The 72089-nt window shown below is 33.3% G+C and overlaps 4 protein-coding genes and 2 long non-coding RNA genes across 8 annotated transcripts; 3 read left to right on the top strand and 3 right to left on the bottom strand.

The window, feature by feature from the left end:
- The first annotated feature begins 22112 nt into the window (after window positions 1-22112).
- LOC120083487 (NF-X1-type zinc finger protein NFXL1) lies at window positions 22113-27778 on the top strand. Of its 2 annotated transcripts, XR_005483435.1 has the most exons (3): window positions 22113-22355; window positions 23981-27472; window positions 27592-27778. XR_005483435.1 is itself a non-coding variant. In XM_039039259.1 (2 exons), exons 1-2 carry the CDS (start codon window positions 22113-22115, stop codon window positions 27302-27304), a joined length of 3567 nt encoding a protein of 1188 aa, XP_038895187.1. In that variant the 3' UTR covers window positions 27305-27773. The 2 variants fall into 2 exon arrangements, 1 of the variants encoding a protein (XP_038895187.1); XM_039039259.1 differs by having other exon boundaries at window positions 23981-27773.
- A 320-nt stretch (window positions 27779-28098) lies between these two features.
- LOC120083488 (dihydropyrimidine dehydrogenase (NADP(+)), chloroplastic) lies at window positions 28099-31338 on the bottom strand. Its single transcript, XM_039039260.1, has 7 exons — window positions 30865-31338; window positions 30122-30385; window positions 29866-30036; window positions 29219-29331; window positions 28931-29117; window positions 28580-28689; window positions 28099-28483 (listed from the first exon to the last, which is right to left on the bottom strand). The coding sequence occupies exons 1-7, from the start codon at window positions 31135-31137 to the stop codon at window positions 28327-28329; spliced, it is 1275 nt and encodes a 424-aa protein (XP_038895188.1). The 5' UTR covers window positions 31138-31338; the 3' UTR covers window positions 28099-28326.
- A 16720-nt stretch (window positions 31339-48058) lies between these two features.
- Window positions 48059-48445, top strand: LOC120082872. The gene is made up of 3 exons (XR_005483325.1): window positions 48059-48176; window positions 48277-48318; window positions 48414-48445. It is a non-coding gene; the product is annotated as an uncharacterized LOC120082872 (long non-coding RNA).
- A 769-nt stretch (window positions 48446-49214) lies between these two features.
- Window positions 49215-50441, bottom strand: LOC120084203 (mitogen-activated protein kinase kinase 9). The gene is given in 3 exon segments (XM_039040097.1): window positions 49215-50334; window positions 50336-50381; window positions 50384-50441. Coding segments are annotated over 3 exon segments (954 nt in total). The 5' UTR covers window positions 50427-50441; the 3' UTR covers window positions 49215-49469.
- Window positions 50442-61118: 10677 nt separating this feature from the next.
- LOC120082784 lies at window positions 61119-67422 on the bottom strand. 2 transcript variants are annotated; one of them, XR_005483282.1, is made up of 3 exons: window positions 67147-67422; window positions 61750-62035; window positions 61119-61644 (listed from the first exon to the last, which is right to left on the bottom strand). It is a non-coding gene; the product is annotated as an uncharacterized LOC120082784 (long non-coding RNA). The 2 variants fall into 2 exon arrangements; XR_005483281.1 differs by having other exon boundaries at window positions 61750-62010.
- LOC120082783 lies at window positions 65180-67148 on the top strand. Its single transcript, XM_039038087.1, has 2 exons — window positions 65180-65793; window positions 65936-67148. The coding sequence occupies exons 1-2, from the start codon at window positions 65400-65402 to the stop codon at window positions 65968-65970; spliced, it is 429 nt and encodes a 142-aa protein (XP_038894015.1). The 5' UTR covers window positions 65180-65399; the 3' UTR covers window positions 65971-67148.
- Window positions 67423-72089: the final 4667 nt, after the last annotated feature.

Below are 72089 nucleotides of genomic sequence, written 5' to 3'. Positions count from 1 at the left end.
CATTAGATGTATGCTAACATGATAAATGAATGATATGGCAGAATGACAGCATGATGGACTGATAGTATAGTATGACCAATGTATGTTCTAGTATGAGATCTAAAGATTTATTTGTGTACATAGACACTTGAATGCTAGCATGAGATGATATGTGATTCCATATGGTTGTATTTGATCTATTGATGTTGAGAATTGTAAGACTAGTTAGAAGGATAATTTTGACTGTTCTGAGATTAATAGACTGTTTAGAAAAGATAGATGAGCATGTGATAATATGACTGAAGCACGTTAATGTATGAGCATAATTTAGAATTTTAAGAAATATATTAAAAGGACGATTGGGCATAACCCTAAATTATGAGTTAAGCGACACCACTACGGAAATGTCTTAAAGTTAGGTGAAAGTTGGAGCATTTTGTTGATGTGCTTATTGATGTGATTTATTATGAAAGTGCGTAAGTTATATGATGTATTATGAAATTTCAAATGTTTGATTGTTACATGAGTTAGTGTGTCAAAGTGATGTACTAGAGTGGATCCATTAATACTAGATTAATTACGTATGTTGAGGCTAACTAGTCTGGCCTTGATCAGGAGATTTTAGAGGATTCATGATTAGGTGAATGTTATATGTAATATAAAGTTAGATGCAATCTCTTTTCCTTTCCAGACTATGTGACTGCATGAAAGTGATGCACGTCCAAAGGCGCTAGTACATGAAAGAGATGTACTAGGGTTGGTGTGTATGAAAGTGATACATACCTAGAGGGTACTAGGGTGTACAAAAGAGGTACATACTCAGTGGGTTATGTGTATACGAAAGAGGTGTATGTCTAACCATGTGCACGAAAGAGGTACGCATCCCTACATTTATAGAGAGTATCTGAGGTGTACGAAAGAGGTATATACTCAGTGGGTTATGTATATACGAAAGAGGTGTATACATAACTAGATGTACGAAAGAGGTACATACTCAGTAGGTTAGGTGTATACGAAAGAGGTGTATACTTAACCAGGTGTACGAAAGAGGTACACATTCAGTGTGTTATGTCTATACGAAAGAAGTGTATACTTAACCAGGTGTACGAAAGAGGTACACATTCAGTGGGTTATGTGTATATGAAAGAGGTGTATACATAACTAGATGTATGAAAGAGGTACATACTCAGTAGGTTAGGTGTATATGAAAGAGGTGTATACTTAACCAGGTGTACGAAAGAGGTACACATTCAGTGGGTTATGTGTATACAAAAGAGGTGTATACGTAACCATGTGTACAAAAGAGTTACACATTAAGTGGATTATGTGTATACGAAAGAGGTGTATACATAACCATTCATATGTAAGAGATTGTGTTTCCTTCGGGATTCATCAAAGGTTGTGGGTCCTACGGGACTTACTAAAGGTAGTGGACATACTTAACTACAGTAGGATAGAAATAAGTTTTTCATGCATGTATGAGTCCCATGAGGACTAGAGCAGTTTATATGTTCCACTAGAGGTAGGCATCTAGAGGACATAGATGTCTAGCCTGACCCCAGTAGTGGGGCTACTTACTGAGTATTTTTATACTCACCCTTTCTCATGTTTATGTTTCAGGTAAGAGTAGGGACGCACTGGCGAGTGACAAGCGGAATCCGTGATCGAGCCACTGGGGCCAATTTTATGCTTCCGCTCAGGATGTTTAGATTTCTTTAATGTTTTTCCACTTCCAGTCTTCATGTTTGAAACTTACTGATTAGTATTCGTTTTCAAACTTTTACAGTTTTCTAGACTCATTAAATTTCTAATTATGATTTATGGGTACCCTGTTATTTGACTTTTATTTAGTTTTAATGAAAATATTTTATTTGACTTTATTTATTTAGCATTTATTTCACGATGAAAGAGTATCGCCTTAAGTTTTATGCATGCATGTATTTTAGTAACGGCCTAACTTAAGTCCTAGGGGGTCGGGTCGTTACACATACGCCGGCTTAATCCCCAGGTACCAGGTGTTCCGTAAACTGTCAATTTAAATACCTCCAACCTTAGACAGGATCTCGTCGGGTGAGTTATTATTGTAACCACTAGTTTTTACAAGATATCAACCTATTTTAACTATTAAAATAGGATTGCTTTGATTTTGTTAACCCTAAGTGAGCATGCTTTTATCTTTGTTATAGATTTTAAAGTCTATCTCTTTTTATAACACTTATAAAATAGACAACAAACCTACAACATGCATTAAACAAGCTTTATATAACAATTATTAAACATTTATTCCATGTATTAATATAACAACTTATATAAAAAAATATGGAATCTTACACATGCATACTATATATTATAACACTTATAATATACTTGCAATGCACGCTACATGTTTATTCTATGGTGGGATTTTCAATCTACATGGCGTACAATATGCACACAATAGATAAATTATTTAATCCATACATTCACAATGCATAATTGAATAAACACACTAAAATGGACCGATTTTAGCATCCTAAGCTAGCAAATAGTTAAAAAAAAAAAAACAATAATAAACAACTAACAGACGAGAACCACCTTTGAACACTTCGAACCAGCTCGAATCGCTTGAAAAACACTTGAACCGACCTTCAAAACTGCAAAACCGTCCAAAATCAATCAAAACTGGTCAAACCAACCGAACTAGACCGATCCAAACAATATGGACAGGCTGAGCCACCAAATAGGGCGCACGAACAAATGAGTCAGACAAGTCGGGCGAGCACACGGGTCTGTTGGCACTCCAAAACGTGGATATGGGTCGGCTGCAGGACAACTTGGGTTGGCGTGAGCCGAAACAAACTAGGTTGGGTCGCATGGAGTTGACTCCATCACGAACCGGGTCATATGGGTCGCAAGTCGGGTCTAAAGCATCTATACATGTCAGGCGCACTTCACAAAGCTAAGTCAGGTCGTTGGGTGGTGAACTGGATCTAGAAGCTTTTCTTCACCAAATTTGAAGTTGTCCACTTTGATGGAACCAAGCAATTACAACCTTAGAGCAACTCTAATGACTCTTAGAAAATTACAGACCCTTCACGACACATTAAAGCCCATAAAACACTGGGCAATTACAATAATTATTACAATCCAAGAGAGAATTTAGATGCCATAACTGAAATTATCCACTTTAGCACACACACATTCATCATATGAATAAATACCGGCCATATGCAAAAATTAACCAAAATTGAGTACTTTAAGCATGCTCTGATATCAATTGATTGGACGAGCACATGTGCAACGGAAGAAATAACGGATCTAAGGTACTCTAATTAGGTTAATTTCAAAGAATAAGCATACAATTAAATTAAGAATAAATGGATAGAAGATATGCAACCTTTATAGTCTCAAATCTTCTCGAAATTAGCTTCAATCTCCCACGAACGGTTCGTAGACCACCACGAGAGTCTTTCCGACTATTCTCTGACCTTCGAATGGGATGATGGGATCCGGTGAGTGATTAATTTGGAGAGGAAAAGGTTAAGGATTTGTGAGAGAAAAATAGGTTAAAATTTTCAAAAAATCTCATAAAAGTCCACTTGGCCAAGAGAGCTAAAATTCATAAAACTCTTCTTTTCATAGGTCATATCATGCAAAACATGCAACTTTGAGTTTAATAAGAATTTGACACTAAAAAATCCACTAAATTCAAAGTGGGTGGGCAAGTGTCTTTAATTGAAAACAACACTTAGTAATGCAAATGTTGGAATTTCTCACTCAAAATTGTTGGATCTTTCCACTATCTTGGTCAAAGGTCAAAGCCTGACTCTCAAAGTCCAAAGTCAACAATTTTGACTTAAGTCAAAAGTCAATGTTTTGACTTTCATTGCATTTTTTACCTAGTCAACAATTTTGACTTTTGATGCAATTTTGACCTAGTCAACTATTTTCTTTTATTGCAATTTTGACCAATTTTATTTAATTTCAAGATTAATTCTAATAATTAATTTTAAAATTAAATTAATATTAAATAATTAATTAAACAATTTAATTAATTTGATTCAATATTAAATCCAGCACTAATCCCAATCAATATGAATCCCTATTCATAATCTTCATATTTAAATCTTATTAAATATATTCTATTTTCTCTTTCTTTATGTTAAATTCACAATTAAACATTAGGTTAAATATATCGTATATATTTAACGCTTTGTTCCGAAAATCAAATTCGAACACTTCAAATTCGTTTGTCACACTGTTCTAAGGTTTAGTTCGATATGAGCTAGTAGGGAGACCTCATGGACCTACAGATCATGGGCTCCAACGATCCGAGATTAACTGGCTAAACTCTTTAACCCAATTAACCAACATTCGTTAACTACTGGGTCACTCCACTAAAGCCCAGTAGTTGCACTCCTCTCACTGTAGATATATTTCTGTCCACTCAATATAACCATAATCAGTAAGTCAACCCTTCACAGGTTGTTCGTAATAATAGTTGGGTCAAAAGTTGTTTTACCCCGAGATTACATCTTGCTGCTTAAGTCCCACTGATCCTTTAATGAATAATTGGTTTGTGATCCAATCACTAAACCGAGTCCCCCATCGGCCTAATGAGAGGGTGGGGCCCCTTGTTCAAGACCAAAAGTCAGCACTTAAGGGAATAACCTCTCTATTATCCCTAAAAGTGGGTAGGAGGGAATTCTATCTTGCACCCTATGTCCTCAGCTATTTACTTGGTCTTACCCCTAAAATGGGAGGTTTATTGAGCCGGCGCTGTTGAGCCAACCCTCACCCATATAAATTTAAGGATAATCCTGAATAAACAAGAGTTCATAGTTAGTTTAGGATTAAGGTCAAGTTACCTAGGTCATCACTTTGAAATAGTCAATCTTAAACAGTAAACAACATTATAAAATAAAAGTGACTTATTTCTTGGTCTGGTCTTATACAAACTCTTTGCACAGGACGCCCCCACTCGCATGTCTCCACATGAACGATTCAGGTTCACATTGTTTGTACTAAATACAAAGTGGGTTTCATCCGATACCGTTTAGACTATTTACTCGAACTTGATCCACTTTTATGTCACTGCATAAAATCCAAGTATTCATGTAATAGCCATGGATCTTAGTTTATTGGATTTAGGTTCTTACTAAAACGAAATGAGCAATTCATACATTCAATAACAGCTTTATTGAATAAACCCTCAATAACATCTTTATTAATAACAGAATAAGTTTATTGTTTACAAACCACGAGTTTTAGGACATAAAACCCAACACCCACTACTTAAAGCACTTTCAACTCTTAAGAAGGATGTGGCTGACTAAAAGCACCTACTCCATCAACAACTCTTATTGAAGGACCCACTTGATCAACAACTCTTGTTGGCCTATTTGTAGATTCTTTAGAAATTTCATTTAATACTAACTTACTGCGACGTTGATTATCTCTCATGTGATATTCCTCTAAGAATGTAGTGTTTGTCGATACAAGCACTTTTTCGTCTTGAGGATCATAAAACAGACCACCTTTCGTTTCCTTTGGGTATCTTATGAATAGGCACAGTTTCGAACGACGTTCCAACTTCTTTGGGTTTTGCACCAACACATATGTCAGACATCTCCAAATTCTGAAGTGACGTGCCCTCTTCATAATTCATAAGGTGTTCAGAGACCCTTTTCGAAGGAACCATGTTCAAAATATATACCGCAGTCTATACTGCATATCCCCAAAATAAATTAGGCAATTGAGCATAGCTCATCATTGAACGAACCATGTCTAACAAGGTTCTATTTCTCCTCTCCGATGTACCATTCTGCTGAGGTGTATCGAGTGCTGTGAGCTGGGACTAGATTTCATGTTAGATCAAATAGTCTTTAAAATTAAAGTCCATATACTCACCACCTCGATCTGATCAAATTGTTTTAATTGTTTTACCTAACAGGCTCTCAACCTCAACCTTATACTCCTTGAACTTTTCAAGGATTTCGGACTTATGATGCATTAGGTAAACATAGTCACCTTGAATAATCATCAATAAAACTGATGAAATATACCTTGAATAATCATCAATAAAACTGATGAAATATCCATACCCTCCTCATGCTTTGACATTCATAGAACCATAGAGATTTGAATGCACGAGTTCTAAGGGTTCTTTGGCTCTAAAATCTTTTCCTGTAAAAGATCTTTTGGTCATCTTACTCTCAAAACAAGACTCACATGGCAGTAAATAGTTGTCTTCTAATTGATTTAGAAGTCCATTCTTGACCAACCTTTCAATCCTATTAAGATTTTTGTATCCAAGTCTCAAGTGCCAAAGATAGGCATTAGGAGAAACTTTTCACCTTTTATTTTGAGTTTTAGCTGTTTTAAACATATGAGTATTCAACATAGCTTTAGCCTCAGTTGGTTTTAACACATATAAGTTGTTTTCAAGTTTTGTAGAACATATTTGAACATCTCTTGAGCTAATAAACACTTCATTAATATCAAAAAACACTTTGTACAATTGTTCTAACAAGCAAGAGATAGATAATAAATTCATTCTCATATCATGAACATAAAATACATTTTCAAGTAAAATGAATCTATCTCCAAAAAATAACTTCAAGTCTCCCACTGCTTTAGCTTAGATGACTTTTCATGTTCCAACCTTAAAAGTCGTCTTGCCCTCTGCAAGTTGTCTCTAGGAACTAGTTTCCTGAATAAAAGTACAAATATGGCTAGCAACCCCTGAATCAAGTATCCAGGTAGAGTTATCATTTTCTGTTAAATATGTTTCAACAACGAGTAAATCATATTTACCTTGTTTTGTCTTCTCAACTTTCTTCTCAACAAGATATTTGGGGCAATTCCTTTTCCAATGTCCGTCTTTGTTACAATAGAAACATTTTCCTTTGTTTGCAACTTTCCCTTGCCTTTACGTTTTGCAGGAGCCTTTCTTTTCCCTTTACCCTTCTTCTTCATTGGAGTACTTTTATTTTGTGAAGTTGAAGGTCCAGACTCTGTTTTTGAGGACGATCCATTTTAGAACTTTTTAAAGGTAACAACATTTGCTTCCTCTTCTTGTTTCTTATTCTTCATAAGAGACTAGTAAGTTTGGAGCTTGTTTAAAAGAGTTGTCAGATTATATTCAATTTTATTCATCATTGCATTCATAAGAAATTGTAGGAAACTCTTCGGAAGAGATTCCATGATGAAACTGACTTGACTCTTTTCATCTATGACAGCGTCGTTTGCCTCTACCACAATGAAATGGACCAACATATCTCAAATGTGTTCTCTAACAGAGATTCTTTCTTTCATGCGGGAGTTATAAACATACTTAAGAGCATCATGTTGGGTTGTATGTCCTAAAACTTACCGTTTATAAAATTAAACATTTTCTATTATCAATAAAGATGTTATTTAACATTTCTTTAATAAAGTTGTTATTGAACCTTTAAATTACATTCATAAATTCTAAATCCAATAAACTAAGATCCATGGTTATTACATAAATACTTGAACTTTATGTCGAGACATAAAGATGGATCAAGTTCGAGTAAATAGCCAAAATGGTCTATAGTTTACGAATAAGGTTGGGTGCCTTGTTCTGGTAACACTGTTGGATGCGGCCTACTCTATAGCGGTTACAAGTTGTTGTAAAGGTGCTACAAACGAAGTGATCCTGATTCGTTCATGTATTGACATGAGGAGTGGGGGCGTCCTATGCAATGAGTTTGCATAAGATCGGACCAAGAAATAAGTCACTCTTACGTTATAATGTTGTCTACTGTTTAAGACTGACTATTTCGCTTAGATGACCTAGGTACCTCAATCTTAATACTAAGCTAACTATGAATTCCTATTTATTCGGGGTTATCCTTAGAATTGTATGGGTGAGGGTTGGTTCAACAGCGCCGGCTCAATAAGCCTCTCATTTCAGGAGTAAGACCGGGTAGATAGTTGGGGACATAGGGTGCAATATTGAGTTCACGCCTACCCGATTTAGGGATAGAAGAAAGGTTGTTCTCTTAAGTACTGAATCCAGGTCTTGAACAAGGAGCTCCACCCTCTCATTGGCCCGAGAGGGATCTGGTTTAGTGATTGGGTCACAAACCAACTGTTCATTAGAGGATCAGTGGAACTTAAGGAGCAAGATGTAATATCGGGGGTAAAACAACATATTGACCCAGCCGTTATTATGAACAACCTGTGAAGGGTCGACTTACTGGTTATGGTTAAATCATGTAGACACAAATATATCTACAGTGAGGAGAGTGCAACTATCGAGCTATAGTGGTGTGACTTGATAGTTAACGAATACTGATTAATTTGGTCTAAAGAGTGTTAGCCAATTAATCTTAAATCGTTGGAGCTCATGATCTGTAGGTCCATAAGGTTCCTCTACTAGCTCGTAAAATATGAACACCTTGAATTAATAAATTGAGTGAATTTGGAATGATATCAAATTGAATTGTTCAAATTAAATTTCAATTTTAAAATGTTCAAATTGGAATTAGGGTTTGAATTTGAATAAGTTCTAATTCAAATTAGGGTTTGTATAATTATATTCGATATAATTAAACGTTTAATTTGTTGAAATTAAACAAAATTGGAGAGTTTATAATATTTAAATATTGATGACATGAATGAGATTCATATTTAAAATTAAATGTGTGATTAATTTAATATTTGATATTAAATTATTTAATTAATTAATTATGTTTAATTAATTAAAAAACAAACTAATTTTCAATTTCAAATTCAATTTAAGAAATTGAATTTTGGTATTTTAGATTTTATTAATTATGAATTAATTAAATCATTTTTTAAGTTAATTTTAGAATTAATTGAATTTTGGAATTAAAAGAAATTGGAAATTGAAAAAAGGGATTTAGTGGGTTTTTCCCACAAAACACCAAGCATGAGGTGTTGGTCTTCCAATCATACACAAATCTCATTAAATCTTCAAGCAGCTACTTGCTATTAAGTTGAAGAGGAAATGCTTGCATGTATTCAATGATTAAAAGAAATGAATTTTGAAGAAGAATTGAGAGATTTTTCACCCAGAAAATCAGTTTTCAGTTAATTTTCTTCTTCCTCTCGAAACCTAGAGAATTCACTTCACAAATTCACTCAAATTCGAGTTCCAGCACTCAAATTCAAGACTGAGAATAGTAGAGAAGATCTCTTGGTGGTTCACTGTCAATTTGGAGCTGGAGGATATTCCTTCGTTAAAACAAACCTCAGATCATCGAGTACTAGTATTGTGTTTATATTTTATTTCCATATTGAGTAATTGTCACTGTTACACTTATCTGAAATAAGTAGTTGAATTATTGAGTTTAACATGCTGAAAAATATAAACAAATTCTATTAGTGAAATGCTATTAAATCCAATCAAGTTTTAGCAAAAGTAATAAGATACTCATATCTCATTCATTTGCCACGATACTTCAGTGAGTCAGAATATAACCACAACTAAGGGGCAGTCAATCACTGAATCACTGAATCAAGATATTCTTGACTAAATAGTAATATCATAATACACTACAACGAATATCAGATGCGATAACATTAAAAAAAAAAAAACACTATCGTAGATTTTCCATAGCGTTTTTGAAACATTGTCGTAGCTCATATTATTAAAAGTCTTTGACTTTCCATAGCATTTTTTCACCGCTATAAAAAGAGCTATGAAAATTTCATTTTTCGTAGCACAAATTTAATGCTATGAAAACTTTTCACAACGCGAAGAAAAAACGCTATAGAAAGTATTTTATAGCGTTTTTTATAACAACACCAAAACGCTATAAAAGACATTCAATAGCGTTTTTAATAGCGTTATAAAAACCCTATAAAAGTGTTTCCATAGCATTTTAAAGATGCTATCTTATCGATCTTATTGATATTCAATAACTTCAATTTAACGTCATGGAACCATTTCTTAGTGTTGGAAAAAATGTTAACGAAAGTGTCTATAGCAATAGAAAAATGCTATAAAAGACTTTCTATATCGTTTTTAGGTATGTTATTGAAAGCCCCTAACTTTTAATAGCATTTGTTTCACCGTAATAAAAAAGTTATAAGTAACCCATTTTCTATTGCATAATTTTAATGTTAGAAAACTTTCTATAGCATTTTTATAGTAATAAAAAATGCAATAATTGATCTTTAATAGCACTTTCTAATGACGTTATTTTTTTCCTTAGAATTTATTTCTATTGAAACATTTGTATCATTTACTTCAAATATTATGGTAAAACCATAATTATTTTTAGTCTACAAACCTCAAATGTACTTAAATACATTGACATAAAAGAATAAAAAGTTTAACATATATATATATATATATTGAAGTCTCTGGCTCATACTATGTATAGTCATAAAAAAATGTAATTCTCATATTACCTCATTCACAATCATTAATATAATGATCAATAATGTGTTCTAACATATGATGATTACAAATGAAGCCAGTTGCAAGACTCCAAACAAATTGAGTACATATATGATTCTGAAAAATTTGTTTAGATTTGTAAATAAAATATTATGTATCAAACTTTAATCGAAAGTCAAAACCCAACCTTCAATCGTAAATGCAAGACTTCATTGTTCTTTAATGATGTCAAGACAAATGCTTCCATTATTATCGATATTTGGGTGAAACAAACTAGTTCTAAAAACAACCTAAGCAACAAATAATACACAATCATTGAACTTTGCGATCCTATTTGTATGTAGCTAAAAAGAAAAAAAAAACATTAGCTCTCAAGTCTAGAAAATGGAAAAGGTCATAGATTGGAGTAATCTCTAACTCAAACGTTTAGTGTATATTGAAAACATTGAAAATATTTACTCACAGTTTATGAGAGAGAATGATTCGGGTTATAGATGGCTCCAACTTTCGCTTGTCTTGAAATTAATTTGACCAATCATATCAACACAAATTTTCTATTCCAATCAACTTAACTTCTCCTTAACCCATACTCTAAGAAAATTAAACCTAACTTGAGCAAGAAACTACACTAAGACATTAAGAAGAAAATTTGTGAAATTCAAGCTAAGAGCGGAGTTAACCAAGCGAAAAACCAAAAAAACAGCTACTAACTTAAAAACAACAGTAAAATGACAAGTTCATTGCTATGTTATTTTTCATGTTTTTGCTGCTATTTTTAGTTGTTTTCCAGCCTAAACTATGTTCATTTGTTCAATCAACATTTAATCTTTATGAAATTATTAATCTAAGCCCCACATAAGCTCGTAGCTATATGCCCCATTTTCAGCACAAAACGGGAGCTAAAATGAATGAGAAAGACTTGGAAAAATGGTTTCAATTAAACAAGTATAACCTTAAGGAATGGATCATTCATCAAATCACCTTAACTAGCATCACATTTAAAGACCAGACTAACCGAAGGATTATTCCAACAAAAACAGTAACCAAAAACTTGAAGGAAAATAAAAAAGACCCAAACTAGCCCACCAGTGAAACTTACCAAATTTTCAACAATATTTTTACAACAAGTTCTTATTTTTACACTGGTTTTCATGTTTTTTAGTTATTTCTTCCTACCTCCAACCCATTTCTTCAATTTAATGATGAAGATTAAATAGAACACTCACCAAAGAATGCAATAAAGAGAAAGTTATAACTCAAAAACTATACAAATGCTAAGAAGCTAACAAACTACACGTATTACTCAAACATTATACAAAAACCAAGCATCCAACAAAGTGGGGGTAACTCGATAACGATACAAAAACAAAAAAAAAAAGGCAATAAAGGGAGAGTTATAACTCAACAACTATGCAAATGCCAATGAGGTTTGCAAATAGCTCTTAGCTGTGTGAGCAGCTCCTTGACACTCATTAATGAAAAAAAAAAAAATCCTTTCATAGTTTAGTTTTACTTATACAACATGGAACAAAAACTACAGAAGAAAAAACAAAACAGAAAAAGAAATCAAGTGCTTCAATCAGGCAAAAACTCAAAGAGCGTTCCAAGCAAAATAATCATGGAAATCAAAATAAATGATGTAGAACTTGGAAAATTGAAGAGTGATGGACGCCAAGAAAGCAACCATTCTTGAAAGTAGGAGAGTAACCTAATAACAAGGTAACAATTATTCTCCACTCAAAAAAGCTAGTTTCTCATAATAGTTGGCAAAGAATTTGAATTTGATTAAGAATTACAAATTTAAGGAAAGAAAATAAGAAAGAAAGAAAGACAAAAAAAAAAAAAGTTCATTGGATTAGATGAACTTGAGAAAAATGCCATAAAATACAGTGAGAACAAGGTGGAGGCCAAACCATATACCAAACCACTTAGAAGCATTTTACATGAGAAAAATAAAATGTCATGACCACAATACATTATAGTAGAAGTTCATTTCATAAATTAGGTTTCAAATACTATCCCTGTACTAGATAATAATGCAACACGGAGATTAATTTAATTACCAACCTTTACTATGTCGTTTTATTTACCACAGTTTCATTGCAGTTCACACATGATTGCAATGAGTTAGACAGTTGAGGAAACCATGAACTTATTTCGAAATTAACCACCTGAATAGAAAAATTGATTCAAAGAGATGCACGAATTCAACAATAACAGACTTAGAGTCTAGTTCCTTTGATGGCCAAAATTGCCAGAATAGTTTATTATTTGAAATCAATCCCAGAGAATTCGATCGATCAACCCATTTTCACATGCTGCGGTATCAAAATTGAAACTAAGTCAAACGTTGGAATGCAATGTCGAGATAAAAGCCAAAAAATAGTCAAATATAAAGTCCTTGTTCCTGTGGACACTCGACAATTAGTCAAATGAAGAATCAAGAGTGGAGTGTATTTGAAAGCAAGATTATGAGGAAAAAAAGGAAAAGGAAAACACCAAAGAAGCCCAAGAAGATATCCTAACTTTGATAACAAGTGAAATCAACCTAAAAGTACCTCTGGTGTCATTTGCCTCTCTAAACAACCTAAAAAGTTCATAAATGTCACTTTGACTCTCAAAGCCAATTAAAAAGTTCTTGAAATGTGGCCTAGAAAAATGTATAAGTGACACTTGTGACTTTCAAGACCAACGAAAAAGTTTAAAAGTGTCTAAGTATTCGTTTGACTATCAGAACCACCTAAAAAGTTTCTAAAATGTGTCTAAATGACATTTTCACTTTTGAAACCACTTACTTCGACTCCATAAAATGTTTTACAAGTGCCTAAGTATTACTTTGACTCTCAAAGTCACCTAAAGAGTTCCAAAAAATTGTCTAAGTTTTCACTTTGACTCTCAAAACTACCTACAAATTTCCTACAGTTATCTAAGACATGTAATCCACTCCCTAAAACTACGAATATGTGTCGGGACTCCTTTCAAGACTAAAAGTAACTTGAAACAACCTAAAAATGGTTATCGTAACTGTAGGATAGCCATAAAACAATATGTATATATGAAGTGAGTGACATAATTGTAGGATAGTAATCAAACAACCCAATTACACTAACAAGAACAAACCCAACCGAATGAAAACAGTTGAGTAGTCTACAATTACCACCAACACTAAGATGGGCACCTCTACTTTAATAATGCGCTTCAGAAAGCCCATTTCTTTGCAACCTGACAACCCATCAAATTGAAAAAGATAAATTAAGAGCTCCATATCCTAAATAAAAGAATTCATAAGATTTAATGAATGAAAGATAAGTTTTCAATATTTTACTATAGTGAACTAAAGATTTAGGAAAATCAATTATCATGAGTTAGACAAAGAAAAGAATATATCAAATTTACAACTCCAAATAAAATCTATGTAGAAGGTAAGAATGATAAAGGAAAAACTGCAAAGACAGAACAATTAAAAACTGAAAAAAGTTTGAAGATAGAGAGTAGCAGAGAATATATTTTCTTGCACTTGGGGTTACTGGATATGGTCTTAGGCACTAATATCAAACCAAAACAAAACTTTTTTCCTAAATGATCTTCATGAAAATTTTCTTCCGAAAAGCTCATAAAGATTGAAAATAGTGGCTACATTGGCTAAGTTTTGATCCATTTATATAAAACCTCTACCAAAAAAACTCAAGGGCAAAGTTCAGAAATGTCGCATAACAGATACATAGTCATGATCATAGAAATAAATAAAGAAGACATAAAATTTTGGAAAGGCATAATCTCCTCTTTGCTTCTAGTAAAACAAATGTACTTTCCAGCTCTTCTCGAATAGCTACAACACGAACTCTCCTTGCAACAAATTACCAAAAAAAGTAGGCAAATGACATACCATACTCACCAAAATTCTAATGAATTCAAAATCTATAATGGTTAGAACTTAGTTCGAAAACCTTAATCGACACCAAGAGATTTTCAACCAGCTAACTCTGCATATTAGAAAATGAAAGAGATTGTTCCATCTTCAAAACTAAAAAAGTCAAAATTCTATGCTTAACCATCATGACAATCAAAGCAAAACCATCCCACCGTAGATTCCCAATCCCAAAGCATTTAAGAACAAGAAAATCCCCCACTTTACATTATTGCGCTATAGGCTAAACCCTAATGCTTGAAATTTATGCCCTATCAAAATATCAAGATATTGGAAAGAGGATCCACAAGAAAGAGAAAAACAGTTTTGTAAAACTGAGAAAAAATACTAGTTTCTAAATGACCTGTCAAAATATCAGATAGTTTCTCAATCTGTTCATTGAAGAATCAAGCTCAATCATCGACGAAACCTTGTCTAATAGTCTTTGTATAGCAATGTTCTCCATGACAAAGGTGAGCATCGCGGACAAGAAGAAAAAACCCAGATCGTGTACATTCAGATTTTAACTTTTAAATAGCCTGATTGTCCATGGAGTTTGGAAGCAATCATTGAGGAGAACCCAGATGCAAATGGATGATGACAGAGGTTTCAAAGGAGTCGATTGCAATCTTTAGAGCTGAAAGTTATGTTAATCCATAGATTTTGGAAAAGGTTTTGGTGGGTTGCTAAGAAGAAGATCGATAACACTTTTAAAATAAGAGATTTCAGTGGTTTCATTTGCTCCACTGAGCAAAAACTCTATGGTGGTTATATTGGGGATAATGTCCTAAACTCTCGTTGGGTTCCGTAGTTTGTAAACATTGTATTGAACAAACATTTGTGCTGTAATAACATATGATATTTTCTTTACTGTTGTCTATGAAACATATGATGTTTTATTTGCTTTACCATAAACTAATAAACTAAGATCCTTGGTTGTCGTTGTAACTTAAGCATGTACGTGGAGACATACAGGTGTAAGTGATAACCAAAATGATATGTAATATATGGATATCGGAAGAAAACTTTATCCTGGTGACACTACGGATGCGGCCCGCTTTGTAGAAGAGTTACAAGTGTTGTGACTTGCTACAGATGATCTGATCCTAATCATTCATCTGGAGACATGCGAGCAGGGCATCCTATACAAAGGAGTTTGTATAATACTGGACCACGAAATGTTATAGTCTCATTATATAACGTCATTCATGACAAAGACTTCACTTCACTAGGATGACTATAGGTAACAAGACCTCAATCTTGAGTGAGTTGGGAACTCCTGCCTTCGAGGGCGGTCCTTTGATTTGCATAGGTGTGAGTGGCCAGATTGTGGAATCAAACCTACCACTTGGGGGATTTGTTTGATTGGGGAACTGGAAACTCAGCTACACAAGATGGAATTCACTCCTTCTCCAAAGTAGGGGAAAGTAAATAGATTGCTCCTTTAAGGGTTAATTCTGGGGCTTGAACGATGTGGCTCCACACACCTTCTCATGGCCCGAGAGGTGTCCACACATAGTAGGACTATGTTGTATTGTTCATTAGAGAGATCAGTGGTACTTAAGGAGTTAGATGCTATAGGGGCAAAACGGTAAATTGACCCAGTTGTACTTACGAGCATTTATGAAGGGTTATCGTACTGTTGATTGGTTATATCCGATGGATACAAAAATATATCTGTGGTGAGAAGAGTGCAATTGTTGGTCTTTAGTGAAGTGTCTGGCAGTTAACGGATGGTGGATCTCGTGGCTAAAGAGTTTAGTCAGTTATTCACGTACCTTTAGAGCTTCAAGTCACAAGTCCATAAGGTCTCCTTGGTAGCTCAATAGATTCAAGTTGAAAATAAGTTTTTGGGTCAGTTTGAAGTGTTCAAATTGACAAGAGGGAGTTTGATTATATATGATATGATTAAACTGGTCGATTATATATGATATAGTTGACATGATGCATGAGATACATTAATTGGAAGAAAAGGATATAAATATGATTTATATCTAGTGGAGGAGGAAAAGACTATGGTTTATATGTTGCATATGATGTGATATTAAAACTATATGTTATAAATATAATATGATAAGTTAGTTATTAGATTTATTTAAACAATTATGAGATAATTGTTGGTGGTTTTTTCTCCATAATCGTGCGTGAAAGTGGGAGGTTGCATTCAGTTTTTCATAACTAAAGGAAAAAATGAAAATAGTTTTCATTTTGTAAAGAATCGAATTATTGCTTCACAAAAAATTGTACAGTGCCCATTGTATAGTTAACGAGAGCCTACACGATAGCTCAAGTTTTCCTAAACGATCGTGTACATGCACAGTCGACCTAACGATCGTATAGCTTTTACTAAGCGATTGCACGCGAGAGCAATATTACCTAAACAATTCTGCACCTTTCCTAAATAATCAAGCACCCGTTTATGCGATAGACACAAAATCTCTCCCACTTGCTTAGTCGTTGAATACGATCGTAGTTTCCTCCTCCCCTCTACCAAATCCAACAGAGCCCACATCTCCTGGATTCTCACTCTGAGAATACCAAGGTCACTAAGTGGTGGTGTCCTATTTGTTGCTTGTTCGTGTAGAAGACCGTTCGGTGGTGAGCGATAGTGAGATTTGGTAGATAATTGGATTGGCGATCACAACGACAGCGAGAGGTGCTATTCCTAGCGAGTCTAAGAGAAAGACAGAAGAAGTGTTTTTCAAAGGTGAGTCTTTTGGTTCTTTGTATGTAAGTTTTCAAAGCATGTCGTAATTTGTTCTGAAATTCATAACTTGTATGTATGTTTGTGAATGCTTGTATTTCTGTCACAATGAATCTGGAATGCTTCCTCTCATAGGTCCTCTTTGATAAGAGTTCCTACAGATTCTTCGATGGGAGAATTTGGCGAATAGACTAATCTTTCAATGGCTAAATCCATAAGATAGATGGAGGGCTTTGATGGGAGGGAGAGAAAGAGAGGGAGAAAGTTCAGTGGGTTGAAAAGGAAGAGATTGAGATCATTTCAAATGTTACCACAAATTGGATACGATAAGCAAAGGGTGAGAGACTAAGATTTTACTTTTGCCTTTTTTTCATTTTTTTTATAGCTCTTTATATATATATATAAAGATATTCTTTGATGATATAGAGAGTGGTATTTGTTGCAGTAATAACTTTTATTCCTATAGCATTTAGTCATTGCTCTTTAGTAAAAAAAACTTACTAATACTTAGTAATTCTTGTAAGTGTAACTCGCCATTTTCAGATCCCAGAGATCAGTATCAACAAGCTACTGAGGGGCAGACAATGCTGAAGATGGACCTAAGAGACCCTATCCATTTTTAGAATTTGCATTGTTCTGATCCCCAAATCACAACCATCTGAATGGGTGGTCGCCTAAAAACGACACGCAGGAAAAAATATGGGAATCTCACGATGCAACCTAATGGAGGAGACCATAGGATGTATTAACACACTTCCTTTTCCCACTTACTTTGAATAAATTCCCCGACTCACCTTGCTATTGACCCATGCAAACACTTTTCGAATGGAGTGGTCACCTAAAAATGACATGAAGCCGAGCATGAATCTCACGTTGTGAACTCTTAAGGACGTGAGAGCTAAAAATAATATATCATATATCATTAATCTCCCACTGAAGTGTTCTAGACGGTTTGGGTAAACTTTTACTTAGGTATATTCCAACTAATTAAAACAATCTAAGTCTAGATGTTTATTCGAGTATAACTTTTATATTGGATTTAACCTATGGTGTCTAAGTGATAAACCATTTATTATCTCACATCGCTCACACATGCTCATAAAACTAGGTTAACAAAACTCAAGAACCGGTTTGATCTCTAGGTAGCAAGTGTTCCGTAAACCGTCTCCAGCCTTAGACAGAATCTTGCCAGGTGAGTTTGTAATCGAAATTTTACAAGATAACGACCTATTTTAATTATTAAAATAATTTTTCATTTGCTAACCCTAGGTGAACATGCATTTATCTTTGTTATAGATTTTAAATGTCTAATTCATTTTATAACACTTATAACTTAGACATTCTCCATAACATACATCATACATTTCATAATTTAATATAACAACTTATATTTTAAAACTTATGAAAACCAACATGCATACTATATATTATAATACTTATAACATATTTTCAATGCATGAAATATGCTTTCTTATGGTAGGATTTTAAATCTGCATGACATACTTTATGCACAAACAAGATTTAATTTAATTAAAACATACATTCATAATGCATAATTAATTAAACAAACACAGAAGTGGACTGATTTTGGCATCCTAAAGAAGCAAGGAAAAAGCTAAATTATTACAATAATAACTCATAACTACTCCAAACTGCTCTCGAACACTTCGAATAAGCCCAAATCAGTTGAAAAACTCTTGAACTGAACCTCCAATGCACCAAACCAGGCTGAACCGGATCAGAATGGGATGAATCGAGCCATACTGGTCCAATTGGACTGTTGCTCCTCACGTACGCATTTCTGAAAAAGCTGAAAAATAACTCCATGACGTTGTTGAAGGAGTGCGCTGCGATTCTAGGCTTGCTGAAGAACAGCATCGCAGAGTCACTTGACAGAAGCAACTTCCAATTGCTTTTCCTACTGCGCCTTGCTCTAAATTCTTCCAATTACAACCTAATTTCAAATCTAGTCACTCTAGCAAATTTATGGACCCTTCTTCACACATTAAAACCCATAAACAATGGGCCAATTACAACAATTACAATAGAATAGAAGGTAAATCTAGATGCCAAAACTGTAATATATCCACTTCAGCCACCATAACATTCATTATATGAATTAACGCTCGTAAAGCTAAAATTAATGCAAGTTTAGTGCTTAAATCATGCTCTAATACCAATTGTAAGAGTTTACAACATGCATGCAAATGCAATCAAGAAATTAAGCATCCTAACTATATTAATTTTGAGGATTAAGGATGCATGTTCATAACATAAAAATAGAGTTTGAGAAAAACAATCTTTGTAGAAATTCAAAATTAGTGCAACCATTTGCTTGAATCTAATCACAAATGGTTCTTAGACCATCGCTAGAGTCTTTCTCGCTATTCTCGACCTTAGAATGGATTATAGGATCCATTGTGGTGAGATTGAATGGAATTTTGGCTTGAAAGTGGTTTTGGTGAAAATTTTTGGAAGACCAATTTCTTCTTCGAAATTTCAATTTGCATGAAGAGCTTTTTCCAAAAAAAAAAAAAAAAAACACTTCTATTTATAGAAGTAAACACATGCAATTATATTGCATGTAAATTTAACACCAAATAAAGCACTAATTAAGTGGGATTTGTGAGGTGTTTTGCATAGTGAGAATTGTGGGAAAGCCCCGCTAACCCTAAATTCCATTTTAATTTTCAAAAAATCAATTTAAAAGAAATTTTAATTTTAAATAAAATTAGTTCAAAAGATTAACTTTAAATAAAATTTCTTAAAACTAATTTTATATAAAAGTAATTCTAATAATTAATTTTAAATATTTAATTAATAAAATTTAATTTGATATCTAATATTAAATTAATAAAACATCAATCTTAACATGAATCCCTTCACATATACACGTGTTTAAATCATATTTAAATATTTTCAACTCTCCAATTTGTTTAATTCAACAATTAAACTATATCATTACGTCAATTATATCATATATAATTAACTATTATTCCCTAAACCGAATTTGAACATTTCAAATTCTCTCATCACACTGTTCTAAGGTTTAGTCCAATATGGGCTAATAGGAGGATTTAATAGACCTAAAAATCATGAGCTCCAACGATCCAAGATTAACCAGTTAAACTCTTAACCTAATTAACCAACATTCGTTAACTACCGAGACACTCCATTAAAATCTAGTAGTAAGTCGATCCTTCACAAGTTGTTCGTAATTACATTTAGGTAAAAATTACCATGTTACCCCTGTAATTACATCTTGCTTCTTAAGTCCCACTAATCCTCTAATGAACAATTGGTTTGTGGTTCAACCATCAAACCGAGTCCTTCTCAGGCCAATGAGTGGGTGGGCCCCTTATTCAATACCTAGAGTCAGCACTTAAGAGAACAACCTATCTATTATCCCTAAAATCGGGTAGAAGTGAATTCCATCTTGCAGGACTTTGTCTCCAGCTATCTATCTGGTCTTACACCTAAAATTGGAGGCTTATTGAGCTGACGATGTTGAGCTAGTCTCACGCATGAAGATTAAGATAATCCCGAATAAATAGAAGTTCATAGTTAGCTTAGGATTAAGATCGGGATACCTAGGTCATCGAATTGAAATAGATAGTCTTAATAGTAAATGGCGTTATAAAGTAAAAGTGACTATCTCGTGGTCCAATTTTATGCAAACTCATTGCATAGGACGTTTCCATTCACATGTCTCCATATGTATGGTTCAGGATCACATTGTTTGTGTCAATATAAAATGGGTTACACCCATAGTGTCCCCAAGTTAAGGTACCCAACCTTATCCTTATACTACGTTTTGGTTATACTCGAACTTGTTCTACTTTTATGTCTCCATATAAAGTTTAAGTATTCATGCTATAGTCGGGGGTTCTTAGTTGATTGGATTTAGGGTCAAAATGTGCAATTCACATATTTAATAACATCTTTACTAAATAAACCCCAATAATATCTTTATTACAAAATAGAATATGTTTAATGTTTACAAACCATGAGTTTTAGGACATAAAACCCAACACGAATGGTACCACTGGACGAATAAAATAATAGAAGAAACAAGGTTTGAGCCAAAACTACCACCCTAGGCCCAAAATGGACCTAGGGAAGAGAGTTAAATCGAGTCAAAGCCAAATTGACAAGCTCGACCGAGGCCGACATTAGCAAAGCAACTAAGATGGCATGTCCAGGCATGCTCTGGTCCAAAGCATTGCCCTAGGCCTAATTTGGACATAGGGGAGATGCTCGACCTTGGCCAAGGTTGAAATCGACCCTAGCAAAATAGCTAAAGCGACATTTCCTATGCATGCCCCGACCCTAGCCAAACATGAAATTGGATACGATCCTTGGCCCGATAGGTTATCTATTTATCCTAAGGCGACTTCAAAACCCAAGCGACTAACCTAGGTCAACTTTCTCTATAAATACATCATTATAATTTCATATAAGGTAACTTGAGTCATAATCTTAAACTCTCTAGCCTCCACACTCTTTCACTCTCTGACTTAAGCATCAGAGTGTATGTGGCAAGTGCTACATCAGTGTGCAGGTTTTCTCTTTTGTAATCCACGTTCGTCTTCTCTTCAAACATATTCACTGTTTCTGTCATGTGAAGATCAAGTGCACTTTATCCTGTCCAAAATTTGACATCAACATCTTCTAACTTACATTATTATGTAAAATGGTGTATTATATCATAGGAAAAATGAGGATAAAAGAATTGGAGGCCTAAAATTAAATTGACATAAATTTCGATAGAGTAATTGTTTAAAATATTAAAACTGTTGAAAATATTTTCAAATATAGTAAAATATCACTATATATTAGTGATAGATCGCGATAGACATCCATCACTAATACTGATAGATATAAATCATAGTTTATCACGATATATCACGAATAGATAGTGAAATTTTATTATATTTATAAATAAATTGACTCATTTTCATTTATTTGAAAACAACCAATATCGATATAAAATAAACTTCTAATTTAGTTAGATATAATATTTTGTAAAATGATGTTTTATATTATAGGGAAAATGAAGGTGAAAATAATAATAATAATTATTATTATTATTAAATATATATATATAAAAAGAAGGAAAATGGTAGAACCGAGTGCGGACCACGCATATGAATCAAGAGGCGGTGTGCGAGGGGGACCACTTCCTTACGGCCCAAGCGATTAGCAAATGCGGAACCCAAAGCCACCCGCTTCCCTATAAATTGCCGGAAACCGCTTCGACCTCACTTCTCGCCTTTCCCAGCAAATTAAAAATCCCCATTTCTCTTTCAATTTCATCACCGGAGCCGGAGGACGATTACAATCACCGCCCTCTGTCGCCTTCTTCGCCATTTCGGAGTTCCTTCGATCAGGTTTCTATCATCTCTTCAGTTTTTTATGTATTCTTTTTTTTTCTTTTTCTTGTAAGAGTTTGTTTGATTCTGCGCTAGGGCTTCATTGTTGTTCCTGATGCTTTGATCGTCATTTCCCACTTTCAAAATCGTGTTTTCACCTCTTTCTTCATTCAACGAAATTTCTTCCACTGTTCGCCTTCGCCTGTACATTTTATTTCGCTGTGTTTTTCCATTTTGTTTCAGTCTCTTATTGTTTTCAGCTGCCTCAAATTTCTTATTCTCATTATTAGGGGTAATGGTCAAACCGACATATTTTATGAATACCGATCTCTTCCTGCTGTACGCAAGTAGCTTTAATACCCAATCTTGATTTTGAACTGAATTATACTTTAATTGTGTTTCTGTGAATCAAATCTTTTTTTTTTTTTTTAATTCTATCATTTTTTTTTTTTTGGGTAGTTTAGGTTTCAATATTAATATGTGGAAGCAAGCGAGTGAGCTCATAATTACCCACATTTGTACAAAAACTGAGAGGGGGCTGACTTTGATCAGAATAAGTTTTTAGGTTGATTCTCTATGTGTGCATATGGAGAAATGGAGGATAAGATCAGAGGGTAAAGGAGAAAGAAAGGACTTTAGGATACTAATAGATGAGGTTGAAATAGTGAAAGGGTGGGCAAAAGAAAAGTGGATTAAGAGGGAAAATGTTGTATATCAAAATCCAAAATGTGCTCATCAATACCGTTGAAGGTGGCTCAAGCCTTATCCTTGTTTCTGTAGGTGAATTATAACTTCTCTTGATCATTTGAAATCATTAGTTTAAATGATCGTAATTCATTAGTTTAATTAGTATGTTATTGACAAATTTATTAGAGTAAGAATTAAAAAGATTATTAGAGAGTAAGAATGGAACTTGTATTATAATCATCACAACATACTTGGTTTCATTGGTGGGCTAGTAATTCTAATATTTGTTTTCACTCACGAGTCATTAATATGTTCTGCAATTCATATGAATAAATGAGGAGAAACCAACTTAACAATGTTCTTCAGTTTCTTCATTACAATAATTTTTAAGTTGTTGTTGGATCGATGTGTTTCTTGTTTGATGATTTTTTTAAAAAAAAATTCATCCTTTCCTTTCACATTTAGAGAGGAAATTAGAGAGTGAGAAGGGGGATTGAGATTGGAAGTGGGATTTGATTTTGGTTTTTCTGGATTGACACTTGGACTGTGATTAGCTACGTATGTGCCAGCTTTTCATTCAATGGAATTATGCAAGATGTGTTTACTCTCTTTCTTAATAATAACTGAGATATAAGAGATGTTTAAATTTTAAATTTTGTATTTTGTTGTATATTTTTACTTGCTTCAGGTTTGCAAATCGTGTATAAAACTAGAAACTCGATACCATGTTCTTTGTATTGTAAGTTAGTTGGATTCTGCACTAGGGCTTCATTGTTGTTCCTGTTCATTTGATCGTTTGGGTCCGTTCATCTCGATTTTTATCAGGATGAAATAGTATCTCTTATTATTTGTAATGGACGCATTTCCATTTTAAGATGTGTTGCTTAACTCATTGGGGTTGATACAGTGTTGAATATTGACTAAGCCCATTTCTTTTTTGGTTTATTTAATTGCAGAATATGAGCTCACATGTCCGAAATGTGCGGAAGGATAGGTCTAGATTTCCTGCATCAAGTGCTCGACAAGAGTGGGTAGCGAGAGGATCCACGACAACCACTACTACCACAACTACAACTACGACCACGGCTATTCCTGTGAATCAGCCATTGAACGTCAATTTGAATGATAATCGGAATGGGCTAGAGCTAAATTCTAGCCCTCCTCATCCAGTTTGTCGAGACAGAGGTAATCATGGTCCAAGGGTTCATGTGGGTCCTCGAAGGAATCAAAGAAAGGACAAGGAAAAAGATAAGGAGAAAAGTGGGGGTCAGGGTGAAAAGGAGTTGAGAATCTCCAACTTGCCTCAGCTAGTTCATGAAATTCAGGAAAAATTGATGAAGGGCACTGTTGAGTGCATGATTTGTTATGATATGGTGCGGAGATCTGCACCCATATGGTCTTGTTCAAGCTGCTTTTGCATTTTTCATTTAACTTGCATCAAGAAATGGGCTAGAGCACCCACTTCCACCGACTTGGTAGCTGAGAAGAATCAGGGATTAAATTGGCGTTGTCCTGGATGCCAATCTGTGCAGCTTACGTCTTCGAAGGAGATTCGATATGTTTGTTTCTGTGGTAAAAGGCAGGATCCCCCTTCTGACTTGTATTTGACACCCCATTCATGTGGGGAACCATGTGGCAAGCCACTTGATCGAGAGATGATGGTTGCTGGTGGAAGCAAGGAGGATCTTTGTCCCCATAATTGTGTCTTGCAGTGCCATCCAGGTCCCTGCCCTCCTTGCAAGGCATTTGCTCCTCCCCGTTTATGCCCTTGTGGCAAGAAGTTGATAACAACACGTTGTTCAGATAGGAAATCCACTTTAACTTGTGGTCAGCATTGTGAAAAACTCCTGGATTGTGGACGTCACTGGTGTGAAAAAATATGCCATGTGGGTACTTGTGATCCTTGTCAGGTTCAAGTTAGTGCCTCTTGCTTTTGCAAGAAAAAGAAAGAGCTTGTTCTTTGTGGAAGCATGACTTTGAAGGGTGAAATAAATACAGAAGATGGTGTTTTCCCCTGTAGTTCCATCTGTGGGAAGACTCTTAACTGCGGCAATCATGTCTGCCGTGAAATTTGTCATCCAGGACCCTGTGAAGGCTGTGATTTAATGCCTGACATGATTAAGACATGTTATTGTGGTAAAACACGATTGCAGGACGAACGGACAAGTTGTTTGGATCCAATCCCAACATGTTCTGAGCTCTGTGAGAAACTATTACCTTGTGGGAAGCATCATTGTAAGGATGTCTGTCACGCTGGAGATTGTGCACCTTGCTTGGTTCAAGTTGTGCAAAAATGCCGGTGTGGATCAACTTCTCGAAATGTGGAATGCTACAAGACTTCCAGCCCAACTGACATATTCACTTGCGAAAAGCCATGCGGGTGGAAGAAGAATTGTGGAAGGCACAGGTGCAGTGAGAGGTGCTGTCCTCTATCAAACTCCAGCTATAATCATTTAGGAGATTGGGATCCACACTTTTGTGTAATGAGATGTGGGAAGAAACTAAGGTGTCGCCAGCACTCTTGTCAATCACTGTGTCATAGTGGCCATTGCTCTCCATGTCCCGAGACAATCTTCACAGACTTGACATGTGCTTGTGGTAAAACTTCAATTCCTCCACCCTTGCCTTGTGGAACACCGCCCCCATCATGTCAACTGCCATGTTCCGTCCCTCAGCCATGTGGCCATTGTTCTACTCATAGCTGTCACTTTGGTGACTGCCCGCCTTGTACAGTTCCAATAGCCAAGGAGTGCATCGGTGGACATGTAGTTCTAAGGAACATTCCTTGCGGTTCAAGGGACATCAGATGCAACAAGCTATGTGGGAAAACTAGGCAGTGTGGGATGCATGCCTGCAACAGAACTTGTCACCCGCCACCGTGTGACACTGCTGCTGGATCTGATTTGGGTCAGAAAACTTCCTGTGGACAGACATGTGGTGCGCCTCGAAGAGATTGTAGGCATACATGTACTGCGCCATGTCACCCATCTGCTCCTTGCCCCGATGCAAGATGTGAATTCCCTGTTATCATCACTTGTTCATGTGGCCGAATAACAGCATCTGTTCCTTGCGATGCTGGAGGGAGCAGTATTGGTTTCAATACTGATACTCTGTATGCTTCAATTATTCAAAAATTACCTGTTCCGCTTCAACCCATTGAGGCAACTGGCAAAAAGATTCCACTAGGACAGAGAAAACTGACATGTGATGATGAATGCTCTAAGCTAGAGAGGAATCGGGTTCTTGCAGATGCTTTTGATATCAATCCCCCAAATTTGGATGCCCTTCACTTCGGCGATAGTTCTGCTTCTGAATTGCTTGCAGACCTCTTTAGACGTGATTCAAAATGGGTATTGGCTGTGGAGGAGAGATGCAAATTCCTGGTCCTTGGGAAGAATAGAGGAACAATGAGTGGCCTTAAAGTTCATGTTTTCTGTCCAATGGCCAAGGATAAGAGAGATGCTGTCAGGCTGATTGCTGAGAGGTGGAAGCTTGCGATCAATTCGGTTGGCTGGGAGCCCAAACGTTTCATTACAATTCATGTTACTCCTAAATCAAAAGCTCCGCCTCGGGTGCTTGGTATTAAGGGCTCAACCACCACCAGTACTCTATATCCACCATCTTACGATCCTTTAGTAGATATGGATCCTAGGCTAGTTGTTTCTTTTCCAGATTTGCCTAGGGAATCAGACATAAGTGCATTAGTCTTAAGGTTTGGTGGGGAATGTGAATTAGTATGGTTGAACGACAAGAATGCTTTGGCTGTCTTCAGCGATCCTGCTCGAGCAGCTACTGCAATGAGAAGGTTGGATCATGGGACAGCGTATCATGGAGCCAGTGCTCTTCAGAATGGTGGTGCATCAGCATCATCTAATGCAAATGCTTGGGGAGGAGGGGAGAATGCAAAGGAAGGTGGAGCATCAAAGAGTAGTAATCCATGGAAAAGGGTCGTAGTTCAGGACTCTAGTTGGAAGGACACTTCATGGGGCGATGAAGAATGGTCCGGTTCATCTATCGACGTTCAGGCATCCGTATGGAAAAGAGAAGCTCCACTTCCTGCTTCACTTAATCGGTGGCATGCGTTGGACACCGAATCTGCTGTGAGTTCTTCCACTCGATCTCCCGAACACAATATTGGCAATCGGGTTGGCCATTCCTCTTTAGGATCTGAATCAGGCACAAGTAGGAACCTGAGCTCTGCAGGAGGGATACAGGTTGTAACAGATGATGGAACAAACACGTCGGAAGTGGCAGATGATTGGGAGAAGGCTTATGAATGAAATGAGGGAAATAGTAGTATATCTGTAGCTGATAAATAAAATTAGCCTTAAGGTTTCTCCATCAATGGCTGGCCTTGTTCGGATCTTCGACGCAGCCTTCCTGTCCTTGAATTTGCATCTGTTGTCACTCAGTCAGAATGTGTTTCACGAGACGGTTCAATTTTGAAAGTAAGTTTGTAGGTAATACCTTGAGAGAATAATGATTGTAGAGTGTAGCTTTTACAGTACAATAGACATTTATATATTGCATAAAGTTGGAAGGTAAAACTGAAAATCTTTTTCTTCAGCTGCTGCTGCTGCTGCTTCTATGTACTGAAGGAGGCTTCTTATTTATCGAAGCATAACTTTCAGTAGTTGTGTCCTTTCCAGTTTTGGGGGGGAGTACAATACTATATCTTTTGTACTAATTCTTCAGAAAGACATGATATGTGAATTCTTTCACTGATAATGAAATTGGATCTTCTGTTTATTTCACGCCTTCCATTTTGTATTTAATTTAATTTCTTCTATTATCTTTGTTTCTGTCCGTATATTTACAATGTGATATGAAAGCATTGCAATTTATTAGTGTAATTAACATATATATTTTATCTTTAGAAGTTGGAGATTCAAGCTTCTAAATTCCACTTTTTTTGTACTAAAAGAAGTTTATGTTCTCGATTAAGAAGGGAATTTTTCCCTTTTATGTTCTCGATTAAGAAGGGAATTTTTCCCCAGAAGACGTTATTTTACATTCATCTTTGTCCACGTAAAAATTCATAACTTTCTACCAAGGGCTTGAGATGAATTTGAAATAGGTGGATGAATCATTTCAGAATGAATTTTTACTATAATAAATTGCCGTTGTCCCTTCACGTATTCAATCTACACAAAGTTTATTATACGAAGTTGAACTGTTCTGTAATGATACATTTATTCGTCATCCTTTAAGAGGGAGGGAGAAAGAAACTCTATCCAGATACAAAGACACCATTTTTTGTTACTTCCAGTGACGAAGGCTTGATTGATATGTATTAGGACTTTCAGTTTGAAACCATACTCTCAGTTTCCTTAACAAAGCCATCGCCTGTCCAGTCTTTATCAGATTGCAGACCCTTCTTCACAGCTTTTCTCTGCTCGATTGCTTCTCGCTGCCTCCGAACCAGATCGGTGTGGGTCGTGAAATACGGAAGAGAAGCCCTGTTTCACTCGGAATTCATTAATGTGACCAATGTTCGAGGGACCGGAGTCGTAATGTATAAAGAACTACTATAGAGATTCAAACTCCAAACTTACCCTCTGAAATCTTCAATGGATGAGAAGTTGTGAAGTTTCATGAAGTCCTTAAGCTCAGCACAAAGTTTCTTTACAAGGCCATACCCATGCATCATCACTCCTGTACACACCTGAAGATGAATCCAATTTTGTCAAGACTAATACACGTTCGAGTTTGTTTAAATGAAATCATTGTTGTTCTGTGAGTCTTAGTTCTAAAACAGAAGATAAAATTAATGCCGAACTTTCAAACATGATAAATGAAAACAAGACAGATGAAATCAAATTAAGAATAAAAACATGGAAACCAATAGGGAATTACACTCATGCATATAATATAAAGAAAACATAGGCTACAATTTCTCGTCGTACCTGAACAGTGTTTGCTCCGAGTAGAATAAACTCAGCAGCATCTCCACCGGTTTCGACACCCCCAATGCCAGAAAGAGAGTAGTCTCCATCATTAAATTCTGCCTTCATCATTTTTGCAATGCTCAACACTTTGCCAAGAGCAATAGGATGAACTGCCTTGGAAGAATAGCCTCCTGGAGTTGAATACCTAACAACATATAGATTGAAGTACATCAAATTTTTAGCTGAACGGTAATTCAATACACAAGCATTCTACATTGAAGAGGTTGAAAGTTCGAATTAGCAAACCCCTCAACACAAGGCTCAGGACGTAAGGTCTTGAGATCGATTCCCATTACACTCATGATCGTGTTGATGGCCGCTATTCCCTCACATCCTGATTTCAGAGCCACCCTTGCAGGCTTTATAAAAGGAGAATTGCACGTTACATGAAAATTCAATTCAATTAATACCATACAAAAAGAGGAGCAAATTCATCAGTTGCATCAATACATGCAACCATAGAACAGATTTCATGTTCTTCATGCTTCTTTCAACATCTGAATTTGGTTCATATGCACAGTTATCCAAATTATTCCCAAAGCTACAGCCATAGAACAGATTTCATTATAATTATTCATAAATGTCGAATCTGATTCAAATATAAAGACTGCTTCCTCCAACATACAACTTATGTGCCAAAGTGAGAACAACTCAACTGACATCCGAGGTGTGTTAGTGACCATGAGTCCATGATTTGAATCCCCCCACCCCTCTCCTTATTGTACTAAAAAAAAAAGCATAAAAGTTATGTAGGTCCAAAGTTTGTTTAGGAGTTGTACCATATATATCATATTATTATCAACTATCATCATCAGCAAAAGAATTTGTCCCATAACAAGATAAACACAGTTCTAAGAATAATGTGATCTTCCAAATGTAGGAGGCAAAAATACCTGTGAAATGTCAGTGATATTGGGGGTCATTTTTGCCCAAACAGGGATTGTAGCTTTTGCATTAATCCATCCACAAACCTCTTCCAGAAGTGCACAATCTTGCCCAACTGCAGCACCCATTCTCCGTTCGGGCATGCCGTGAGGGCATGAGAAATTGATTTCAAATGCATCCTGACAAACGAAACGTAAATGTTGGATGAAATGAACCTGTTCTTGGTATTTAACACAGTAAAGAAGTCATAGACAGCAATCTTACAACTCCAGTTTGTTCGACTCGATCGATAAGTTCTTCCCAAGCAGCTTTATCATACTCCTCCATTATTGAAGCAATGAGAATCCTATCAGGATACTCCTCTTTTAATTGCTTTAACTCTTTCAACATAGTTTCAAGGGGCCTATCACTTATCAATTCAATGTTCTCCCATCCAATAATCTGCCCCTTTGCAGAGCCATTTGAATTTGCTCGAAGCCGGGCATATCTAGGAGTCACATTTATAACTTTTTCTGCATCTAGTGACACCTAACAAAGAAAAAGATACATGTAAAAACATGAAATGGAAATGTAAGCCAATGGACAGATAACAGAACCAGTAGCTTCCAGCCAAAGATTAATCTTCAAATCTCTTTGTCCAAACAGTTATCTTAAAATCTTCCAATTCCTTGCACTACTTAACTAACTCCTTTTCGAACCTTCAACATATTTTCTGAATTTCACTCTTTATATGTTGGATTTTCAAGATCTCCGTGAAAGCTAATAACAACAACAGATTAACATTAACAAACTAAATTAATCAAATCAGGGGTCAACAGATCACACTTACTAAGTACAGGAACAGAAAATGAAACGAACAAAAAGTAAGAAAATTCCCGAATTACATTTTCCAACTTCATCATATACAAATAATTTCCAAAATATAATGAATATTCCTTATAACCTCCTTAACTTTCCCATCTACTTTCTTAGTAACCAAACAGAATCAACAGAGCGAGAAAACTTACAGTTTTGGCAATCACAGCCCCCCAACCTTCATCAAATGCCCTCTTCATAACCGTATAGTTAGTTCCTGGCGGACCCGACCCGATCACAAACGGGTTAGGCATGTGCAACCCATTGACCGTCACACTGAGATCGGGCTCCGCCTGAGCCTCGCTGGCGGCAACCAATCTGAACCCAAGTCTACTTCGGCGAGTCAAATCCGTCCGAGACCGATTCAGTGCGAGGTTGGGAATTGGGTTTTTAGTTCTGAATTGGGTAAGATTGAAGGACGCCATGGATCAAGAAACTCGAGTTCTCTGCAACTGCAAATCCTGCAGTGGAACAGAAGAAGAAGAAGAAGAAGAAGAAGAAGAGAAAAGGTAATTGAATCTGAGGTGTAATATTCGATCAAGAGCGATGGGAAGGTGGGGTATGAAGAATCATCCTCGTCGACTTCCTTTTGGATTTACGAAAGTAGTGATCTGATTAATAATGCATTATTCTCTGACAAGTCTTCAATAACTAAAGGAAAAATAATAAGAATTGATTTAGAAAAAAAAAAAAAAAAATACTTTCTATATTTTAGGTCAGTTTACTCTTAAAATTTGAATATTGTTTTAGTTTTGTATTTACATTTTTGTCCTTCACTGAATACTCATGCTTCACCTTTAACGTTAATGTCTATTAAAGTAGTTAAAATAATCAAATGGATTATAATAAATTAGGTTTCACTATCTTTATTTTTTTTCTTCTTTCTCTATCCCTATCTCACAAATATATGTTTGAATCAATCTTTTATTCTATATTTGTATGAAACGATATTATTACATTCCAATTTCTTCTCTTATATTTTTGAAGAAAAGTTTTGAATTTGATCCAAAATTAATGGGTTGGTATGAGCTTATACATACATTTATGTACTATTCGAATAGGAAAAGAAATTGCGTAGAATGGCGAAAACAAAACTCCCAATTGAAAAAATAGTCATTTTATTAATTTTCTTATCTATGGCTAAAACATAATATAGAGGGTCCATCTCCCTTCATTTTTTCAATTTTGCTCTCACAATCCCAAGTTTGCTTCGATTACGTGTGGGGTATATCTCCTCACAAATTTATAATATCTCCTCCAAATTAGGTTTCATCAGGATTTGATTACTAATTATTTATTTTTAAATATTAGAGACGACTTAAAAATTAAAAAACAAATTTTTTTATTTTTCTTACATCCGTTGCTTCCATCATTTGCTGTCGTTGGCATCAACACATCTACAATTCAAATTTCTTATTAATTCCACCCAGTATATCAAACACTCCCTTAGTGTATTATTTGTATAAGTTTCCACCCATCTTCATCTTCTTTACTGATGTATAGTCTTTAGACCAAATTTTATGTGCAACATCTACCAAAAGGAAATAACAATTAGCGATATAGGACAATGTCCAATGGGGAAGTCGGCATGCGTAATTCTGGTATGTGTTCATCAATATATTGTTTTTTTTTTAATCATTTTCAAAAGCATGGAGTAGGATCAGTGATTTGAGTTTTGTAGGGTAAAGGAAAAGTTTAAAAATATCGAGTATTTTTGTTAAATGTTTGATTGTAGACAAATTGAAGGGTTCGACAAATTTGAGAGCCTGAAAGCTCTCCTAATCTCAACGAATATATGTAGACATCTTTGAAACCCTAGCCAAAAGAACTAATGATGGAAGAAAGGTGTCTTTCTCTATCTGTCTAGAAATAAAATGTGTTCCTGATAGGAGATTTTCATTGGAACATTGTAAATACTAGGTATTTGCATGTTTTTCTCAAATCTATTAAACTCCTCCTTACACTATTTTCTTGCTTTTTGTTATTCTAACCCTCGAGATTTTGATGAGTTGCAAATATCAAGTATTTGCATGCACTAAATATTTTTATCTTTTTTCATAGATTTTTAATGATTTTTAAATGTGAAAATACTAGGTATATACCTTTTTTTTTTCTTTCAAATCTATCAAAGTCTTCTTTACACTATTTATTTACCTTTTGTTATTCCAACATTTTAGATTTTCAATTTCTTACAAATACCATGCAATAAGTTATCCAATAAAAAATGTTTTTGTCCAATATATTATTTCTATAAAAAAAATGTTATTACAAAGTATTTATATGGCGATTGATTTTATTTTTGTTATATTTACAAGACTAAATCTACAAAATTTTAGTTGTTACAAAAATATGTGTGGCCCCATTTTAATTAGGTTACTTTACTCACACCAAATCTCCATAAGTAATTTTTTTCCAAAACATCATTTTTGGTTTGTTAAATTAGTATATTATCCTAAATTTAGAAATTTAGGAGATTGTTGGTTGGGTAGTTAAGATTATTAGATATTTTGTTTTTGATTTATTAGATTTGTTTAAAATACACCATAATTGTAGGGATTGGACAACAAGAGTGTATTTGTCCATTTTTAGATTCTAAAAAGTAGAAGATTAAGTTGTTTGGTCATTTTTTTCCAAACTAAAACCATTTTGGCCATTTAAATATTATTCTATTTTGGTCATTTGTCCAATTGATCCATTTGGGTGTGCAAAAATTGGACAAAGTCGATGAACCGAACTGGACCGAACCAAACCGACTAGTTCGACCCGATTTCTTCAAAAAATCTGGGACTATGGTTCACTAAGAGAACCGACTAATTCAATTTGGTTTCTGGTTCAAGAGTTATAAAAATCCTTTAGAACTGAACCAAACCGACTTTTATTATATTTATATGTATTTTTCTGATTGTATGAATCAGCCCAATCCATTGATTCCTTTTACTTTGAAAAGCCCATAAGCCCTTAGTTTAGTTCTAAAAAGTAAATAAACATAAAAAAAAAAATTAAAAAAAAACCCAAAACTAAAGAAGCAGTTGCACGCCCGCTTCACTTTCTCTAGTCTCACGTCACCTTGCCATCTCTATTATCCTCTCTTGATCAATATCTTCATTCCTCACCTCTATTCTATCTTCTCTTCTGGTAGTTTTCATCTTCAAGCTCGATGTTGCCTCTCTTCGCCTTTCATGGTCTCCACAGCTAGTCTTCATCTTCAGCTTCTCTTCAAGTCTTTATCTTCAAGTCTCTGGGTCGGCCTTCATCTTCGACGTACGCATATGCACGTGTCTTCATCTTCAGCTTCTCTTTAGCCTCTCTGCAAGTCTTCATCTTCAAACTCTATTTCATTTTTGCCACCACTTCGAGATGAGTAAATAAACAATTTTGTTCTCCAAGGTTTTATTATTTTTCTTTACTGTAGCCAGAGGAGGGAGCATTTCTTTTTTAAAATAAAAAGAAAAAGAAAATCGCTAATAACCAAACCGAACCAACTTGAACCGAAGTAGGCTGGTTCGGTTACAAATCGAAATCACGGAATATCGATTTTTCACAATTTTCCCTCTTATAAACCGAGCACCTCGGTTTGGTCATTGGTTTTGTCCAAAACTGGATTGAACTGAACCGTGCTCGCCTGGTTAGAGCGGATTTCGTTGCCCAAATCCAGACCAAATAAGTAACTGTATCCATGACAACAAACTACTAGTCTTAGTGGCAAGACCGAATCGAACACAGGGAACGCTAGAATTTCTTAATTAAAGTGTTTTCCGTTCACAGTAACCAAAGGGGAGTTTTGTGAAAGTTATTTTGTTGTAAAATAAATTAAATTGCATAAAATGAAATGAAATGCGCAAATTCGGAAAGCCTAGCTTAGGTTTTGACGAAATTCATCTATTTCTATATATTCGTTCACAGAATTCTCATTACTAGAGACATGCAATTAATTTTACTTAATTGAATTAATTGGAACAACCAATTAATCCGACTTAATCAACTAATTAGACCAATTTAAATCGATGAACAACATGCAAATTTAAATTGATCTAATTACATTAAGATCTAGAGCAAAGCAAGGTTGAACATTCAACAAGGAACATCCTTAATTAAACATTCGGTTGATTTGATGCTAGCTTGGTTAGAACAATGTCCATCTAGGTGATTTGCAAGCTACCCTAACCTATTGCCTGTAATGGATTGACAAAAGACTGTCAATATCCAATGCTAATAAAAAAGCAATAATTATAACATTCCCAAGTGTTCAATGAAATAATCATAAGCATTCAAAACATAATCGAATTTGAAATTACAAAAAAGACTAGACTGAAATCTCACAAACAATCAAATAGGTGAAAAATCCTAAACACTCAAGCTAGATCAAGTACCTTAGCCCATAATAGTCATGGAAAATTCCAAGGTATTGTCTTAATACATTCCCAAACTGAAAATAGAAGAAAAAAGAAGAGAATTTGAGGTAGAAATTGGTTGGAATTGACAGAAGTCGAGACTCTTTTGACCTAGGCGACTGAACAACAATTTATAGTTGTAGTCACAGCGTTGAAACGCTCTCATCAAAGCGCTGCGTGTTTGAAGTTCGCAACGTCGCAACGTTGTCCTGCATTTTCAGCTACTGCCTTTAAGCATAAGGCAAGCGTAGGGCAAGCAAGCATTGTGACGCTGCCCTACATCCGCGTGTTTTGCCTTCTAGCGTGGGAATAGGGTTGCGACACTATGACACAGGGATATTTTGGTCATTTTTCCTTCTTTGAAGCTCGGATGGTCAAATTACCTCCAATCTGCTTCAAATTAATCTTGTTTAACTCCAAATGCTTGATTCTATCTTTTGTTAGCTCGATATCAAAAAAATAGCAAAATAAACACATAAAATTCTAGGACAATCCCAAATTAAGCGGATCCAAATAGCACATTTTCAATGCTATCAAACACCTCAATTTTAATTCTTGATCATCCTCAAGCAAGGTAGAATAAAATACGCAGTCACACAAATGATATGCTCACTCACATTTCATGGTTCGTTACTTAAGTCTCAACAATCAATTAGGATAATATTTGCAATCAAGAATGAAATTCAATTACAATCAATCAATGAAGTGCATTTTTCAAAAAATGATTCTAAATATATTCATGAATGATCAATCCTAAAGTCTTACTAGTTAAGCTTGCACAACTCGAAAAGGTCTTGTATGATTCTCGATCTGTTTTCCCCTACTCTGGCTTGATTATCAACTTTAGACATACTAAACTTGCAAAAAAGAGGGCAACAATAAGACAAAGATGCCTAACTCACGCACATAAAACGTATAGGGCATTTGTTTTATCTAGAGGACTAGTTTTCACACTCAATCACAAGGAACCTAACTACTCTTGTCTCACGGGGTTCTAACTTGACACAACGGAGATAGCTCTTTTCACCTCTATCCATGCACACACACTTTTTTTTATTTGCAAGCTAGCAATAATTATTTTTTTTTAAACTTTAAATTGCCCTTTTTTATAGTAACTATTTTTTTTAATCATATACTAGGCCCTTTTTATCTCTTTGTCTAGTTTTGCTCTAAAACAAGTAAGGTTACTCTAAACCCAAAGGTAGGTCTTTCGAAGTGATAACAGAAATCTAAACCAAATAATACAATTCTAGATATGCAAGACCTAAGTTCGTAAGAACAATGACTTAAAAATGCATGAGAGATAAGTTTTTTTTTTAAATTGGGTCAAAAGTATGATCATGTTCTTCAAACATTATCTTATACAAATTTAATCACAGAGAGTGTGTCACAGACAAGCCATCATAACAAACCATGCAAAAGAGCGAGCAAAACATTTCAAGTACACAAGAAAAATAGCCCGAGATCAGATGCTTCAAAGCTCCAGCCCGAACACAGATGTACCTCATCTCCAACTTAAGATCTAACATTGTCCCCAATGTGATAAGAATAGAAAATAAGAGACAAAAGTAAAAATGGAAACAGAAGACCTTCCTAAAATTTAGCACACTGGATAGCGACTCATCAAAAAACATAATTTTCTCCATTTTCTCAAGGACGATTGAAACCTAAAGATCAAGAAAAATAGGAAGAATTAGGCTCAAGAAAAATAAAAATAAACAGGAAAGAAACATAAACTAAGAAAGCAATAAAAAGATAAATCACGGCTGCCTCCAAGTAACACAATTTTTTAAGGTTGGTATGCTCGATCCAACTTGGCTTCATCAACCAAAACCATCACGAACCACCAAGTCTCCATCTCCCATCCCCAACTTTAAAGGTTGGTCACTATCTTGAAAAACATGAGTACTATAACACATAGAATTAATAGGGGAAGAAGAATCAATCATTCAAATTTTTTCTATTTTACCTCCCTGTTCAATGTGTAGAGACCTATTGTCCACATCGATGACAGCCTTAGCTGTCTTACGAAAGGATCTCCCTAGCAAAATAGATAAATTAGAGGGAGGGGAAGAAGCATTCACATCCAAAACATAAAGATTAGTAGGAAACATTAGACCATTAACTCTAACCAGCATGTCTTTCACAAATCTTAATGGCCTAACAATAGAGCAGTCAGCTAATTTCACTAAAATATTAAGCGAGTGCAGGATATGAGATTAAAATTCAAAAAAGACATGAGCAGGTATAATATTAATAGCGGACCCTAAATCTAGCATGGCATACTTGAATTTCCTATCGCCTATCTGACAAGGAACAGAAAACATACCTGGATCTTCTTGCTTAATAGGTAAGTTACTTGTGATAAACACCTTCTATTTGACCATCTCTTCTTTTTCCTTTTCCTTCTTCTCAAGAACTTCAACTTTGCTCGCCTTAGAAATCTCAACCCAAACCTTTTTTCCCTTTGTAATAAGGCTTTTGCCACAAGAAGACTGTAATGATTCCACCTCCTCCTTGGGTGGTCCTCCCTGAGCAACAGTCAACCTACTAGGAAAAGGAACACGAGGGATATTAGCTTTAAAATTTTAAGGTGGATCAAATCTTATTCCTCGTTTCTTGGATGGGTTGGCAATCTTCTCATTGACATTCTCAGCACCAACTTCACTTACTACCTCCATTGAATCGTCAACAGGCACATCAGGGCTCTCCATACATTTCACAACAGAGATTGCACTAACATTATGCACATTGGGAACTGGTTGGGAAGGAAGCTTCCCATACTGGGTGTCCAACCTGCTGACTACATCGGCCACTGAGAGATCTAAGTAGCCACACTACTCTGTGAGAAGTAGTAATCTGCTAGAACTTCTCCTGGTTCTGCTGAATCTTCATGGTAGACTCTGTCAAGCTTTTCACCATATCCTCTAAAGGCATACTCGAACTACTCTGCCCCTAGTGTCATTGGTTGTCCTAACGATTGTTGTTGTAAATCTAACCCCTTGCTAATTTCCAATATAATTACCTTAGCAACATGCTCTTGAGATTGCGACCTTGCAAAGCAAACCTATTTCACAAGAGTAGAAAGTTCAACAATTTCAACTCTAAGGTCATTCACCTCTTACAAATATGGTTGATTGAGATACATGATCTCTAATCTCAAACTGCTGGCTATTCTTAACTATTGTGGAAATCAACTCTATAACTTAAGAAGGGATTTTTTTCACAAATGCTCCACCTACAATTGCATCGATGTTACTCTTGTCTTACTGCAGTAAACACTCATAAAAGTAGTGAATCAGGAGGTGATATGGGATCTAGTGATTGAGGAAGCCAATACATAGGCACTTGAACCTCGCCCAATACTCCTATAAAAACTCCCTATGCCTCTGTAGGGCACTGTAAATCTCTTTTTATATTCTGACAGCTCGAAATGCTGGGAAAAATTTGTTCAAAAACCTCATATTCATCTCTGTCCATGTGGTGATGCATCCCAATGGCAGATAGTACAACCAGTCCTTTGCTTCATCCTTCAGAAAGAATGGAAAGGCTCGAAGGTTGAACTGCTCTTCAATTACACCATGAGGGCGCATTCCACTACACATGATGTGGAAGTCCTTCAAGTGCTTGTGTGGATCCTCACCTTCACGTCCAAAAAAAGAAGGTAGTAAGTGAATGAGACCAGTTTTTAATTTAAAATTACACGTTGTCTCATGATAAGTGATGTAGAGGGGTTGCTGAGTAAGATCGGGAGCTGAAAGCTTCTTCAGAGTGAGCACTTCAGGCTATGCCATCGTTTCTTGCTCAAACTCCTCTTCAGAATACTCTTCTTCAACTATGCCTTCAGCGCGGATTTTCTCCTCTAAAGTTCTTCATTCTCTAGCTTCTCTTCTTCTTCTCCTTTCCTCTCTACCAAGCTCTGCAAAATACAACAAAAATTTCTTATCCACCATAACAAATTGCTAGTCTTGCTGGCAAGACCAAGTCGAACACAAAGAGCACTAGAATTTCTTAATTAAAGTGTTTTCAGTCCACGGTAACCAAAGGGGGGTTTTGTGAAAGTTGTTTTGTTGTAAAAGAAATTAAATTGCATAAATTGAAACAAAATGTGGAAATTCTGTTTGAGAAAGCCTAGTTTGGGTTTTGATGGAATTCATCTATTCAATATATTCGATAATAGAATTCTCGTTTAGAGACATACAATTAATTTTACCTAACCGAATTAATTGAAACAGTCAGTTAACCTGACCAAATCAACTAATTAGACCAATTTAAATCGATGAGCAGCATGCAAATTCAAATTGACCTAATTGCATTAAGATCTAAGGCAAAGTTAGGTTAAACATTCGACAAAGAAGTGTTCTATGATGGACAAGGATGACAAAAGAGGAGTTCTTCAGACCAAACATCTCACAAAATTTCCTTTCCACACAATATTACACACACTCTCTCTCAAAAAGATTTTCACATAACCATTCTTCTATCAAAATCGTTCTTCTCTCTTCTAAAGTAGAGATTTCACCATCTTGATTCTTGTCAGAGAATACCAAGGAAGGCCCGGTGGTGATGTCCTAATGGAGTTTGTGAAGAGAAATTCGAGAATAATATTCGTGGTACAAAATATTTATGACATCGAGAGGAAAGCATTGAAGACGATCTTCAAGAGTTAGTCTTCTTCCTCTTTCCCTTGTAAAGCACACTTTTAAATTTATGTTTATCATATATATTGTATGTTTTCTCTGTTTTCACTATTTTCAAAATGAATTTCGAAAGCACACGCGTTCACACGCTTCCACTGAGGAATTTGATTCTTTCACTTGCAACATTTGTAACAATTACAAAGTGGTTCGTATCCATAGTGTCATCAGGGTAAGACACCCTACCTTAATCCATATACTATGGACCCTTTAGATTATTACTTGAAACATGAAACATGATCCAACTGTCTGTTCACTACATACAATTCAAGTCTCATGAAATAACCTTGGATTTTTCATGTAAAAAACTAACTATTGCATATAAAATAATTAAATATTATATCAAATAACTAATTAACTATGAGGTTTTAGGACACTATAGCATTGTCGTGTGAAAAGCGCTTGAAAAGTGCTTTATTTTCTTCTAATTTAGGATTTATTTTATTGCTAATTTGTGTGATTTAGTGATTTAAATTGAATGAATTTTAGGAACCGAGTCACAAGAACAAGTTGTGAATAATTTTGGCATAAAATGGTGCAAAGTCCCTTAAAGAAGAACTCTAGGGTCAATTGTACAAAAAGAAGAAGAAAAGAGGAAAAAAAATCAAGAGAGGAGAATGTTGCAACTATCACACCCCTCCTCAGAGTTCGAAACAACGATTCCATCACAATTTGAATCGCCCAAATCGGAGCTCAAACGAAGAAGATATAGGTGAAACAAGCTTAACAGAAAAATTCCGAGCTGATGACGTGACATATTTTTTTAATCAAAGTGGACCAATTGCAAGGTGCCACTTAGAGCATGGGAAGAATGACACATGGTGGCCTTTTGATTTTTGGATTTATTTTAAAATGAACATGAATTTAAAAAGAAAAAGAATTTAAAAAAAAATGAATTATTATTATCTTATATTTGTGTATAACAGCTTGTTTTGGACACATGGTGGGCATTTGTTTTTTAATAGTTTTTAAAAGAAATGATTTTAAAAGATATATATTGTTATATTATTATTATTATTATTATTATTATTATTATTATTATTATTATTATTATTATTATTATTATTATTTATGTTTCTAATGGCTATTTGAGTTTAAATCTCCACCATTCAATTTGCTTTTACCAACATCTAATGGTTCAAATTGAATGTGATTTTTACCAACTTTTCTCTCTTTTTAAATACTTCATCTTCTCCAAATTTTAACAACAAATTTACACTACTTTTTCAATCATCCATAACTCAAAGCCACCATTGTTATTCTCTCTCTAAGTTCCAATTTTCTTCTTTTCATCTTCTTCTTGAGAGAGTTATTTTATGTCGTGAGGATTGATTAGTGAGCTAAAATTTGTAAATCCACTCTTATAGAGAGTTTGTCAAGTGTGCTCTTTATTTCTCCAAAATATTGTAAGGGTTGCTCTTGATCCTGGAAAAAGAGTCATTGTAACGATTTGATCCTCAACCGTGGAAAGGATCGAATTTGTTCTTACTCCCGGAAAAAGAACATTGTAGCAATTTGACTCTAAGCCGTGGAAATACTTAAGTTCGTAGTGACATACCAAAGAGGAGCTTGAAAAGTAGATGTAGGCCGTTTGTGCCGAACTACTACGAAATCACTGTATTCATTTTTCTATCCTTCCCCTATTTAATTTTGTAATTAATTTATCATTATTTTTTATTTTCATGAAATTAATTGCTATAATTTATCCTTGAAATTAATTGCTCACATTTGTCTATTTAGGTTTGGTTGAATTTGTCTTTGCACATTTGTTTTACCAATCTTATTATTAACATTAAATAGGGTATTTAAAGTGTGAATTTTAATTTCTTAGTTTCTTTGGATTGAATTATTTTGTATGAAATTATTGTTTAAATTATTTGATAGCCAAAAATATATTGATTTACTTAATTGGGCCCACACCAGAGAAAAAGTTTTAATTAGTTTTATTAAACCCTATTCACCCCTCTCTAGATTCAATCCTAGGTTGGTTAGAGATTTGCAAGCTACCCTAACCTATTGCATATCCAATGCTAAAAAAGCAATAATTATAACATTCTCAAGTGTCCAATGAAATAATCATAAGCATTCAAAACAAAATCGAATTTAAAATTACAAAAAAACACTAGTTTGAAATTTAAAAAACAATCAAATAGGTAAAAAAAAAAAAAAGTCCTAAACACCCAAACTTGATCGATTACCTTATCCCATAATATTCATGAAAAAATTCCAATATATTTTCGTAATACATTCCCAAATTGAAAATAGAAGAAAAGAAAAGAGAATTTGAGATAGAAATCGGTTGGAATTGACAGAAATCGAGATGCTTTTGACCTAGGTGACTGGATAACAATTTATAGTTATAGCCAAAGTATTGTAACACTATCATCGAAGCGTTGCATGTCTGAAGTTCGCAGCATTGTGATATTGCCTTACATTTTTAGCTACTGCCTTTGAGCATAATGGATTAATAAAAAAATTATATATCACATATCCAACGCTAATAAAAAAGCAATAATTATAACATCCTCAAGCGTCCAATAAAATAATCCTAAGCATTCAAAAGAAAATCAAATTCAAAATTACAAAAACCACTAGTTTGAAATTTCACAAACAATCAAATAGGTAAACAAATCCTAAACACCTAAACTATATCGATTACTTTAGCCCATAATGTTCACGAAAAAATTCCAATATATTGTCTTGATACATTCCCAAACTGAAAATGGAAGAAAAGAAAAGAGAAATTGTGATAGAAATCAGTTAGAATTGACAGAAATCGACACTCTTTTGACCTAAGTGGTTGGACAACAATTTATAGTTATAGCCACAGTATTGCAACACTCTCATCAAAGCGTCGCATGTTTGAAGTTCGCAACATTGCGACACTCCCCTACATTATCGGCTACTGCCTCTGAGCATAAGGCAAGCATCGTGACATTGCCCTGCATTCACGTGTTCTTCCTTCTAATGTATCAATAGGGTTGCGATGCTGCAACACAGTGGCATTTTGGTCATTTTTCCAATTTTGAAGTCCGGATGCTCCAATTATCTCCAAGTTGCTTCAAATTAACCTCATTTAACTTCAAATGCTTGATTCTATCTCTGGATTGCTTGATACCTACAAAATAACAAAATAGACACATAAAATCCTAGAATAATCCCGAATTAAGCGGATCTAGATAGTATATTTTCAGTGCTATCAACACTCCTACAACCCAATACATTTTATGAAAAATTCTGGCTCTCGGGCTTTGGTGGGTCTCCGAATTACTACTCTTAACTATCCCTTGACTCACCTGTTTCCAGCCCATGCAGCTAAGAAGAATTCGGCCGGCCCAATTCCACATAGCCATGTTTCATTTGGTTATTTGTGGCCCCCGTTAGGCCCAACGTAATAATATCTTTTTTTAAAGTGGGCTGGCCACATTAGCCTATTAGAGAGTTAAAACGATAGTTTTTTTTTTTTTTTCTTTCTTTCAGAAAATTAATATCCTGGTATAATTGGAATTATATCGAATTTTAAAATAAAGGAGATATTTTTCGTAATAAAAATAAAAACATCATTATTATAATAAACAGTGATAATAATAGAGAAGTTGTGTTAGGCAAGTCTTTTTGAGCCAAAATTTGAATGTACCCCAAAAAATAATAATAATAATAAAAACGTCATGTCGTATCGTGTGTGAGTCGTTGACGTAAAAAGGTAAAACGACAGCCCAATGACCCGTTTTGGACAGATGGCCCATCTCCCTCCACTTCACACCTATCTTTTTCAATTCATTTCTATATTGCTTCCTTGCATAATACTTCCACGTTTGTATCTCTTTCTGGTAATGTGAATTCCATTTTTTGTTTATATTATTCTATTTTATTGTGGTCTAAAAAAAACAATATTTTGATCTATAAATTTTTAACTTTTTACTACAAATTCTAAACTCATTTTTCTTAAAAAGGTATTGGATCGCTAAAAAGAGAATGACTTCACAACCCAAAATCAATATACTAACAAAATACAACAAAAACAAAAGAACAAATAATGAATAAAAAATCAAAGATGAAGAAATCAAGCATTCACGGCTCAAGGAAAAAGATGTCATGGAGGAGAGGCCGTTTGGGTCCAATAAAGGAATCCCTAAGCTACATAAAACAATAAATAAGAACCTCAAACCAAACATCCAGACTAATCATCTGGGGAAGACTCAATGCATCCCCATAAATATGTCTATTACGCTCATGCTAAACATGATAAATAATAGTACACCAAACAACTGGCCTTGCGTCTTAATTGATTACTTATGCTAAAGTGACAAATCCAATTGAGCTCCATATCCCAATGCAAGATTCTATGATGACGCCTTCCACACAAAAACATGCCCCCCAGACATCCTTACTAAAAAGGATATTTAAAAAGAATATAAATGATATCTCGACTCAACTCCACCTATACAAAGGACATAGTCACTCGATATATCAGAGCACTATCTATAGATATGATTACAAACAACAAACCATAAAATAAATGAATGTTTGGTAATATTACCTCCAAATCAAATAAGGCTCACCAAAAGCACCACAAGATGCCTAGAACGTAAGGACTCTCAAGCACTAATGATCTAAATACATCATAACAACAATGAAGCCAGGTTACATTATTTTCTCGACTAACCTCAACCACCATCAAATGTAACTATGAGGAGAGATTAACCAACTCTCTAGAATTAGAACATAATTTATGTCCTTGGTTATTAATATTGGTTTATTATCTAAAATTCGTGCATTCAAAAAATCTATCCATATCAATATATTAATGCACTTTTAATAGTTGATATATTGAAATTTGAACTTTTGATTTTTAAGTAAAGAAATACGTACTCACTCCAACTATTAATACACATAACTAAATTATATGTCACAGAAACTAAAATCTTCTTCTTTTACCATTTATTTTTTTAAAATTCCATTTATACACTTTTTGACCATGCCTTCAAAATACATGTGAAGTTTAAAAACTAAAAAAGGTAAAAATTAAAAAAATTAAAAAAATTAAAAAAAAAATTAAAAAAAAAATACTTGTGAAAGCTTGTTTTTATTTCCTAAATTTGGCTACTTTTTATCAAAATTTTAAAAAATAAGTCACATTTTAAAAATAAAGGTCTCATTTGGTAACCATTTCATTTTTTTGTTTTTGAAAATTAAGTCTATTTCTTACCTATTTCTTACAATGATTTAATTCCTAGCCAAATTTCAAAAATAAAAACAAGATTTTAAAAGCTACTTTTTTTCCTTTTTAAAATTCAACTTGATGTTTTTAAACTATTGATGAAAGATAGATAACAAAACAAAAAATTGGAGGTGGAAAAAGTTTCTATAGACTTAATTTTCAAAAAAAAAAAAATCAATAATTAAGCCTCATTTGTTAACCATTTCGTTTTTTATTTTTATTTTTAAAAATTAAGCTTATTTCTTTTTCATTTCTTATCATGAGTTGGCATCTTTTCTAAATAAAATAGTTGAATTCTTAGCAAATTTTTAAAAACAAAAACAAAATTCCAAAAGTTACTTTTTTTTTTTAGTTTTCAAAATTTGGCTTGATCTTTTAAATCACTAGTAAAAGGTAGATAACAAATAAATAAATTTGGGACTGGGAGTAGGGTCTATAGACTTAATTTTTAAAAATAAAAAAAATAAAATAGTTACTAAACAGGATCAAAATGATTACCAAACGAAACCTAAGAAACTATTTTTATTTTTAAAATTTGACTTAGTATTAATCATCTCATTTAGCAACGGCTAATTTATTAGCTTGATAATCTAAACATTTTAGATGAATATTTTAAATGATAGGAAATAAAAATGAGAAGCTTGTGCTAACGGAATTATTTAATTAAGGTACAAATCGACAATATAGTTGAAAAGGAAAGAAAATAAATTATTAAAAAAGAAAAAAGTTGGCTGTCTAAATCACTTGATATTAATAAAAATTAAATTTTTATCCAAATTCCCAAGTGGCATCGAGGAGTTGATTGAGGTTCATGAACCCTTCACATCAGGATGTAGATATTAAATTAAATATTATTTTTGTTTTTATTATTTTAAAATTCATTAGATAAAATCGTTTTCTTTTTTACTTTCCAATTTCCCTTTTCAGCCTCCAAGACAGCGAAGCTTTTCGGAACCATCCTTTTGATTTTTCTTAATTAAAACTTTATCCTCTGTAATCCGCTCACACCCAAAATAAATTTAAATTTCCCAACCCAACACCATCTTCCACGTCACTCAGGAAAAAGTATTTTTTCCCTTAAATTTTGAATCTAGTTCGTATATTTCAATATTATATATACTTTGAATTTAGTTTCAGTTTAGTCTCTAGATTTCAAAATATTACAATTTTACTTTTGAAATTTGAATTTTACTTCAATTTGATTCCTATATTTCAAGATTTACACTTTTAATTTTGATTATTCACTAAAACCCATTTTCCGTCTTTAGTATTAGTTTATGTTAATAAATTAAAAATAATTGACAGAATTGTAATTAATTAAATTTTACTTTTTTTTTATCACTTTTAAAATCAAATTAAAAAAAAATCACTTCATAATTATTTTTAATTAATTACTATAGATTGCCAGTAATGATTGAATGAGTATTTATGAAAAACTGAGGTTGAAAATTTAAAACCTTGAAACCTATGGACCAAATCAAAATAAAACTTAAAACTCAAAACTTAAGGACGAAATGTATGAGATTTGAAAAACGTAGGGACCGAATAGAAACTACACCCAAAATCTAAGAACAAAAAATGTATTTTTTTTTCCAATTTTCTTTTGGATAATCAAACCATTGATTTTGAGATTGATAGTAAAAATATTATGCTTTAATTATACTCATTTTGACTTATAAATTTAACTATTCATGGTGATTCTACTGGTTATTTGTAAATTTAAGATATGGATTACTTATGAATCCTATATTTTCCAGTACATTTATTGAACATCTATGTATGAACTATTAAATTTTGTATATATACATATATCTTTTAACAAGTAGTATCAAAAGAGAACTAGTGTTCATCAGGATATCGTTTAATGGGTAATATCACTATTGTTGATCCAAAAGGTTTATGGAAGTGAGAAAAAGTAGATTAGTACCAACCAACACATAACATAGCGGATAGTACAAAACTATAATCGATTTCAAAAGTTGATGGTTCTATTCTACATTCTTCAAACTTTAACCGTTAAAATTGAGAAGACATTGGTATTCATTGAATTTAACCACCTTTTAGGTAGTAAGTTTATACTCGATCTAAAATATTAAAGAAGGAGATTAAAGTTCTCGAAAACTACTCGAAGCTTTTTTAAAAAAAGTAAAAAGAGTTTTATTTTTTCCATTCAAAATAAAAGTAATTGGACCTTTAAGAAAATTAACTCAGAGTTATTGAATACCTCTCAATAGCTTATTTAAGACATATTAGAGTTTTATGAGCTATTTATTGATAATTCAAATAATTGTCTATTCTAAAACTAACAATATAATTGTTCGCTAAAATTGGATAAACTAAACATGTAAGAGACCCATATATTTATGCAACATATACAAATACACATGATGTAAGCATAGAAAATAGTGACTCGATATAAATATTTAAATTTCAAAATGTTTAGATATTAATTTGATGGTGTAAAAATATCAAATAGAAGACAATTGATTTTATATTATATGAGATGAACAATCATAGAATTCTATATAAGTTTTGGCAGCTACTTTTTAAGTTAAAAGATTATTTTTTTAAGGAAATGATTAAAGGGAAGTAAAAGAAGAAGAAAAAAAGAGGGATTGAACTTTTTGTTAAGAGCACATGGAAAATGTGAGACTAATTGCAAAATTTCCAAAAATGTTTGGCTAAAAGAAAACCAATTGGATGATTTTCCGGCTGGCTGCCATATCATTTTTAAAATAACACCCATCAATGCAACGGAATCTTCCTTTCTTAGCACTACTTCAAAATTATGAGAATTTCCCTTTATATTAATTCTCAAGTGCCTTTTTTTTTTCTTTTCTTTAAGTTAATTCCTTGAATCTAGGTATATTTTAATTTTGGGACTATGAAAGATCTATCTTCTCTTTTGAGTAATGAATCTCTTCGTGTATATATATACAGTATAAGTCTTCAATAATATATTTTTTATTTAACTTAAAAACTTTCATATTAACGAAGATTGGTTAAAGGGAATTGTTGAAAATGGTCCAAGACAAGACCTACGGATGAGCCTAAGCCCACAAGGGCATCCCAAGAGTTTGTGTGTCCCGAAATGAAAAGTCAAAACTTCGAGTGTTGGGTTAGCCTAGCTAACCTTGCCCTATATCACCAAAGAGGTAATATTCGAGTTGTACTTACTAGCTGAAAACTTGCAATCCCAAGGACTATACCTACGTTGAAGCTGCTAATATTGTACATGTCCCAAATGAATGTCAGGTAATGGACTCAATATATGGTCTAATTCCTCCACCTTAAGGGGTAAGCAATATTTTGAGTGTCTAATTAAGCTAAACATTTATTGTACTAACTTAGGTATTGACACATTCCAAAACCAAAATTAACTTCGTTTGTAGGTTAACGACTTGAACGAGATCTCCACGCCAACAATCACACTATGATCAAACATCATTCTCGAACAAAATATCAAATGGTATATTTTTAAATTGTTGTTCATGTTATTAATTATATAAATATTATAATAATTCAATCTAAGCATAATTTAGTAGATAAAGTACAAATTACCATTTAAAAGATGGGTGGTTCAATCTTTACTCATATGATTGTTGAATTTGAAAAAAAAAAAAAAAATCTTTAAGCTCCAACATAATTTACGTCAAGATATATGCATTAATTTGTCACAGTGGTTAGAAATTTTAGCTCAACTAATTAATCTGGTTAACATCCTTATCTAATATCTTCTTACGATATAAATTGTTCAGTAACTAGATATAATATGTTTATATTCCTAAATTTCCCATACTTTGCCATTAAAAAAAATTATAAACTAAATCTGTCATTTAACGAAAATTACATTATACACAGTGATCTAATTCAACTAATCCTCAACTGGCAATATAAGATGAGTAGAAGAATTGTTTTATTCAACAATGTTAGGTAGACGGTCACTATGTATAAATTTAAATATATATGATGTCAATAACATGTGGATTTGTTAATTTATTAAAATAGATACATTAAAAAAATATCAGGAAAATATTTGTTCATCCTATAAACAATATTTCTTTTCATTTTCTTAAAGTTGATTCAATTGTGAAGAAATATGATTCAACAATTAGATTAAAATTTCAATTTTCTAAATTGATAGGTCAATTTATTTTCAATTTTAGCTAGAATAAGTAAAAAGAAAAAATGGATGTTAATCTTTTTAATTGAAGAAAAAAAATTTAATCCAAAAGGTACAAAAATTCTCCGAAATTGGGGATTCGATTCGATTGATTTGGAGGAGATTCAGAGAAGCTACAGATGAAGATTCAAATTGAAAAAGAAAAGGGATTATATACAAAAAGTTCATCCGAATTCCGCAAGTTTATGTACAGATCTCAGAATTTGGCCGGATCTTTTAAACTGCCAGTGATTCGGAACCGGAATCCCTTCAATCCACTGCCGAGTCATCGATTATCGGACCTCGATGATTCCCTGCATACAAACGGATGCGTCAACAATTGCGCCGCCGTCCACCGTTTGCTTGATTCCTTCTGCAAGCAACACTCAACAAAGCTGCGAAACTCCTCCGACGCATTCTCCGGCAGCGTCGGTGGTTCACCGAAGCAAATCGCACACATCAGAGTCGCCCAATCCGGTCTCTGTCCAGGCGGAAGAAAAGGAAAATGACCTAAATAAAGTTCCAGAAGAGTAAGTCCTAAACTCCAAATATCTCCGGCGTAACCGTTGTAATTTCCGCCGTAAGTCTCTGGATCGAACCGCTCTGGACTCATATAGGCGCAAGTCCCGACATAAGAATTACAAGCATCCAAAGTCCTGCACATGATTTTACTAACTCCAAAATCAGCAATTTTAACCTCCATATTCTTATTCACCAACAGATTCGACGGTTTAATATCGCGATGAATGATTTTGTGAGAATGAAGGTAATGAAGTCCGTTAAGAACTTGACGCGATACGTGAGCGAGCGTCGATTCTGACAAGGTGGAGTTCTTTTTCAAGAGCGAATCAAGCGATCCTAGATCCATATACTCCATCAAAATCGTTACATCTCCAGAAGGCTTCTCGAAGATTCCATGGCACTGGACGACATAAGGAGAATCAGTACGGCGGAGAATCTCCATCTCTCTGAAAACTTGGCGACGGACGGTGGGGTCGCAGTCGCCGTGGACGACTTTGAGAGCGTAAGTGGTGGAGGTGCGTTTATGGCGGACTTTGTAGACGGTGCCGCCGTTGCCGTGGCCGAGGACTTGGAGCTTGTCGAGGTCGGAGGAGGAGATGGCGGAGGGGGCGGAGGGGCGGCTGGGGCAGTGGAGGGAGGGAGGGGAGAGGGAAGCGGGAACGGCAGTCGGAGAGGTGGGGAGGCGGAGGTTCAAGTGGCGGCGATCACGGACCAGAGCCATAAAGTGGGGAAGGAATTGGGATAATGGAGATTTGGTTTTTCTTTTCTTTTTTTGAGATAAATGTGAATTTGGGAAAGAAATTAGTTTAAATAAGTGAGTAAGGGAAGCACGTGGGAAAGTGGAAGAAATGAAGAAATTAAAGGAAGTTGCGAGGATGAAGACGACGACTGTGGGGCCCATTTTTCTGCATGCGGAGCGGACGGATGTGTTACCGGCGTCTCTTCAAATTTTAATTCAAAATACAATCAACCTTTTAATTAACGTTAATTATACCTTTAAAAATACAATCAGCCATTTAATTAACCTTAACTATACTCTTATGTCCCTTTGGCCCGCCAACGTTTTGTTTCGGGACCAAGAATAGAAATAGCAAAATTTAAAGTTTTATTCGTAAAAATGGTAAAAATATTTTAAATTATAAAAATAGTAAAACGAATTTAAATAATAAAAATACAAATTGGTAAATGACCAAACTACCCCAAACACTAAATTGAATATAAATAGACAATGTTGAAAGTAATTAAAAAACTGCAAATACATTCTATCTAAACTTCTAGAAGAAGAAAAAATTACAATCTCAACAAAAAACTAAAAAACAAATAGCATAGTCAAATCTTAAACATTTGAAAATACAAATAGCGGTTGCTTCTTCAATGGACGACTAATCGATAATGAACAAAATAAGATTTGACAGTCATACAAACCAAAATGTAGCAGAGAGGTGATGGTGACAGAAGAAATAATGGAAAGTTCTAAAGAAGGTGACTCAGATGCAATTGTGGAGGATATGCTAACATAGATTTTAAGGGAGAGTTTGTGGAGATGTTATGGCTACGAGCTTGCTACAAATGGGAATAGGAAGAAGAGAAATAAAAGGATGAGATAGGGAGAGAGAGTAGAATGAGAATTTTTTAAAAAATATATATTTTTAAATATGTAAGGAAGAAAGTGCTTAATTTATTTTCTCAAAAATTATAAATATATTGAAACTTTATAAATAAGGATTTTTTTTTTTTTTAATGAAACAATATAAAACAAATCCTATCTAAATAATAAATATGTATATAAATAGTAATAATATACACACAAAATTAATATAATAACAAAATGTATAAACAAATAATTAAAAAAAAAAAGATAAAATAGAATTCAATAATAAAAGAATAGATGTTGTTGGGGAAAAAAATAGGAGAATCTATAATTTAAATCTGGAAACATGAAAAATGAAGATTAAAATCGCATAACTTCATATTACAATTACACTGTGTAAATATAAATTAGTTAATCTCATAACTTCATGAAGCTGATTATATTCATTGGGGCATGCCCGATAAATGTAATCTCCATCCCTACTCCCTCCCTATTCCATTCCCTGTCCAATTAAAAATTTCTCGCCTCATTGAGAATGAGATCTCACGAGGTAAATGGATATCTATAGCTCCTAGTTTTAAAAAGTTTCATTTTAACCTTTAAAAGTAAGAAGTTTTCACAGATAAAAAAATGTCAAACTATTTATAAAAATAGTAAAAAAAAAAAAAAAAAAAACATAATAGACACCGGTAAACATTGATAGACTTCTATCAATCTCTATCAGATTCTATTACAAAAATTAAAATTTTACTATTTTGTGTAAATAATTTTTCTTATTTTTCTATTTTTAAAAATACCCCTTAAAGATTTTTTTTCCCATATTTGGCTAGCTCTAACCTCCAAATTTATTTCTCATATTTGTTTTAATTGGTTCATTTAAGCAACACATAAGATTAACTTTTTCCTTCTTAATTTAACAGCGAAATCCTTTTAAGTGCTGTTTTTCAATGGTTAAAATAGAATTTCTCAAAGTTAGGGTGTAATTGAAAAAAAGAATAGTTCATATGTATTTATATATATATAATTTAATCTCTAATCAATAGCCCTCCTTATTTATGTCAGATTATAAATTTGTTGTTTGAGTTTAGTTTCAAATTTTAATTCTTTATGGACAAAGAACATAACTCTTTTTACTCTTTTCTCTAAAGATCAAATCTTTTAATTTTCATATACTTACTTATACTAAAAAAAAGATCGATTCTTTATGATTATATGTTAAATTTTACAAATCTTATTTTTTTTTAAGTAATGATGTAGTTGCATAATAACGTTGGAAATAGATTAGAAAACATGTATTCTCATTTCTATCCTAATAACAACTTCAAGCATATTTAAAGTACTTTTGCAATTCTTTTCTCATACGTCAAAGAGGTTGTAAAACTATAGTTACTTTGAGATGTCCTCCTCTAACAAATTTTAATTATTTCTTAACCAATGGTGGCTAAAAATGGTATAAGAGATCATTCATGAAGATTCAATTGACTTATCAAACTCTAAATCATGTACTATACTCGTGAATTTTAACCTAATTAGCTTACGTGTAACTTGACTAATGTCTCAAGACATATGCTTAATTCTATAACATCTTTCATTAAATATTAGCGTTACATATCAAATACATAATAATTTTTAGTTTTGAGAAAAACTTAAACACTATTGTAAGATAATCTATTTAATTTTAGGTTAAATTATAAATTTAGTCTCTAAACTCTCATATTTGTCTTTTTTTTTTTTTGTCCAACTTTCAAAAATACAAATTTAATCTCTAAAATCCCATTTAGTAACCATTTGATTTTTAGTTTTTAGAACTAAGTCTATAAATCTCCTTTCACCTCTAAATTTCTTACTTTGTCATCTACTTTGTATCAATACTTTCAAAAATCAAACCAGATTTGAAAACTAAAAAAAGTAGTTTATAAAAACTTATTTTTATTTTTGAAATTTAGCTAAGAATTCCACTCTTACACTAAAGAAAAATGCAAACCATTGAAAGAAAATGAGAAAAATAGGCTTAATTTAATAATTAAAAAAAAAAAACAAAATAGTTATCCAACGAGGTCTAAACTTTCAAAATTCTTAGAATGCATGAATTTATTAAAAAAAAATCAAAATTTAAAATTTTATTATACACAAAATTCTAATTTTTCATGAAAGACCTATCAAATATAAAATGGAAAGTTTTAAAATCTATTACACACCTTAAAATAAACCTGCAATGTAATTAATCATTATTTCTAAGGGTGGAAAACACACTATTCTTTAATTCAGTTGAAGGGAATGTGTAGTACTAGATTTTTCTTAAAAATTAACATGATCGATCATAGCTTTCTTTTTAAAAAAATGATATTCTCAATCTTTATACACACATTTAATATTCACATCAAATAATTATTGCTTTCAATAAATAATTAATAATTTATTCAAAATTTAACAAATAAGTCCGTTATCTTATAGAGGTGTTATTTGGAGTTTTTAGACCTAATCCAATTGTTCGGTTTGAAAATTTTTCAACCCAAATAACCCTTATTAAAAAATTAACCCAACCCAACCCAACCATAAAATATTTGGTTGGGTTGGTTCGGGTTAATCGATCATTTATTTAAAATTTTGTTCCAAAAGGAAGCAAAATGTAAATATATAAAAATATAATTTAATTATTCTCGTATATTGAATTAAGATTAACTAACTTCAATTTATATATTGATTTTTTTTTTTCTAAAGTGCAAAGATACTAGTTGTTGAAGAATAAATTATTAAAAAAATATTTAAATTAAATAAAATTAAAATCAGTATATGTATAAATAATTGTGTTATTAGTAACAAATATTTTAAAATTAATAATAAATTCGTGTTGGTTTGAGTTATATTAGGTGAACCCATGACCCAATCCAACCCATAAAATTTTCATTTATTTGAATCTAATCAAACCCATAAAATTTCCATTTATTTGAATCCAACCCAACCCAAATGAGTTGATAACCAACCTAAACTGCTTGAGTTAAGTTGGATTGATTTCGAGTTATCGGATTTTTTGAACACCATATTAACCAACTATTTTTCCAAAAACAAAAGAAGTTAGCCAACCATATTCGTCCAACGACCAAGTAGGGCCAGGCCACCCACCTTCTTTTCTTGCTTTAGTTATTTTGTTTGTATAAAATTAAATATTAAGTTAAAAACTAAATATTTAGAGCTTATACATTTAATATTTGTAATCATTTAATTTCTAAGTTTTAATAAATAATATTATTGTAGCCTATGTATTTTACAATTTATAACGGTTTAATCTCTATTGTAAACAAAGATACTTTATTTTATTAAAATTTTCATGATAACGACTAGATTGTTACAAAATTTAAAATATAAAGATTTTATTTTTGCTTATTAAAATTTATACATTAAATTGTTATAAATTTAGATGTAAGAAACTAAATCGTTAATAGGATAGATGAAAAATGTTTTTACCATAGCAATTATGCGTAAATTGTGAAAAAAACACACACACAAACGATTATTAACTTTAAAATAAAAAAGAAAAAGAAAAAACGAAACAGTCACCTGAATAAAAATGAAAAATGTGAAGTGCATTTCTTTTATTTATATGGTGAGCTGCCAAAAGTTGCACGAAAAATAATACATTTCCCAAAATTTGCTTGGATGGCTTTTTCGTCTTATATACTTATCTTTTTTTGGCAATTGGCATTACAATTATACAAAAGCTACTATTTTCCCATCGATATATTCCACTAAAAAATGGAAATTTCCAACCTATTTTCTATGTTCTGTGCCATGTTTAAATTAAAAGGTAGGTGGAAAATGTGTTTTATATTTGTAAAGCCCTATGATAAGTTGATAACTAAAAGTATTGTCAATGAACTTTTTTTTTAAAAAAAATTAAATTGGTTTTCTCCCCATTTCTTTATTATGTTATTTTCATTTTTTTTTTCACAAATCAAATTTCAAAAGTGAAACACAAGTTTTTAAATATTATTACTAACTATTATTATTTGCAGTGTTCAAAATTTGATTTAGTTTTTGAAAATAAAAAGTGAATGATAGAACAAATAAACTGACACTTATTTTCTATTATTAATTTACACTTGATTTGCTCTCCCCCCCCTAAACTACATTTTTTTAAAAGTACAATAAGTAAATTTCCGGATGTTGTCATCTAAATTCTTCTTATAGTTAGAAAAACCAAATCAAGTTAAAAGAAAAAAAATAAAAATAAATAAAAAATTTGTATTATTTTTAAACCTTAGCTAGGCAGTATACGCTTGATATCCTTAATAATCTTAATACACTACTAATATATACTTAATACTATACTTAATACACTACTAATATATATATACTTGATATACGTGATACACTTGATACACTAGATACATTATTGATACACGGTTGAAAATTGAAGAAACTAAAGAAATAGAAGAAGTCCAAATTAGGCCAAAATGACATCAAATCTCCTTCTCGAAGACGACTCTTTGCATACAAAACTGACGCTAAAAGAGCCGCAACCCTAAATGAACTCAAGGATGTCCTCTTCGAACCACCACAAGTAGCATCACAAAAATTGTGACAGTACTTACAACGAACATTATATCTTCTAGATCTAATGAGGAATTCTCTCGAAAGCTATCCCCACCATGTTTTCATCAATATCGAACTTCCAGAGAAGAAAGGCAAAAGTGGTACAAGCTGGTTCAACCATAACTACCCTATCAGAAACAAGAAATTTGAAATGTACAACATTGAGACAGTGAGTACCGATCAAGATCCATCCTTGAAAGCAGCACTGCAGGTCAGCATATCGAACTGACTTTCGAATGGAACTGCAGGAGGAAAAAAAAAGAGAGGAACGCGAACACTTCTGAAATCAGATTTGTAAATCTTGTCATATTTACGACATAACAAACATTGGTGATACAGTTGTCAAATAGTATTTTTAAATTGACAACTCAACACAATTTCTATATATATATAGAGGAGGAAATTGCCTTTAGAAAAATGTTTTCCAATTTTAAATCATAATGAACTAAAAAAGAAAAATGGTTAAACAAGAAATTTGTTTAAAGAACAACGATATCTTACATTTCGAATCAACATTTTCCATATAAATATAAAATTTGAGAGGGAAGTTAAAGTTAGAAACTTCCATAAGGAACAATTAAAGTTCAAAGGAAATTTTAGGACTCCAATAATATGTGTAAAATCATTAAAAAAAAATCAAAATAAAATAAATGCTAACCTCAAATTAAATAATAAAATAAATGTTACGGTAAATAAATAAATTCTCTTGAAAAAAGCAAAGAATATAAAAGCCGTCACTCAAATATTTGCTTATTAGATAAGCTTGACTTTCATGAGACCATGTGAGGTTAATTTCGTCAATTTTATGAAGCCGCCAACGATATTTTCCTGAAATGTACCGTATTTTCCGCTAATCAAAATCTAATTGGGTTAAAATACTATTTTAATTATGATATTTAAGTTTTGTTTTATTTTGGTTTATATAGTTTTTATTGTCTAATTTATTTTTATTGAAATTAGTTAAATAATAATATTAATATTTTTCAAACGATTATAGAGACTGTTTTTTTTAATGAAAAAAATTAGAAATAAACTAAATACAACCTATGAGACTAATATTTCATGATTTGTTGAGAATATATAGATCAAAATGATATTTTAATACTCCTTAAAATGATCACGTTTGAAGCAACAAAGTACTAAAATCCATGGAAAAAGTAATAATAAAAAATAAACAAATGAGGAAAACTTTAAAACAACAACAAGAATAGAAATACATGAGCAAAAAATATAGACAAAAACCTTCTAATTTCCACGTATTAAAAACGGCCATTTTTGTATATATAAAAAGAAAAGGTAAGTCTCGAATATTGACCTCATGAAAACTATGTATTATATTTAGTTATCTACAAATTTTCTTAATTTTCACTATTTAACAACATTTTTAAAATCTTGGAAAATAAACTTGACATTAGGCTAAACAAGTGAAATCATACTTTACTAATTAACTCTCAATTAAAATTTTATTAAACCAAACCAAACAACTTTAAAGTCAATCATTTCTAACAATGGCGTACCTTCGATAAATTTTGGATGAGTCTTTTTCTTTTTGGAGGCCAAAAACAAGTAACCAATAAACACTACGACCAACTCTCCTACGACTCTAAACATGCAAAGGGAGAAAACACTATCTAAAAAAAATCTTTCCATATCAAAGAACAACTCTGAGAGGATGCCAAAGCTACAATGGAATGAGCAGATTTGTTCACCTCACGAGAGGCGTGACAAAAATGTACAATATTAACAACATTCCCGAAAAAAGAATATCCTCAATGAAGATCTCAGTTTCAAGTAAATAAAACTCCTCCTATTGAGAAATTCAGCAACTTTTAGCGCATTTGACTTTATTTGAATGGAAAGGTTGTTACGAATCCACCCATATTCAATCGAACATAAGCTTCTAAAAGTGCTTCACCTTCAATAAATTTTGGATGCGAACTTTTAGAAAAACCATTCACTTATAAACACAACTTTATAAGTGCCAAGATTCTTGAACATATAGTAAAAGTAAAACATTTATGTAAGAAATGATGAACATGTTAAAAGACAATTAGTTGTAATATGTATATAGTAAAATGTTACATTCAAATAATGACCCATTAATCAAAAAGATGTGGAAAGAAAAAGACATGATATGGGCAAGACATAGAGGGATGCTTCCATAGTGGAGGCTTCTCTATACAAGTTGAAAGGGGAGGGTCCTCACCTCAAAGTTGACACCTTTTCTTTACATTTTATTTTAAAATTAAAGCTTAGATTTTTTTTTTTTTTTTTTTAAAATAATTATTATTATTAAAAAAAAAAAAGGGTAGGTTAAGGGTTTGCCATGTGGGTACCCTCCAATCATTAATTTCATATGCAATTTTCAACCACCAACTTGCCTCACTAATTCCAAATCATATTAGGGATTGCTCATTGGAATCAATTTGCCTTTTTGCCTTATTTCCATCCCACTCAACTCCCATCAACTCCCCCAACTAAACAAATTATTATATCAAAATTATATAAATGCCTCAAAAAAATAGACAAAAGAAATGTCAAAACTCATAGCCTAAGGAAGCAAAAACAAAAGCAAAGTAAGAAATTAAGCCCCTATGCCCTACCTACAATAGCCATTGAAGCTTCCAAAATAAGAGAAAAATTAGCTATTACATACTTCTACTACTACTAAAATTCACACCCTAGATTGTTAATATTCATTATTCTTTTACTTCCAAACCAGGGCACTCACTGATTTTGCTTTCCCAGTTTGGTTTCTACGAATTTAATTACTTAAAAATCCCGATTATATTCGAACATAGTTTAATGGATACAACACAAATTATTATCATTTTAAAAATTGATGGTTCGATCTCTCATTTTCACCGTAATCAAACTAATAATATTGCAAACACGTGTCTCTCACATTTTTTCCCCCATAATGTAATATTTTGTTTAAACATTGTAATATATTTTAAAGGGAAAAATAGAAATCCATCATATATTAATTAAAAAAAACAAAGAACAAATACCACATATAAATTAGGGGAATTTTCAAAATAAAAAATATGGGAAACTATTTACACAAAATAGAAAAATTAATCTTCTTTGATGGAGACTAATAGAAGTCTAACCGTGTCTATCAATGATAGAAACTGATAAAAGTCTATCAATATATATTTTTTTTTTTTGTCAAATAGCTTGACATTTTTTTTAATTGTGAAAAATTTCCTATAAAATTTACCTAGTAAAATAAATTTTTTAGAAAGAAAATGGCAGAGGTAGAGTGGCCTTGAAATATTAATATAGAATGAAGAATGATGGATGATGGTGTGATATTCATTAATCATATTGTAATAACATAGACAATTGATTGAAATACATATAATAAATTAATAAATTCTCTGACAAACTAACTTATGAAGTTACCATATTAAAAAAATTAGTGTGAAATTAATAATAAGTGAATATAAGTTTGGACATTAAAGAAATGGATTTATATATGGGGGGTAGTGACGGAATGATAATGCATGAATTAGTTAGAATTAATCCGAAAACCTACAAAACCAAGGCGGCTGCCCCCATTCTTAAATTAAATCATAAATATGATTGGAATATATATATTTCTCTCTCTCTTTTTTGTTTCTTTAAAAATGTTTTTTTTGTCTTGTTTATCAATTAAATATCTCAACTTTAGTGGCGCTGCTCGAAATGGAAAATATCTCTACATTGTGAGATTCTGGTTTAATAATGGTTTCCATTTTATCTTTTTCTTTTCTTTTTTCACACACACACACATATATATTTTGAAGATTGTGTTTTTTTATATGTTTTATTTCCTCAATGGTTTTCATATTTTGTAAACAATTATTTGAATTCATAGTTAATTAACAAAAAAATAATAAAAAAAGGAGTTTAGAAAATCTCTCCTCTTCTTTCTTTAACCAAAAAAATTGACTGAATTCTTAGATTATATTGTTACAAACTTAAAAATAAAAATGCTAAATCATTATATTTAAATGATAAAATTATTAAAAATATTTACAAATAATAGTAAAATATCATAATCTATCTGTGAGAGACTACGATAGATTGTGATATTTTGTTATTATTTGTAAGTATTTTGATTCATTTTTCTATATTTGAAAACAACCCTATTTAAATCATTATATATACTTATACTCTACTATATATAAAAGAGGCAATGAGGAGATAATCTTTTACATATCCTTCTTGCCTTTGCATTTTTAGTAAAGTATTTTACCATTAATTGAATGGATGTAAGTTTTGGAAGGTAGGTGTCCGTTTGAAAGACAATGTAGGTGATTTTTTTTTCTTTCAATTTTTAGTTTACAAAATAAACTTATATATTTCAAAATTAAAAATTTTAGGTCGAATAGATACAATTGATGTAAACAGGATATTATTTTTGAGATATAATGTAACTCTTCTAGGGCATTTTTCTGTTGAGCTCAATAGATACAATTGATGCTAATTGGATACATTTATTAATGGAAGTAGTTACGTATTAACTCTTCTCTTTATGTGAGAGATGCATGTATTAAAAAAAAAAAAATTTATGTCTACATTCTTAAAAAATTTAATTAGTAATATAATTCTTCTCTTTGTTATAAAAAAAACCTAAATAATATTTATTTATTACATACTAAAAGTTATTATTAAAATAAATGAATTATAATTATAATATTTTTACGTGCGTGCTGTAAAAGAAAAAAAGGACTAGAAGTAGATTTCTTTTAATTTAAAAAAAAAATTGTTCAAAGATGTATATCTAAAATAGTGACTTCCATTGGACCATAGGAATTCGGATTGGATGGTCAAGAGTCATGGCCGGTCAGCGGTCACCAAACATAGGCATTTGCATTTGTATACGAATCTTAACGCCGTCTAACACCCGGTCTTGTATTGGTTATCCTCTTATAAAATGACAAATTAAAAGCTTTCGTTCCCAAAAATGATTAAAATAATTCGATTTGATTGACAATTTAAATTCTATTTTATGTTTTTACGAGAATTATTTTCGAATTCTATCATCTAAACCATATAAATTCTGAAAATAATATATTTATATTTTCAGTTTATTTATCTATATTTTGAATTTTAAATTTTAAGTATAAAATTGTATTAAATAAAAATAATAACATCTAGAAATATATTATTTTAGGTTATAAATCCACCGTATTTTTAAAACTAAAATGTGTATTACGTAATGTATTATGAATTCTATAATATTACAAAATATTATACAAATTTTATTAATATAAGATAAATTTATTGGTAATGGTAACTAGTTTTATGATTTATAAATACATTTAAAACAAAAAAGTTGATTAAGATTCATCTAAGAACGTGAGAGCATCTTCCCCTATTTCTTTCAGAGACATCCCTCTCGTAGCCTTCACTTGTTTCTTTTAGAGCTGTTTTTCTCTTCTTCTCCTTCTTTCCTCCATTATTGAGCTACCATGGACGAAGAAGACTTAATCAATGGCTGGAAATCCTTCTCTCTCTCCTCTGAAGAAGATTCCACCAATTTCAAGATAAACGACTCTTCCATTCAGGATTCAAATCAGGAATTGGTCAACTGTCTTGTTGGAAAACTCCTCTGCGCCCATACAATTCTTTGTGAAATCCTTTAACCAGCTTTGCGCAAATTCTAGAATTTAGAGCACAAGCTTCAAGCCTGCAATCTTGGGAATAACATCTTGAAGGAACTCGTTTTAAAGAGATCCTTGAGCGGAAGCGGATCATCCAAATTCTATTTTGATTGAAAAACAAATTTACAGTAAACATACAAGATATGCATTCTAAACAAATTACAACATGTTTTTTTTATTAAGAAATAGAGTACAAGAGACACTACCTTTGAAGAACCATTCTTCTTGTAAATCCCTCAATCTATCATGAACCTCGAACTCAGCAAATCTTGAAGACTCTCTTCAAGAATTCTCGAACCAACAAGAGACATAACCACTGGGAGCCTTTGGTATTGTCAAGATGAGAGTCCAGGAGTGGTGGGCTTTGACTATTTTGGTTTGGAGGGTTTTTTGAGTTTGGAGATGGAAGGAGATTGAAGAAGACAGAACTCTTCTATCGTTTAGCAAACTTCAATCGTATAGTATGTCTAGATCGTGTGGAAGAAAAGAAAACTATTTTCGTTTATTCCATTTGCCACAAAAAACTAATTAACCACCCACTAAAATAGTCAGAGAGAAATTAGGAAAAATAAAAAAACTAATATAAATAAATATGATAACTAACTTATCATATCTTATTTATATTAAACTATATGTTATATCAAATATAACACATAATCTATAGTTTTAATATTGTATCATATACAATATAAAATATAGTTCATTTTCTCTATTTTATGGAATTTAATATGTCATATTTATATTAAATTTAACAACTATGAATCACATTCATAGAAAATAAATTTGAACCTTGTTCAAATATTTATTTCCTCCAATTAAACTATAATGTATCAAATATATTATAACAGTTATATCATATATAATTGAATTAATTTAATTATATCATATATAATTAAACTCCATCTTATTAATTTGAACAATTCAAATTAACCCAAAAACTGATTCTCAACTAAATCTTTTTGAGCTACCAAGGGGAACTTATGGACCTATAGCTTGAAGCTCCAACATTACGTGAATAATTAATTAAACTTTTTAATTACATTATCTACCACTCGTTAACTGTTGGGCACTCCACTAAAGACCAATAACTGCAATCTTCGCACTATAGATATATTTCTGTGTCCATTGGATATAACCCATCAACAGTACGATGATCCTTCACAAATTGCTCGTAAGTACAGTTGGGCCAAATTACCGTCTTTCCCCTGTAGTTAAACTTCTTAAGTATCACTGATCCCTCTAATGAACAATAGATCATAGTCCTACTATGACTAAAACCTTCTCGAATCAGGAGAGGGTGTGGCGCCACATTGTTCAAGATCCAGAATCAGCCCTTAAGGGAGCAATTTATCTACTTACTCCTACTTCGAGGAAGTAGTGAATTCCATCTTGTGTAGTTGTGTTCCCAGCTCCCCAATTAGACGAATTTACAAAATGGTAAGCTTGTTGAGTCGGCGATCTGGCCACTCTCACCCATTACATTCAAAGGATCGCCCTCATAGGCAGAAGTTCTGATAGCTGGCAGAAATTTCAGTTTTTATAAGCCTTTTATTAGAATTATGAGGGCTAACAGGTAAAAAAACAGTGATAATACTTAGAATTTTGTGAAAAATTGAGTTTTGCGTCGATAAGCACCTAAAACCTCACTGACCAAATTTTATGCGTTATTCCGTGCCAAAAGTGTCTATTTTTGTAGCTATCGTAGGAATCAAACGCATGCGTTTGTAATAAGCAATCACAGACAAACGCATGCGCTGAAGCCAGGCGACCGCAAAAGACGAACACAGACGGCAACCCCATGCGTCCAACGCATGGAAGTTGCAGTAATCGCATGCGTCCAACGCATGGAGAATGCGGTGAACAAATAGAGATTGCGGCCACGGATTGAGAGTCATAATAAAAGATCGTAAGATGGGTAGAACGCATTGATAACTTCAGCTAAATTCAGCTCGGACGCATACCTTGGAAGTATCAACAAGATAAGGCGATGTGACAATGCCCATCCACGAAAAAAGCAGCAGTGAGCCATACCTTCATCATTACAGCTGTCGACATCCTAATTCTATAAATAGCCCTTGAGACCTTCATTTTGAGACATCCGAGCTTCTACCTCAAGGCAGAAGTTTGTGATCACAGATGAGAGCTTGAAAGAGATTTCCAGTGAGAATTCTTCATCTCCACAACCCAGATCGAGTGACGATCGGAGCATTCACCGGAGATTGAGCTCGAGAGAGGCATCTCCACCATTCAACCATGGCACCACTGGCAGCCTTGATGCAGAGTCCTTCGTCTCCCTTCTAATCTCTGTATTGTATAGCTTGAGATATTAAGATATTTTGTGATCAATGCAAATCTTAATTCCTTCATTACCGTCTTCATCTCTATCATAGTTTATCTTTAGCGTTGATTTATCAAAGTCAATCGCATGCTTAATCATATAGCCTAGAGATAGGACACATGTAGCAACCCACCGAGAGGTGTGCGTTGTGCGAGTATAGTGAGTTAATCCTCTTTGCTTGGTGAAAGGTTTTGGCATGCCTGTCTATGGGATGCTGTATTGCTTGCCTATAAGTTAAGTAGCTGCGTCTAACTTCCTGAAAAGGTAAGGGATAGAACGCACTAAGCAAGGTTCGTATTGTTCCTAGAGATAGGCACAATCTTATGCTCGACGCAACCATGCACTATAGAGATATAGTCATGTGGCTGACCATCGAGAGGTGTGATGTGTTAGTGTAACGAGTTGGGATTACTAGGGCGATTTAAGATAGTAAACATTACTATGCGTTATTGGTTGTTGTGTCTCTACTTATTCTCATTGTAAGTTTTCTATTGCTAAATATGTTTAGTTAGGAGTAGGAGTAGTATGTGAAACATTTAAACCTTCTTCGCTTTATTTTTATTCTTATTCATCGTCTCAAACACATCACTTCACAAATATTATTGAGTGACAAATTCCTGTGTTCGACCTCAGATTACCCGAGAAACTTGCGTTTGTGTTATACTTGGCGCAAGCGTAAGAAAACTTGTGATAGGAACACGTGATCATTGCATGCTAAGATTAACCGCATCATCATTTCGACGCATGACCTCAGACGCATGGGAGCAAACGCATCAGTTATGTCTAACGCATGATTTTATATTCAAACCCATCCGTCCTTAAATGATAAAAAATGCATCCCTAAATTATTCATACAAGTTCACAACTCACTCCGGATTAAGGTCATGTTACCTATGGTCATCTTGGTGAAATGAAAGTCTCTATTATGAACGGTATTATATAATTAGACTAAACATTTCGTGGTTCGGTCTTACACAAACTTCTTTGTATAGAATATCTCTCCTCGCATGTCTAATACATGAATGATCATGATCAGATAATTTGTAGCACTTTACAACATTTGTAACATGTACAGAGCGGACCATATTCGTAGTGTCACCAGGATAAGGTACACAGCCTTATCTATATACTACAAACCATTTAGGTTATCACTTAAACATGACCCACCTGTATGTCTCCACATACATGTTCAAGTTACAACGATAACCTTAGATGTTAGTTTATTGGTTTGTGGTTAATGCAACTAAAATATCACATATTTTATAGACAAAGTGAATAAAAATATTATATATCATTAATCACATAAGAGTTTATCTATACAAAAGTTTAAAAACTATAGGACCATCTATCTTTTCAAATTTCTAAACTTTATTGATAAAAATCACATCTTTATAACTGGACCTTCCAATTTTGGAAAATCCCTTTCTTTCTAAAAAAACTTTTACATCTTGAGTTTAAACTAGTTCCATTTTTTGGGTTCATTTCATTGGTTTACCTCTTGTTTGTTTCAGTAAATCAATGGCAACCAGTCTTGGCAACTCAATTGGTACCTTTATCAATGTTGATTTTGATGAAAACGACAACTGTTGGAAGCCAAGTCTTTGCATCAGAATAACCATTGACATCACAAACCCCCTCGGACATGGGCTCAAATTCGGTTATGAAAACTCATCTTCTAAAGACTGGATCCAAATTAAATATGAGCGGGTTCCAGACTTTTGCTATGACTGTGATATGATTGGTCACATCCTAAAAAATTGTGCCTTAGCCTCTTCCAAGATGATTGTTCTCCAAAGGAAAACCAATATAGACCTTGGCTCCGATTTCAATCTCCCTCGAGGAATTTCTTCCAGAAAAAATCAAGAACGTTCTGCTACACAGTCCCCCAAATCTGTCAAAACCAACCCTTCAGGTAAGGTCCCATCTTTTCCGATTGTTAACTATACATTAGTAGCAGATCTAACCCAAAAAGATAACACCTGATTTCCCATGTTCTGAGAAGAAGTCAAGATTAACTAAAGATGATTTTTCCATTGATCTACATCCCCTTCCAGATTCTCCTTCCTTTTCCATGGCAGAGGTTATTTAGCAACTCCGTCACTCACTATGAAAATCTTATGTTGAAACTTTCATGGTTTGGGAAACCAACGGACATTCTAAGCTATCAAAAAGGTTTTTGTTGCTTCAGGAAGCATCTCTTTGCGTTCTTCACTGAAACTAGCTGTAACCATAAGAAAATGTTATCTCTAAAAAATGCGTCAAATTTCCATGACTGCTTTTCTGTTTCCAACGAAGGTAGTGGGGGGTGACATCTATTTGCTATGTAAACAAGATCTCCATGATACAATTAAATCTTCATCTCTCACATATTGACTCTATTATTACTTATAATAGTGCCACCTAGAGATTCACTGGTTTTTATGGCCATCCCGACCCTACCAAAAGATCTAATTACTGGAATTTAATTCATCGTTTACCTAATAATGACGATACTCCATGGCTTACTAGTGGAGACTTTAATAAGCTAGTGTGGAGCTCTAAAAAAATTGGGTGTAGTCCCTAAAGATGATAACTTAATGAACAGCTTCAAAGATGCTATTTTTTATTGTGACCTTTTTACCTTGGATACAAGGGTGATAAATTCACATTGTGCAACCGCTGGCGTGATAAACCTCAAATTTTTGAAAGATTTGACAGATTCTTAGGTAATTCAAGCTTTAAACTCCTTTCCCTTCTTTTTCTAACCTTCATCTTGATTGGTGCAAATCAGACCATCGACCAATTGAACTTAACCTTTTATTTGACCTCCCTAGTAAGACTTACCCTCCTTCACCAAGCCTTTCAAATTTGAAGAGCTTTGAACTCTTCATGATTCATGTCTGGCTACTATCCAAAACTCTGGCTCTTGGAACTCTACTTTATCCAATCTTATTGATTTTCACTCCAACCTCATTTCCACTTCAAAAAATCTCAAAAGTTAGGGTTCTTCTATTACCAATAAATTTAAATCCAGAATTGAAGCCCGTAAAGCTTCCATTAAAAAAGCTTATAATATCCATCCCCCCCTTTCGACCTCATCCATAATCTTGAACTTGATCTCGATAACCTCGTAGGAAACTCGACACGAGGAGATCCTTGAGCGGAAGTCATCCAAATTCCATTAATTATTGAAAACATAATTTACAGAAAACATATAATTAAATATGCATTCAAGGTTAAATTACAACATGCTTTTACAAAATAAATAGGTTTCAAGAAACCTCACCTTTGAAGAACCTTTCTTCACAAATCCCTCAAACAATCGGAACTCCTTCCTCGCGGATCACCTTCTTCTCGCACGAACACTACCAATCAAGAACCCTCTATATTCTCTTTTGGGATTAAAGGATTCAAACAAGGCTTGCTTGAATCCTTGGTAGAGGGAAGGAGAAGGAGAGGATTAGAGGGGAATTTTCTCATAGAACTTTTCTCTGGGTTAATGAATGTGAATCTCTTGAAGAAGATGATCTCTCCGCCTCTTTTACCACTTGTTAGTTATTGAGAGAATAATGGGGAAATTTTTCCTTTCACCAATTTCAAATAAATTAATAAAATATATAATAACTACTTTATTATATGTAAAATATATGTTATATTAAATATAACATATAGCCTATAGTTTTATATTGCATCAAATACAACATAAACTATAGATTTTATTCTCTCTTAACTATACATGACATTTAATATAAATCACATTTATATTAAATCTATTTAGATGAATCTCATTCATATAAATGATTTTGGATCATATCCAATTATTTAATTCCTCTCAATATAAATAATATTTATATTTAATTACATGAATCTCATTCATATAATTGGTATTTGAATCATATTCAAATTCCTCTCATAATGTATCAAATACATTATAATTAATTATATTATATATAATTAATTTCTTCAATTAATTTGATCACTTCAAATTAATCCAAAGGTTAAATCTTTGTTGAGCTACAACCTTATGGACCTATAGATTGAAGCTCCAATAGTACTTGGATAATTAATTAAACTCTTTAATTAAATTACCCAACATCTATTAACTTCTGGTCCCTCTACTAAAGACCAACAGCTGCACTCTTCGTAGTACAAATATATTTTTGTATCCATTGGATATAACCAATCAATAGTGCGATGACCCTCACAAATTGCTCGTAAGTACAGCAGGGCCAAAATACCGTTTTACCCCTATAGTTACATCTAACTCCTTAAGTACCACTGATTCCTCTAATGAACAATAAGTTATAGTCCCACTATGACCAAGTCCTCTTGGGCCAAGAGAGGGTGTGGTTACTATGTTCAAGACCCGGAATCAATCCTTAAGAGAGTAATTTATCTACTTGCCTCTGCATTGGGGAAGGAGTGAATTCCGTCTTGTGTAGCTGAGTTTCCAGCTCTCCAAATAGACGAATCCCTAAAATGGTAGGCTTGTTGAGTTGGCAATCTGGTCACTCTCACTCATACAAATCAAAGGACCGCATTCATGGGCAGGAGTTCACAACTCACTCAAGATTCAAGTCATGTCACCTATAGTCATCCTAGTGAAATGTAAGTCTTTATTATTAACGGTGTTATATAAAAGACTAATCATTTCGTGGTCCGGTCTTATACAAACTCTTTATATAGGATACCCTCACTCGCATGTCTCCACATGAATGATCAGGATCAAATCATTTGTAGCACTTTACAACACTTGTAATACCTACAAAGCGGAGATACCTAGCCTTATCTATCTACTACAGACCATTTAGGTTATTATTTAAACAAGATTCACTTGTATGTCTCTACATACTTGTTTAAATTACATGAAATAACCTCAGATTTTAGTTTATTGGATTGAGTATATGCTTATAAAATAACACTTATTTTATTAACAACAATATGTTTATACAGAGTTTATAAACTACGAGATTACAAGGAGATTAAGGACACCATTCCCTATCAACCTACTTCTTGAAGAAGAAGTATATTGGAAGCAAAGTTCCAAGGAGTCCTGGTAAAGTGTGGTGACTCCAATATCATTTGGTTTCATCAAAAGGCTTCTAAAAGGAGAAAAAAGAATAAAATTAAAGGCATCTTTGATAACTCAAATATCTGGCATGAGGATCCCACTTCAGTTGAAAGTATTTTTACTTCTTACTTTTCCAATTTATTCCAAATAATAAACCTTCTCTGCAGGATATCTAAAGAGTTACAGAAAAAGTTTCTCTGATCATTAACGAAGAAATGAACCATACTTTCATTGTTCCCTTTACCAAGGAAGAAGTTGAACAAGCTTTAAATCAAATGCATCCCACAAAGGCCCCTGGCATTAGTGGCTATCCTACCCTCTTCTACCAAAAATATTGGATACAACATGTTATCTTATTATCCTTAACAAAAACTTTTCTATCAAATCCTGGAACCATACTAATATTGCACTTATTCTAAAATAAAAAATCCTTCTATGGTTTCAGAATGTAGGCCTATTAGTTTATGTCATGTATCATACAAATTAATATCCAAAGTTCTTGCAAATAGGTTAAAACCTATTCTTACTAATGTCATTTCTTCTTCTCAATCAGCTTTCTTATCTTCTCGTTCTATTTTTTATAACATAATTTTATCTCATGAATGTCTTATACTTTTTTAAAAGAAAAAAAGATAAAAATATTGGGATTGGTGTCCTAATTCTCTCGGAGTCTTGTTGTTTTGTAAAGATGCACATTGTTCAATGAATAAAATAAGTGTTATTTAATCCTGACATTTACTCATATCCAATAAACAAAGCTCCTTGGTTATCTTATGTGAACTTAAGCATGTATATGTGATATACAGGTGGATCATACCTTAAGTGATAACCTAAATAGGTCTATAATATAAGGATTAAGGTGGGATACCTGATCCTGGTGACACTACGGATACAGACCGCTTTGTAGAGGTTTGCAAGTGTTATAAACTACTACATATGGTAGATTCTGACCATTCATGTGGAGACGTGGCGCGGGGGTATCCTATACAAAGAGTTTGTATAAGACCTGGACCATGAGATGACTAGACTTTGTATATAACGTCGTTGATACTAGAGACTTACATCTCACTTAAACGACCATAGGTGACACGACCTCAATCCTGAGTGTTTTGGGAACTCATGCCTTTGAGGGCGGTCCTTTTGATTAGTATGGATTGAGAGTGGCCAGATTGTCAACTCAACATACCTACTTTTTTGGGAACTTGTCTGATCTGGGAGTTGGGAACTCAATCCACAAGATGAAATTCACTCATTTTCCAAAGTAAGGATAAGTAGAGAGATTGCTCCCTTAAGGGCTGATTCTGGGGCTTGAACATAGTAGTCACACTTTCTCTTTGGAAGAGAAGACTAAGTCATAGTAGGACTATGATTTATGTTCATTAAAGGGATCAGTGGTACTTAAGGAGACATATGTAACTACAGGAGCATAACGATTATTGGCCTAGTTGTACTTACGAGCGATCTGTGAAGGGTTGTCGCACTGTTGATTCGTTAAGATGGACACATAACATATCTATAGTAAGGATAGTTCAACTGTCGGTCTTTAGTAGAGTGTCTGGCAGTTAACGGATGGTGGATCCTGTTACTAAAGAGTTTTTAGTTATTCACGTACTGTTGGAGTTTCGAGTTACAAGGTCCATGAGATCCCTTGGTAGCTCAATGAATTTAGTTGAGGATCAGTTCTTGGTGTTGATTTGAAATGTTCAAATTGACAAGAGGTATTTTGATTATATATGATATAATCGGTATGATGTATGAGATACATCTAGTAGAGGACTGATGTAAATGAAGTTTTACATTAAGTACCATAGAATAGAAAGAACTATGGTTTATATATTTTATGAGATGAAATATTAAAATTATAGATTATGAATATAGTATGATAAGTTGGTTATCATTTATGTTTATAATAATATTAATTATTGGATAATTAATTTTTTTTTCTTTTAAATAACCAAAGTAGTGGGTGGTTATTGGATCATGGTAACCGTGAGTTTAAAAAGAAAATTGGTTTCCTATTTTCAAAAAGAAGTTTTTACAAAAGTTTGAAAAAGTTTTGTCTCCGCGCAAAAGAAACTTACGAAGTCGTCAAGTAAATACGGATTTACTAAATGACGACTGGGCTAGCTAAACGATCATGCACTGGCGAGCTAAACGATCGTGCAGTATTTACTAAACGATCTCATAGTTTTACTAGACGATCGCTGGCCCAAGGTAAACAATCGTGTAGAGTCTGTAGGCGACAGACGGAGCTAAACAATAGATTAAACGATCACATAGCTTTATCTAAACGATTGGACATCGACCTATACGATAGGTCTCCGCCATCTCCCACTTGCCCAGTCATGTAGGCGATCGATGTTTCCTCCTTCGTCTGCCTCATACCAAGTTCGAATAGAGCCCATCCTCTGGATTCTCACACCGAGAATATCAAGGTAGCCTTGTTGGTGGTGTCAAACTTAACTCGACACCATCGAAGTTTTGTGGAGGCCGTTTATATTGCGGAAGAGTTCGTGACCGATGAGATCATTGAGGACGAGCACGAAGTGTTCGTGCAGTGTTGCGGTCGTGTAGATCGAGTGCTCGTGGTCGCTATTGTTCAAGCAGTCTCGCAAAGGAGCATGGAGACACATCTTCATATGTGCATAGAGTTTGCTTTCTATGCATTTGTATTTGTTCATGCTGTAATTTCTGTATGAATCACATAACCGTTTGTATTGAAGTCGACTGTAAATATTTGTTCATTCATGATTGTAATTTGGAATAGTCTTGTTCTGCTACTCGTGGAAATCTCGAATCTGATTTCCTTCAATTGGTATCAGAGCCAGGTTCTCTGATATTTCAAATTACAGATCTGAATCGAACGTATTTTTCAGTCGCGGTGGGTTTCTGCATTTGTGGATGAATTTGATGAACGTTCGGGTTTTAAATTGCCTTTTTGTTAAAGCTTTCAGTATTACAAAGTGTTAATTATAAGAGCTCCTATGTTTTTGGGCGAAATTAATTTTGCAATCGAGCCTGTAATTCGAAAAGTTCGAGTTCGTCGAGTCATTCGTGATGAAGCTTTGGTGTATGGCGATGCAGTTCTCAATGAAGAAGAAGACCAAGCGTTGGTCAGATCGTGTAGCCTCAGGTAAACGATCGTTGGAATTTCACTA

Source organism: Benincasa hispida, chromosome 8 (assembly GCF_009727055.1).
Source record: "Benincasa hispida cultivar B227 chromosome 8, ASM972705v1, whole genome shotgun sequence".
Lineage (NCBI taxonomy): Eukaryota > Viridiplantae > Streptophyta > Magnoliopsida > Cucurbitales > Cucurbitaceae > Benincasa > Benincasa hispida.
The sequence above is the reverse complement of the archived record's forward strand: the minus strand, read 5'-3'. Positions and strand labels throughout refer to the sequence as shown.

Bases quoted from the DNA above. Each gene is read 5' to 3' on its own strand.
- LOC120083487 (XM_039039259.1), top strand. From the start codon at position 22,113: ATGAATCAAGAGGCGGTGTGCGAGGGGGACCACTTCCTTACGGCCCAA. The intron at 22,356-23,980 runs GTTTCTATCATC...ATTTAATTGCAG, and splicing joins TTCGGAGTTCCTTCGATCAG to AATATGAGCTCACATGTCCG.
- LOC120083488 (XM_039039260.1), bottom strand. From the start codon at position 31,137: ATGGCGTCCTTCAATCTTACCCAATTCAGAACTAAAAACCCAATTCCC. The intron at 28,690-28,930 runs GTACGACGAGAA...ATTCATCTTCAG, and splicing joins TCGGAGCAAACACTGTTCAG to GTGTGTACAGGAGTGATGAT. The intron at 28,484-28,579 runs GTAAGTTTGGAG...CGAGTGAAACAG, and splicing joins TCCATTGAAGATTTCAGAGG to GGCTTCTCTTCCGTATTTCA.
- LOC120082783 (XM_039038087.1), top strand. From the start codon at position 65,400: ATGGCAACCAGTCTTGGCAACTCAATTGGTACCTTTATCAATGTTGAT. The intron at 65,794-65,935 runs GTAAGGTCCCAT...ATCCCCTTCCAG, and splicing joins TGTCAAAACCAACCCTTCAG to ATTCTCCTTCCTTTTCCATG.